Below are 72,089 nucleotides of genomic sequence, written 5' to 3'. Positions count from 1 at the left end.
TATTCAGTCGTATATTACAACACGCTGTTTTTCTTCCTATTTAAAAGGCTCCTTTTAATTTCCTCTTCAACTCATTCCATTTCAAAAAAATATTCAATCTCTTAAAATTCTTTCTCACTACATGCTCTAAATTCTCATTCATTCCACCTCTCCTCCATCGTTCTGAAACGGATCGCTAACTTGAAAATCACAACAAACCCAATTTGTTATAAATGTTCATCTTTCATTAATCATCCACTTTCTAAACTCCCCCCTTGCCCCTCCCCTCATAAACTCCCCCCTTGCCCCTCCCATCCTAAACTCCCCCCTTGCCCCTCCCCTCCAAATCTCCCCCTTTGCCCCTCCCCTCCAAATCTCCCACCTTGCCCCTCCCCTCCTAAACTCCCCCTCTTGCCCTTCCCCTCCTAAACTCCCCCCTTACCGCTCCCCTCCAAATCTCCCCCCTTGCCCCTCCCCTCCAAATCTCCCCCCTTGCCCCTCCCCTTCTAAACTCCCCCCTTGCCCTTCCCCTCCTAAACTCCCCCCTTGCTCCTCCCATTCAAAACTCCCCTCCAACCCCTCCCCTTCAAATCTCCCCCCCCAACCATCCCTCCCAAATTCTCCCTCCTCCCACCTCCTTCTCCAAGCTGCCTCCTCCCCACTTCGTCTTCCTTCGATCTCATACCTCCACCTCCCACAACCTTCTACTTTCCTCTGCCTCCCCTCAAACAACCCCTCACTGTGCCTCATCCCATCACCATCAAACCTTTCATCCTCCTCATCCTTCCCTTTCTTGTAACTCTTCTGTAATCTCTGACACACTATCAACTGCTCTTCCTACCTCCCCCTCTCACACTTCATCTGACCCTACCCATCCCCTCCCCTGTCCTGCACCCGATGCTCCCCCTCTCTCCTCATTAACGGTATGGACCTCAAACATCCGGGCCTTCGATCAAACCTGATTGATCTCTCCATTCAGGTTGCTTCTGACAATCCAGACTTGATCTGCATAACAGAAACTTTCCTCCTTCAAGATGTCTCTGATTCCTTAATATCTCTTCCTGGTTACTCCCTCCTCCGGTACGACAGACCTGAGCCTCGTCCTGGTGGTGGGGTGGCTATCTTTATCAAAAACTCTCTTCCTCACTCTCCCTGCACTGCCCTCTCTCCACCCCACCCCCAGGAGTACCTCTGGCTACGGCTTCCTCTCCGTTCCCACCTTTTGTTCATATTGTTGCGAATATGGAATTTGGCCTCCATATCCGCTTGTAAATATTCCCCTATTTTCTCCAATACTCCCCAACTTTCCCCAATCCCCCATTCCCTAGTCCCATTGCATGTAAATAACAATCAGTAGAGCCGACCTTCCCCTTATTCCCCCATTAAATGTCGTGCCCAGGTCCACCGCACCACACGTAGACAACTTTCGGACATCTTCCTAGTTATTCTTAATCTATGTCAGTTAAGGCCTCGTTTCCATTAATTATGACTCTTCGTTGCACCAGAATGTGATTATATGGCATCAGTAGTGAGTTTAGGACCTTTCCCATACCTCCTTCCATCTTCTTCCCCAACAATTACAACAACAACAGAGGAGATGGCGGCGGAGCGGGGGAGGATGCGTCCTCCCACCGGCTCGATTAGCTCCAGACCATGCGCTCCACGGGGTTACCACGAAGGGGCTCCTTGTCAGCTCCTCGTCAAGGGCGGAGCCTGGTAAACCCCCCGCACGCACCCAATGAGAAGCAACGTGCCGATTCCACGAGGCGGAGCTAACGAGCCGAGGGCGTGTCACTCCCCGCCGGATATACGCGGCCCCGCGCCGGATGTGACGTCAGATGCGCACCCAGCTTGGAGAAGGAAAGCCACCTGCGAGCGCTGAGTCAGATGCGCCCCCAGCTTGAGCAGACAAGACGCCATCCGAGCGCTGCGACCTCCCCGCATCTCTGGACCGGACCGAGTCGATTCTGACCTTTGAGCCCAGGTGCACCTGGAGCCATCGCTACCCGCCTGTCCTTTCCATCAATCCCCGTGTGAGTCAGCCTTGTCTCGTTTGTCTGTCGTCTGTCCGGGGTTAATATAAGAGTGTGTCTAAGTGCCTGTCTTTCTGTAATATACCTCTAGCCCCTGTAATCTAACCTTCCGCCTTAATATAACCTCCTCCGGAGGTCTTGAGAACTGAACCCCTGGTGTCGTATTGTGTTATTGTGATCCAGCCGGGTGTCTTCTTTTTCTTATTGAGCCAGCATCGCGCGACTTCGTCAACGTCGAGTATAGTCGGGTAATTTGTGCGGACACGACGGCCATTCCGCTCGGCCCACTTTAACATCAAAGTCGTGTCTGTAACAATTGGTGTCGGGAGTGAGATTCGAGGCCCGACCAAATTTTGAAAAAAAAAAACGAATAGAGGAAAAAAAAAAATTTGGTCAAAATTTGGAGCGGCCGAAATTTGTTTTGTTTTACGAAACTCGAATTTTGCAAGTCGCGCTATGGCGGATCAAGACGGCTGGGGTCCGGTAAAGGAGAGTGAGGTAGGGTCGATCCAGGACCAAATTGAGGGACAAGAGGAGAGCGAAGCAGTGAGGGCGGCAGGTTCGCAAAATAGCGCCGTCACGCACGAAGTAGCGGGCGCGCAAAAAGGCGCCTCGCACGAGCGTGCGGTAGCCGAGCCGGCTGTATCAGCGGGCTTTAACATGCAGCCGATTGACATGCAGGCCCTCATTGCGCAGTTACAGGCAGCTGTACAGATGAGTATGGGGAGCCAAATTGAGCGATTGGGTGAGCGGTTGGGGAACCGGATGGATGCTCAGGGTGAGCGATTGGAGGGCCAAATGGGGGTAATGGGAAACCAAATGGGGGTAATGAGGGACGAAGCGAGGGGTACCGGTGAGAAGTTAGACAATAATTTTGAGGAGTTAGACAAGAAAATTGGGAAGTTAGACAATAATTTTGAGGAGTTAGACAAGAAAATTGGGAAGTTAGACAATAATTTTGAGGGGTTAGACAACGGGATAAAAGAAGTGAAAAATGGGTTAATGGGGGTAGAAAATAGAATGGCTGCCCAGGAGAATCAGATAGAGGGAGTGAAAACTGGGTTAACGGGGGTAGAAAACAGAATGGCCGCTCAAGAGAATCAAATAGAGGGAGTGAAAAATGGGTTAGAGGGGTTAGAAAACAGTATGGAAGGCAAATTGAGGGACATGAGGGACCAAGCGGAAAGGGAAGTTAAACAAATGGAGCAGCAGATAGAGGGGGTCAGAATGGGGGTAGAAACCAAACTGGATGCTCACAGGGAGGAAATGGAGCAGATGAGGGTGGCATCTGGGCAGGAGATGCAAGTGATGGGAGAGGAGATCAGAAGAGGAGTGAGTGAGGAGGTCGGAGGAGTGCGCGAGGAGGTGAGGCACTGTAAGGAGCGCATGGAGAAGGAGGTGAGAAAGGGGACTGTAAAGTTACAAGGGGGCATAGAGGACCTGACGCAGGAGGTGGAGCAGCTGACGGTGGGACAGACGGAGTTAGTGGAGCAGGTTCAAAGGAACACTGCGGTATTAGGAGGGTTGAAAGCGACACGGAAAGAAGTGGAAGAGGGGGTGAGCGAAATTAAGAAGCGACGGAGAGGGGATAACAAAGAGATAAAAGAGGAGATAAAAGAATTGGTCCAAAGTCTGTGTTTGGATCGTGATGATGTGCTCATTAACCGGATGAGGGATTCGCAGGTGATGGAGGAGAAGCGAAGAGGAAGAGGACCCGGTGTAAGTGGTGACCAATATGGTCGTGCGTATGATGCGCCAGGGGATTTAAGGAGCTTGGGGGTCGAGATGGACCCGGGTGTTCGTGAGAGGCCGTGGGTGAAGTGTGCGACAGGTCTGGTGTGCGAAAATGGAGGTGTGCAAGAAAGTCCGACTCTGGGGTGTGTGAGGAAAAAGTGTGTACCAAGGAGTGAGTGTGCTGGCGAGAGTGAGTCGGTCGTAGCGCGTGTGCGAGGGAGCACGTGGAAGCGCGGGGTGGTGAGTGTTACAGAGGGTGTGACGGGAGAGTGTGCGCGAGAGTGTGCGCGAGAAAGGTGTGTGACGGACAGGTGCATGAGGAAAGAGTGCGCTGTCAGAAGTAAGGAAGAGTGTCCACCTGTGGTGAGTGTTACAGAGGGTGTAACGGGAGAGTGTGCGCGAGAAAGGTGTGTGACGGACAGGTGCATGGGGAAAGAGTGTGCTGTCAAGAGTAAGGGTGAGTGCGCTGTCAGGAATGGAGGTGAAAGTAGTGAGAGTGACATGGAGCGTGAGTTAGTTGTGACAGGTGAGCGAGGATGTACACCTGGGATGGAAGGATGCACACCTGGAATGGTAGAGCGTGAGTGGGAATGCACGCTGGAGTTGGTGGTGAGGCACGTGGTTGGGTGTGCGAATGAGGGCACACCTGTGATTGTCACAGAGGAGGTGACAGAGGAGGGGGCGCGAAGCGGTGTATTGGTGAGGTGTGCGACCAACGAATGTGTGCCAAAGTGTTCGGTGGTCAGGTGTGTGACCAAGGCTGTGAGTGGAATGGGTGTACCGAGGTGTGTAAGGAAAGGTACGAGGGGCATGGAAACGGCTGGATGTGTGAGCAAGGAACGGGCTGCGGGGTGTAAGCGTCCAGGTGAAGCATCGACGTTAGATGGGGTAGAGTTGAGAACGACTTATAGCCGAATCGGGCCGTCGGTGCGTGCTGGGCCTCGTTTTGAACGGCCGCGTCCGTGCTCCACTAGGCGGAGCTGGCAGCCCGATAGAAAGGGTCGTCATGGCGACCACTTTTTGGTGAGACGTGCCGGCAGGTCTAGATCGGGGCATTGGATGGCTCCACGCCGAGGTGGTGTGTGGGATCGCGGCACGGGTAAGCCCCCGTCCCTGCACCGAGTGCCGGACGCATCCAGCCGCTGGCACAAAACAACCAGCATCCATTGCTTGGCTTTACGAAGCCGGGCTTTGGACAGGGATTGGCGCACCGAGAGGTATTAGTGAGTCGACTGGGTGATGAGGTTAGTGTTTTGGACCCAAAATTAGAGAAAAACAAAATTTGATGATTGGCAAGGGATTGGCAGTAGTGATTGGCAGATGATGGGCAGTGATTGGCAAATTTTTAATTTGTTGAAATTTGATGTGCAAAATTGGTAGAGAGGGACCCCCGATGTGGTGGGATGGCAAATCCACCATCCCTCACAGGGGGGCAAAGGAGCAATAGCTTATGGGGTGTATGGCAGTGAAAACTAGCCCGGGTGGGTTAGGATATTGTGTGTAGGGATCTAGCGAAGATGACATTAGGTGACGTTAAGTTTAGTTAGTGACTGATACCTGTAGTAGGGACGCAGGTAGATTAGTGTGGATGATAATGACGAGGGAGCGCAATAGTTTAAAGGGACGACTGGGAAGCGCAAGTTTCAGAAGGGAGTAGTTAGCTGAGATGATGCCGTGTTTGTGAGAATTGAACAGGTGTGATTGCACAGGTGTGCAACTGGACAGGTGTGTGGAGCAGTGTATGAGTAGTGAGTGTGTGGATCAGCGCGAATGCGCTTGGGGAGAGAAGGGTGCAGGTGGCACCAAGTGTGAGAGCACAGGTGTGCAAGTACAGGTGTGTGGAGAGAGTTGGAGTAAGTGGTACGGAGTGGTGTGCATGGTGCGAAGGTGTGGATGGGGGAAGAGTGGACCCCTTTCACGAATACCCGGGGCGGGTAGTGTAAGTGTTAGGTAGAGGGTATAGGTAAGTTGTGGTTGGATATTGGCATTTGTGGTGCGGTTGCAGAATGGTGTTGTGAATGGGTGCATTAGTGTTGTGGAAATGGCTGGGCGTGTAGCCTGTTAGTGTGTGTAGTTGGTTGGGCACTCCACCACTGTGAGGATGTCGGCCAGGTGAGGCCGCAGGTGGGCTCTGGGAGCCGGTAGTTGTGAGTGGGTGCCTGAGGATCCCGGGTGTGGATCGGGCAGCCCAGTGCCAGAGAGGGCACGGAGTGGGGAGAGAGCCAGAGGGCCTTCCCCAGGTAGTTAGGTTAGGGTGAGGAGCAGGTAAGCTCGGAGGCAACTGCAGTGGTGGAGGTGTGCAGGTGGGTAGACCCACTGGGAGAGGTACACGCCACAGCCCAGAAATTGTGCGAGGGCACCGGGAGATGAATCGGGGGAGTGAGACCCCAAATTGAAAAGCACCACAGGTTGGCCAATGGGAATTGGTTTTTAGAACCCATAGTGTAAGAGGGCCAATGGTTTGGCCGGAGAAAGACCCCGGGTAGTGTAAAGTTGTTAAAGTCATTTAGGAGATAGTTAGGATTGATGAACCTGTCGCACCATACGCAGCCACTTACCTGTGGTGATGATGATGACTCCACACCTGTGTTTTCTTGGTTTTGTTGCAGAAATGAGAATTGCTGTGGATTTGTGAGACGCATCACGACGTGGATGAGACATTGGGGTGATTCCATCTCTCCCTCCCTAGGAGGGACTGATGTTGAATTGGTAATGGCAAATTTTGATGTTGAGTTGAAAATGGCAAATTTTGATGAGAGTTGAAAATGGCAAATTTGATTGGTTAGGAGGGAGAGAAGACGAATTTGGTATATGGGAGGAACGGGGAAGACAGTAGGGATGTTTGTTGATTTGTAAAGTAGATGTTTATGGGTAGTGTTGTGTTTTGTGGATGCAGTAAGGGGTAAGGGAGGGGCCATGTAGGTTACCTGGTGGGGGGGGGCGTACGATAGGAACGTACCTGTCTCACCTGGTTCCCATGTGCCCCCAGTGTGCATCACCTTACATTGCGTGCACTTTTGCGCCCTTACCACCTTACTCACTTGTTTCTTCTTTTGTCTCCCACCTCCGAGGATCTGGCTTTGGGGTAGAGAGAGAGGAGAGAGAGGTGCTGGCTGCGCAGTTGTGGGCCTGCACTTTCGCTGTTTGCTGCCGGGATCGATACACCATATGGACCGCAATGTTTGTGGCCACCCACAATGGACCGCAGTTCGTTTGCGGCCAAGCACCACCCGGGGATGGACCTATGGGTCAACGTGGCACCTATGCCATACAGGTGAACCACTTTTAGTTGACACCAAGTGCACCACAAGAAGAGCAAGAGACACCTGCAGGGTTAGGGGTTGTCGCATTTATTTTTAATCATTGAACAATGGTGACTGCACCGATTGGTGGTGGGGTGGTGCTGTTGATGCTCGGAAAGGGTGCTCTGCACGTTATTAAAGGCCGTCGGCCACAGAGCACTCGTGGGTTGGTGTATCGATGCTGGCAAGCGCGCTCTCTCTATGCATAACATCTGCATGTGTTCCTCCAAAGACAGGTCCTGGATCGTAGTGTAGATATCAGCGTAATCTTGTAAATAATGCTCCCTACCGGCTGTATGTTTAGTTTGAGGATTCTTTCCGGATTCGGTTATCCTGTGGGTGTGTTTCTGTGAGGAGAAGGGTGCAACGTCGCAGGGGGACATATTTACTCATTTGTGAATATCTGTAAAACTGTCGCACTCAGGGTAGAGTTAATAGTAGAGGGAACTACATTGCGTGCCACACTAAAGTAGGTAAAAATTTATCGGGTCGGGACGCCCCGAGGGTAGAGAAGGGTGCAATGTTGCGAATATGGAATTTGGCCTCCATATCCGCTTGTAAATATTCCCCTATTTTCTCCAATACTCCCCAACTTTCCCCAATCCCCCATTCCCTAGTCCCATTGCATGTAAATAACAATCAGTAGAGCCGACCTTCCCCTTATTCCCCCATTAAATGTCGTGCCCAGGTCCACCGCACCACACGTAGACAACTTTCGGACATCTTCCTAGTTATTCTTAATCTATGTCAGTTAAGGCCTCGTTTCCATTAATTATGACTCTTCGTTGCACCAGAATGTGATTATATGGCATCAGTAGTGAGTTTAGGACCTTTCCCATACCTCCTTCCATCTTCTTCCCCAACAATTACAACAACAACAGAGGAGATGGCGGCGGAGCGGGGGAGGATGCGTCCTCCCACCGGCTCGATTAGCTCCAGACCATGCGCTCCACGGGGTTACCACGAAGGGGCTCCTTGTCAGCTCCTCGTCAAGGGCGGAGCCTGGTAAACCCCCCGCACGCACCCAATGAGAAGCAACGTGCCGATTCCACGAGGCGGAGCTAACGAGCCGAGGGCGTGTCACTCCCCGCCGGATATACGCGGCCCCGCGCCGGATGTGACGTCAGATGCGCACCCAGCTTGGAGAAGGAAAGCCACCTGCGAGCGCTGAGTCAGATGCACCCCCAGCTTGAGCAGACAAGACGCCATCCGAGCGCTGCGACCTCCCCGCATCTCTGGACCGGACCGAGTCGATTCTGACCTTTGAGCCCAGGTGCACCTGGAGCCATCGCTACCCGCCTGTCCTTTCCATCAATCCCCGTGTGAGTCAGCCTTGTCTCGTTTGTCTGTCGTCTGTCCGGGGTTAATATAAGAGTGTGTCTAAGTGCCTGTCTTTCTGTAATATACCTCTAGCCCCTGTAATCTAACCTTCCGCCTTAATATAACCTCCTCCGGAGGTCTTGAGAACTGAACCCCTGGTGTCGTATTGTGTTATTGTGATCCAGCCGGGTGTCTTCTTTTTCTTATTGAGCCAGCATCGCGCGACTTCGTCAACGTCGAGTATAGTCGGGTAATTTGTGCGGACACGACGGCCATTCCGCTCGGCCCACTTTAACATCAAAGTCGTGTCTGTAACAATATGTTTTCTGTACCGTCCTCCAAACAGTGATGACTCCATTTACATTTTGCTGTCGGACAACATGGACCAACGTCTATCAACTCATCCAAACTCTCTCTGCCTCATATGTGGCGACTTCAAATGTCATCATGCCAGCTGGCTGGGTGTGGGTTCATCTCTCACCAGCCATGGCACCTCAGCAAAGGACTTCTGCGACTCATTGGTACTGACACAATCTGTCAATTTCCCGACCCGGATCTCAGTCAATGGAGTATCTTCTCTTCTGGACTTGGTTATAACTAACTTCCCTGCAAATGTCTGCTGCTCTTCCTCTGCTCCAATCGGTTCTTCTGATCATGTGCTTGTTAAAGTGGACATCTCTCTGGCCATTCTCAGAGAGCCTCCTCAGCGCAGATGAGTCTGGCCTTTCACTCAGGCCGACTGGCACGGGCTGCAAGCAGCCATCAATCACCTGGACTGGTCTTCCATTTCTACTGCCTCTGACATCAATTCTTCCTGGGAATTCTTCCAAAGCAAACTACTCTCTCTCATGCACAGATTTATCCCAGCTCATCTTCAGTTGTCTTACCCTTCCTCCCGTCCATGGTACACTGAATCTTGTGGTGAGGCAGTTGCCCTGAAACAACTTGCCTTTTCCTCGTGGATGGCAAATCCAACTGAAGGCAATCTCAGTTGCTTCCACCAAGCTCGAAACAAGTGTGTGTCTACCCTCAGGAGTGTCAGGAAGCACTATTTCTCCACACTCAAGATTGAACTCTAAAACCTGTCTCCTTCCTCCAAATCCTGGTGGCGTCTGGTCAAATCCGTTTCTGGTGTTTGTTCCCCCTCCATCCCCTCCCTTACCTCAAATGGCTACACAGTTGACAACGCACATGACAAAGCCGAATGCCTCAACTCTGTGTTTGCCTCAAAATCTTGTGTCCCAAACCCATCTCTCTCTGTTCCCGCCTTTCCCAGTCGAACCCAACTGCTCCTGGACTCTGTGTCCTTCTCTCCTGACAAGGTGGAGAAGTTTTTATCAAACCTCGACTCTGATTCTGCAACTGGACCAGATGGCATCAGCCCACGGGTCCTAAAATCCTGCTCTGACACTCTATCTCACCCTCTCTCTGTTCTTTTCACCCTCTCTTTTGCTCCAGATCATCTGCCAGCATCTTGGAAATCAGCAAACATTACTGCTTTACACAAAAAAATGTGCAAAAACAGATCCTTGCATCTACAGACCAATCAGCCTGCTTCCAATTTATCAGCAAATTCATGGAATCCATCATTGCTTTGGATATCAAATCCTTCCTCTTCTCCAATGGCTTGATCTCTGATCATCAATTTGGATTCAGACCAGGTCATTCCACTCTGGACATGTTGCTTCTGCTGTCTCAACAATGGATGGAGGTCCTCAATGCCAAACAGGAATATCGGAGCTGTCTCACTTGACATATCACGTGCCTTCGATACGGTCTGGCACCCAGCTCTGCTCACCAAACTCTCCTCCTATGGTATCCATGGAAATCTCCACTCATGGCTTGCGGACTTCCTCTCTGGTCGTAGGCAACGTGTGGCCCTGAATGGATTTCTCTCATCTCCCCTACCTGTTCTGGCTGGAGTTCCCCAAGTAGTGTTCTGGGCCCTGTGCTATTTCTGGTCTTCATCAATGATCTCTCCGACTCTCTGGAAAATCCTCTCTATCTCTTTGCTGATGACTCCACTATCTGCCGCTCCATTCCTTATCCCTCAGATCGGCAGTCTGCAGCCTCCTCACTCTCTGCAGACATAGACAAAATCACAGACTGGTCAAACAAGTGGAACATGTCTTTCAATCCTGACAAATCTCACATACAATCTAACACTCTTACAATGTCTCTCCGAAAGGACCGACTGGAAAACCCTCCCATCTACTTTCTCAACAATCCTCTCCAAGAAGTTCTGTCGCTCAAGCTTTTGGGGCTCACTATCTGTCTGATCTTTCTTGGGAAAACCACATTTCCAAGCTGGCCTCCAAAGCCAGTCGCCGACTGGCCATCCTCCATCGTGCGAAGTCCTTCCTTGGCACAGCTGAGCTCCTCACCACATACAAGGCTTTCATCCGCAGCTAAATGGAATACTGTTCCCCCCTCTGGGCTGGTGCTCCTGCCTCACACCGAGCTCGGCTTCACGCTGTTGAGGCCAAAGCTTTCAGAATCATTGGAATCTCCTGCGATGAAGATAACTCCGAGGGCCTTTCACTCACTCACCGCAGGCAGGTTGGTGGTCTTTCTGTCTTCTACCGACTCCTCTCCGGCCTTGCTCCCCCAGCTCTCTCTGTGCTCTTTCCCCCCAATATTCCTTCAGGTCACACAAGATCTGCCTGCAACCCTCTTTTGGTTAAACTGCCGAAATCTAGGCTCTCTGCTCACCTTCACTCTTTCATTCCCCTTTTCTCCCGCCTCTGGAACAAACTCCCCCACTGCCTTCAATCCCACTCCTCCCTCCAGGTCTTTAAAACAGCTGTTCACCACCATCTCTTATCTTCCCCTATCCAAAATCTTGATCTTTTCTACCCCTGCTAATTCACCACAGAGCCCTTGCAGTGTTCATATGTTTTATACCTCTCCCACCTCCCCCTCCCACATTTCTCCCGATGTCCCTGCTCTCAAATGTTGTGTTTGTGTCCTTCCCCCTCTCTCCCCATCTTGTCTGCCGCTCCCCCTTTTTTTGTGTTTTTTGTGTCGGTTTGACTTTTTGTGTGATTAATATTAGCTCTTTCACGAGCCTCGATGTTGTATACAAAAAAAAAAAAAAAAAGTTCGTCAAGTTCATCACAACACGAGTCCTTTATCTCTCTCTCTCTCTCTCTCTCTCTCTCTCTCTCTCTCTCTCTCTCTCTCTCTCTCTCTCTCTCTCTCTCTCTCGCAGCAAAGTCCTCTGATGTAAGTCCTCTTACCTCTCTCTCTCTCTCCTCTGCGAGTCCTCTTATCTTTCTCTCCCGCAGCAAGTCCTCTTATCTTTCTCTCCCGCAGCAAGTCCCTCTTATCTTTCTCTCCCGCAGCAAGTCCTCTCTCGCTTATCCGGCGTTCCTCTGCGAGTCCTCTCTTTGCAGCAGTCCCCTCAGGCAGCAGTCCTCTTGTCTCTCTCTCTCCTCTGCGATTCCTTTCGCGCTTATCCGGCGTTCCTCTGCGAGTCCTGTCGAGGGCTTTTGCGCAGCGGTTTTATAGCTACGCCCCCGAACCTTCTGGAACTCACCGACTCTTCTCACCACGCCCTCTGACGCCATGCCGCCGCCACCACCTCTGAGCTCTGATTGGCGGCTCAGGCTTACCGTCATTGCTTCTGCCGCTCCACCTCGACTCCGCCCCGATCCTTCCCTGCCTGCCTCGTGTTAACTCGCCCAATATGAACCAACGTTAATGCAAAAGGGATTGAGGCTGCGGGCGTAGGATGATCGGTGGCAGTAGGGCCTATTTTCCTGGCTCCTACTCAATGCAGAATTAACACTGGAAGGGAACTAAGCTCACAAATACTAAGACATAACTATACTATTACGAGGCTACATGTTGCTTGTGTGACTAATTATGGGGGACAGACTTTAACCTTTTTTAAACTCACTTGACAGACTCAAAACCGCAACACTGCCCCCCTCCCTTGTCAGACTCGTCCCTGAGTCGAACCTACAAAAACTGGAACGACCGGTTTTGAGAAAGAGTTGGGACTAACTTTTAATTATGTGTGACACTTAGATGTGGTTCCCCCTAACATTTATTGTAACCCGTGTGTGCGACAGTTTTAAAACACTAAATATGTCCCACCTACTGCGTTTAGTAGCTAACTACAGAATCACGCCCACAATTAATCGAATTGCGGAATTATTTTCAAACTAAACATAAAGCCGGTGGGCAGCATTTTATATACAAGCACAAATCTAACTTATTTACAGTTCTATGACCCAGGACCTGTCCTTTTTGGAAAGAAGTTGGAGGGGAAGAAAAACACAGCAATGCACCAAAAACACATTTCAAAAATTCACAGTTCACAATTCACATTTGCTGCTGGTCTGGCATCTTCTGTCTTCCTGCATCTTCTGTGTGCAATAAAACTTACAGTTCTTCTTTCCGAGCACACCAATAATAAAAATGTACAAAAAGTGTGTTCGTTTTTATTTTGCCAGCAGGGCCAACCCTATGTGGTCCAACTGCATGACTGATGCCACTCAAAACAAGTGGTCCGAAGATGCAAGGTGAGTTTGCAGCAAAGTGCAAGGCCACAAAACCTGTGGTCCATAATGTGTAATGTGGTAATGTGCAGCAAAGTGTCTGTGGCAGAAAGTGCTGCACATGTGCAGCAAAGTTATAAGAAATGAGAAGGAGACGGCAGCAAAGTGCCGCGCCGTTCATCTGCACAGGTGTAGCAATGTGCAGCAGGGGTGCTGCCAGTTGTCATGAAGTGCAGCAAGGGTGCTGCACAGTTCGATGTTGCTGCACAACTCCTCCTCCAAGGTGGGTCCAGGGTTGGGGGGAGAGACAAAGCACGGTCAGCAAAGCAGAAAGGGCGCAAAGGTACACATCAACAAAAGGTAATGGAACGCGAGGGGCGCGGAGGAGCGAGCAGAGCAGACTCGTCCCTAACCATCCATACCCCCCAACGTCGGCTTGCACTACAGTACCCGAGGACTTCCTTATATTTACAAATTCGTCACTACGTTCTGTCTCCCATATCCCCCTCTACTCCAAATTCGTCTCCCAATCCCTCCCAGGAAGGAAGGAATGGAACAAACACATTGTCTCATCACGTCGAGATGAGTCTCACTTACTCAAATCAGTCACTTGGTGCTGGTGCAGAGCTTTGTCATCCTCGGTAAATGGATGTGGATGGCGCGAAGGGACTTCTCTTCCTAACTACTCTAATGACATTAACTCACTTACACTACCCGGGGTCATGCCCTGCCAATCGACCTCTTTAAACTATGTGGTTCTAAAAACCAAATTCCCATTGACCACTCTGCGGTGCCCCTGAATTTGGGTCTCACTCCCCAATTTTTCCTACTGTGCCCTTGCACAATTTTGGGGCTGGGTCATGTGGCTCCACTAGCAGGTCTACCTACCTGCGCACCTCCGCCAAAGAAGTCGCCACCCGAGCTTACCTGCTCCTGTGACTACCTAACTGGGGAAGGCCCCTCCTGGCTCTTTACCCCTCTGATGCCCTCTCTGACATTGGGCTACCCGGGTAGGCCCCATTGAACAACTACTCACAACCCTAACTGGCTCCCAGAGCCTACCTGCGGCCTCAATTTGCCGACAAACTACCAGTGGCGGAGTGCTCCAATAACTATATGCACCAACAAAGCCACACGCCCAGCCATTCACTGACTCATGAACCGAACCAAAGCACTTCATGCCACTTCCCGCACCACAGGTGTCAATATCCAAACAATTTACCTAAGCCCTCTACCTGACTTTACACTACCCACCCCGGGTATTAGTAAATGGGTCCATCTCCCCCCATTCACTCCTTCGCACCATGCATTCCACCCCATTTATTCCACACCAAATTTTCTCACACACCATTTATCTCGCACACCACTTTTCTCGCACACCAAATTCGCACACCTTTTGTGCTCTTACGCCTTTTCCCATACACTCCAACACAACTCCATCTGTCTCAATACACAAATCCTCACACACACAGCATCATCTAGCTGACTACTTTTTTTTTTTTCTTTTCTTTTTTTTTGTATACTGAATCGAGGCTCGTGAAAGAGCTGACATTTACTTCACAAACAAATCAACCAGACAAACAAAATATATAAAAAGAGGGAGCGGAAGACAAGAGAATGGGAAGCACACAAACACTTGAGAGCACACAACATTTGAGAGCAGGGAGATGTGTGGGAGGGAGAGGGCTCGGGGGGAGGAGGCGTGGGAAGGGGTGGGGAGGGGGTGGGGGGTGGGAGAAGTATAAAACACAAGGACACCAAGGACTTCCAGGTCAGAAGTTGGTATTTCAAAAAGTGGAATTGGGGTGAAATTATCGGGGATAGAAAAGATCAAGGTTTTGGATGGGGGAAGATAAGAGATGGTGGTGAACAGCTGTTTTAAAGACCTGGAGGGTGGAGTGGGATTGAAGAGAGTGAGGGAGTTTGTTCCAGAGGCGGGAGAAAAGAGGAATGAAGGAGCGAAGGTGAGCAGAGAGTCTTGATTTTGGCAGTTTAACCATAAGAGGGTTGCAGGCAGATCTTGTGCGACCTGTAGGAATATTTGCGGGACAGAGCCCAGAGAGAGCTGGGGGGGGGGGGGGGCAAGGCCAGAGAGGAGTCGGTAGAAGACGGAAAGACCACCAACCTGCCTGCGGTGAGTGAGTGAAAGGCCCTTGGAGTTAGCTTCATCGCGGGAGATTCCAATGATTCTGAATGCTTTGCTTTCAACAGCGTGAAGACGAGCTAGGTGTGAGGCAGGAGCACCAGCCCAGAGGGGAGAGCAGTATTCCATTGAGCTGCGGATGAAAGCCTTGTACATGGTGAGGAGCTCAGGTGTGCCAAGGAAGGACTTCGCACGACGGAGGATGCCCAGTCGGCGACTGGCTTTGGAGGCCAGATTTGAAATGGGGTTTTCCCAGGAAAGATCATGGCAGATAGTGAGACCCAAAAGTTTGAGTGACAGAACTTCTTGGAGAGGATTATTCAGAAAGTAGATGGGAGGGTTGTCCAGTCGGTCTTTTCGGAGAGACATTGCAAGAGTGTGAGATTTGTCAGGATTGAAAGACATGTTCCACTTGTTTGCCCAGTCTGTGATTTTGTCCAGGTCTGCAGAGAGTGAGGAGGCTGCAGACTGTCGATCTGAGGGATGAAGAATGGAGCGACAGAGAGTAGAGTCATCAGCAAAGAGATAGAGAGGATTTTCAAGAGAGTCGGGGAGATCATTGATGAAGACCAGAAAAAGCACAGGGCCCAGAACACTGCCTTGGGGAACTCCAGCCTGAACAGGAAGAGGAGATGAGAGAAACCCATTCAGCGCCACACGTTGACTACGACTAGAGAGGAAGTCCGCCAGCCATGCGTGGAGATTTCCATGGATACCAACAGAGGAGAGTTTGGTGAGCAGGGCGGGGTGCCAGACCGTATCGAAGGCACGTGATATGTCAAGGGAGACAGCTCGAATTTCCTGTTTGGCATTGAGGACCTCCATCCATTGCTGAGAAAGCAGAAGCAGCATGTCCAGAGTAGAGTGACCAGGTCTGAAACCAAATTGATGATCAGAGATCAAGCCATTGGAGAAGAGGAAAGATTTCATATCTGAAGCAATGATGGATTCCATGACTTTACTGATAATTGAGAGAAGGCTGATTGGTCTGTAGTTGCTAGGATCTGTTTTTGCACCTTTTTTAACTTCCCCTAAAACTCATGCTTCCCCGTCTTCCCTTTACACTAAGCACTCGCTCATCATTATCAACCACCTAATCTAACTACGTCCCCTCTACCTGTACAAATGTCACTACTTAAATCTTGTCCCTATTGTCTGCTGATTCCCTAACAATTATCCTAGCCCGCCCTCGGCGAGCTTCGGTGCCCCATGGAGGTAACCATCGCTGGTCCCTCCATGTGCATTTCACTGCCATCCCCCTAATCTAATGCTCATGAGCCCGAATGTGAGGAATGGTAAAACTACCATCCCCCCACACTGGGTACCATTCGCCAACACTATTGCTAACCGTCCACTATACTTGAGCCTCTCCATGTGGAAATACATCGTCGGCACAGCTCGGCTTCGAAAAGCCGAGCGATGCATGCGGCTGGTTGGTCTACTATTGGTTGGGTCCGTCCGGCATTTTTAATCCAGGGGAGGAGGCTTGGTTGGGCCAAGGTTCAAGGCGGCATCCCTGCACGGAGCCTTGCGGTCCCCCGCACGATGGCCGAACCGCCCACGGTCGGAGCACCGCAGCCGCCAGGGGGCACGGCTCCGAAATCTCCTACCTCCCCTTGAACCGCGCCGATCGCCTTTCCCGCCAAAGCGCGGCACCGACCATACAGGGCAGGGCCCGGTGCGAACCGTGCACGCCGGTCCTTGTGAGACCGCCAAGGCAACGATCCCCGCTGGTCCCCGCAGCACACAAAGCACACCACGCACCGAGGGCTCGCGTCGGCTATACGTCGCGCTAAACGCTACCCCGGTCTGCGTCGATGCTCGAGCCGCATTCTCTCCACACGCGACCCGTTCCACTCTCGTACACCGCGGCGCCACCATACACTCCATGCATTCCGTTACTGCACTCTCCTGTGCACACTCTTCTCTTGCACACTCAGGTGCACACCACCCAGGCGCCCTCACGCCATTCGCACACTCCATTATCACACATCCTCGCGCACACACTGGCGCACTCATACCCCTCACACACTCCGTTACACACTCTGTAACACAATCGGCCATTGCACACCCTCACACACACTCTTTCGTTAAGTACTCCATAACGTCCATGGGTGTGCACTCTCCCGGTACACACCCAATCACGCGCTCTGGTGTGCACTCCTGCACACTCTCTACAACACGCTCTGGTGTGCATCCTCTCTCAATCTCCTCGGCCATCGCACACTCTGTTCCACACTCTTCTTCGACGCACACTCCTTCACAATCCTTTAAATTCCCTTCCCTGACAAGACTTTGGTAGAAAACGGACAGGAAGCCAGTTCAGGGCACCGCCACATGGGCTGCAGCCAGCTACATCTCCGGCAGGCCTCGAGTAACATGCGCTATGACCACGCTACAGGCCTGTGATTCAGTGGAGCGCACTGATTGGGTGGCGCGCCAAGGCTGACGTCACCGCGCCAAGGTTATTTAGGGTCGGGCCGAACGACATTTTCCCTCTTGCTCGACCCCTGGTTCTCTTGCGCTTGCACGTCCCTTTGTCTCTCTGGCACGTCCAACTCTTGAGAGAGCTCACTTGGACTTGGCTGATAGCGTGCAGTCGCACTTGCGTTCTCTCCTCCTGCAATTTCTTCGTTCTAAGTTTGTGCCTCGTGTTGGAGATCGACCGTGTGTGGAGCTCGCCAGCCTGCGTTGGACGCGTGGTGCTTGGAGCGAGGCCTGGTGGTGCTGGGAGGCGGACGGAGTGGGCCGCGTGGGACGTCGATGGACGCAAGACTACAGACGAGTTAAGACACACCACACTCACGAATACACTACGTGTTCTTTTCATTAATTCATCCCTTGTTCGTTTCTGAAGTCTGGTGTGTGGGATCCCAAATTAGGACTTTTATTTGATTACGGTCGCGTTCATTGTTTCGGGTTCCGTTTAATGAATCTTTATTTTTGTACATTAGAAATCTTGTGTTTGTCGAGTTTGGTTCATTAATTCCCCGCAGGATCGAAGCCGCGGTCGGCGCGCTCCAGGTAAGTGCTTTTGCCGCAGCCTTCCATTTCCCTTCTTCCTCCCACGTTTTCTAGCCGAATCCGAGTTGGTCGTCGCCTCAGTTAAAGCCGTTCTGGTCCAACCGTGAGCCCTGGTGTTAACCAAAAGGGTCCGTGCGACAATATACATATATATATATATATACACAGTATATACAGTCATGGCCAAAAATATCGGCACCCTTGCAATTTTTTCAAATAATGCACCATTTCTTCCAGAAAATTGTTAAAGTTCAAAAATATTTTGGTATCCACATATGTATTGCTTTGGTTTGCAGTGGAACAAAACAAAAAAAGCTGAAAATTTTACGAAATCTTAGCTTATTTCACACAGAAATCCTAAAATGGCCCGGACAATATTATTGGCACCTTTTAGAAGTTGTTAGAAATAATTAGATTTCAAGCAGGTGATTCTCCTTCACTTTGGAATTGAACTCACCTGTTGTGAGTTGCAGGTGCCTGCAATATAAAAATCACTCATTCAACCAGTTTTAATAGAGAAAAGAGTCATTATGCTGTTCTGTGTCAATGTGTGTACCGCAATGAGCATGGAGAAAAGAAAGAAAACCAGAATTGTCTGAGGAGGTCAGGCATGATTGTAGCCAAGCATGGACAATTTCAAGGCTACAAGTCCATCTCCAGAGACCTTGATGTTGCTGTGTCCACCGTACTCAATGGTATCAGGAAGTTTAAGGCCCATGGCACTGCAGCCAACCCTCTGTGGACATGGCCGCAAGAGAAAACTTGATCGAAGATTGCAGCAAAGGATTGTTCGAATGGTGGAGAAAGCACCTCAATCAACTGCCAAACAGATTCAAACTGACCTTCAGACACAAGGTGCGACAGTTTCAAATCACACCATCAGTCGCCAACTCAATGAAAGGGGGTTCTATGATAGGAGACCCAGGAGGACCCCACTGATAAGAAAGCCTGATTGGAGTTTACCAAAACACATCTGAACAAGCCAAAATCGTCCAGGAAGAATTTCCTGCAGACAGATGAGACCAAATTAGAGCTTTTATGTAAAGCATATCATCTCTATGTTTACAGAAAACAAAATGAAGTCTTCAACGAAAATAACACCTTCCCTGCAGTCAAACATGGAGGAGGTGCAGTAATGTTTTGGGGTTCCTGTGCTGTCTCTGGTACTGGGTGCCTTGAATGTGTGCATGGCATCATGAAATCTCAAGATTACCAAGGCATTTGGAGCGCAATGTTGAACCCAGTGTCAAAAAGCTGAGTCTCCTTCGAAGGTCATGGGTCTTGCAGCAGGACAATGACCCCAAACACACTTCAAAAGGCACCCAGGAATGGTTCAAGACAAAATGCTGGGCTGTTGTGAAGTGGCCAGCAATGAGTACAGATCTAAATCCCATTGAATAACTGTGGAGAGATCTGAAAACAGCAGTTGGGAGAAGGCACCCTTCAAATCTGGGAGAACTGGAGCAGTTTGCACAAGAAGAGTGGGCCAAACTGCCAGTAGAGAAATGTAGGAAGCTCATTCATGGCTCTAGGAAGCGCTTGACTGCAGTTATTTTGTCCAAAGGCTACCAAATATTAAGTCTTGGGTGTCAATAAATTTGACAATGCAATGTATTTTCATTTTCTGATTTTTTTTTTTTTTTTACAAGATCTAAAGCTCGTAATGGAGTGCACGCACACACACACACACACACACACACACACACACACACAAACACACACACACACACACACACACACACACACACCAAGGATATATTAAGGATATATTTTATTAAGGATACATAGATTATTATTAAGGATTAAGGATATATAGATTTAAGGATATATATTTAAAAGGATATATTAAGTTCTGAATAAAAAAAAAGGTTCTGTAATATTAACAGTGAAACAAAGAATTGTGGAGACCAAATACTTTTGTCAATTTCAACTTACTTTTACAGGAAATTGTGAATTATTTGAAAAAAGTGCAAGGAGCCAATATTCCAATATTTTTGCCCACAACCTAAAGATATATATAGCTTCGCTGCAATCTTCGATATATATATATATATATATATATATATATATATATATATATATATATATATATATATATATATATATATATTATATATATATATATATATATATATCTATATATATATATATATATATATATATATATATATATATATTGTTACGGACCGCAGATAAGATGTTGGTTTTGCCGAGCGGAGGCCCCACGGCCCTAACAGTTACCCCGACTAACCCGATTCCCGAACGTTGGCCGGATCGCGCCACAGATATTCAATATGGAAAAGACAAAAGCGACTCGGATGTGAAGAAGAAGACGAAGACGAAAAAAAGGTTGGAAATACTACTAAATTTATTCCTACTATATACACGCTCAAAGTAACCAAGGAAGAAGGAAAGATAAGAAAATAATATACAGAAGAATTAGAGACACAGTGCAATTATTACCTTATACAAGCTTAATTAAATACCCATGGACAAGACACACAGAACAAACTCACGTACACAAAAGGATGGAAAGGCAGGAGGTGGATGGCTGGAGGGAGAGGAAGGTCCAATGGTACTGCAGCACGATCGGCGCGTTTAACAGCCGCCGTTCCTTCGCGGCCCTGCTCCGGAACTGCCGTCAAGGCCACAAGCTGCTATCGTTGCTGCTGTGGTTGCGGCTGCTCTGTGGACGTCGCGTGCTTTGCCAGGACTCGTCTGGTCCAACCACACAACTGAACAACGTGCTTGCTTCTTGCCCAACTCTCTTGCTTGGTCCAACTTTGGCGAGCAAGGCGACGAATAGCAGGCTTTGTGCTTCCCTGGATGATCTTTGGCAGTACCTTGCGCGCGCGCTTTTATAGCACCTCCGGCGATCAAGCCGCCGGCCTTTAGGATACGGCCATCGGTCAGCTCGCCTCGGCCCTGATTGGTGGGCACAGGCCTTCTGACGCCACCCTTGATGACGATGGGCGGGCACGCCCTTCTTCCCCGAGCTGAGCACATGTTCAATGGTGGTGTTGGAGGGGATGTAATTGGCAATTGAGGCTTGGCAATGATGAAAGGGGAAAGTGAAAGGAATCTACTCTATTTCACTTGGTGCAATGGAGTGTCATATTAATGGAAGACAAGGCCTGACCTTAATACACATAATAAAGATATAACTATCAACCAGGGGGAAATCTATGATTGGCTAACGTGTATGCTTTATGGAATTAACTACGGGAATGCCCTTTGACCTTTATACAACACTGGAGGCAGGAGGGTCCAGAATAAAGCAATATTGCACAACAATTTACGATACAATACAACACAATAAAAAAAACATAATCCTCATATCCGCAACACTGCACCCTCCTCCTCTTAGGCACTACCCGGGCCTATAACTTTAACTTAGTGTGACACGTAGGTGTAGTTCCCTCTACATTTAACCTGACCCTGAGTGCGACAGTTTTAAAACATAAATAAATATGTCCCGCTGCTCCATTGCACCCTACCTAACAGACTCACGCCCACAGCTAACCGAATTGCGGATTGGTCTTCAAACTACACACTGATGGTGGGGAGCATTATTTACAGTTGATGCTACTTTATTTACAAAACTAACCCAGGACCTGTGATTGTTCTTTTGGGGGGGGGGGGGGGGGGGGAGACAGTCTGCTCTGCATCGACGCACTGTGAAAGCACCCAAAACACACCAAAACACCCTCAAGCACCAATCGGTGCACAGTCATCATTGTTCATGAAAATAAAAACAACAACCCCTAACCCTGCAGGTGGTCTCTTGCTCTTCGGCTCCCTCTGCTGGCTATTTGCTTTCTTCCAGATGTTGTCATTTTCTTTCATTTTCTTACTGGCGGCCTATTTGAATTTAAAATGAAATGCACCCAACGTGTCCATTGTTATTTATTTATGGCCCACAGGGCCGACTAGTGTGGTTCACCTGTGGGGCATCGGTGCCCTGTGATCAAGGTCCGCCAGCAAGATTTCGGGCCTTCATGGCCGGTTCCAGCAGAGGGGCCATGCCCCAACCCATGGGGTCCATAAGTGGTGCTCAGCCACAGACATGTGGTCCATAATGTGCATCGATGCAGACAGCTGGTTCTGGGAGTTCCGGGCGCACAATGGCCGACTCACACACGCTCCCCTCGGCGCCCAGTGGCGCACAGGTCCTCATGTGGGAGACAAAGGGGGGAAAGACAGATGAGCGAGGGGCAAGATCACAAGGGTACACATCAAACAAGGCAATGCAAGGCGAAATGCGTACAGAGAGCGAAGTGAGAAAAGCTCGTCCCTTCCGTACGTCACCCCCCCTGTCACCTACTCTACCCTTGCCCTTACCCCATATTTACAAAAATCTACACATTTACAAATTCGTCACTACTGTCACGTCTTCCCCATATTTCTTCTATTCCAAATTCGTCACCACAATCCCTCTAACCAAAATTTGCTATCACCCAATTCATCATCAATCCTCATAAGGAGGAAGAGATGGAACATCAAGCACAATGTCACACCCACGTCATGATGCGTCTCACAATCCAAACATTTGCATCATAAAAATAATAAAAACAAGCTGGCATGGTGTGGAGGTACGTCATCCCTGGTGAGTGGATGCAGATGGTGCGAGGAGACTTCAATCCTAACTATCCTCTAAATGACTTTAACACACTTTACACTACCCGGGGTCTTTCCCTGCCAAACCATTGGCAATCTTACTCTATGTGGTTTTAAAAACCAATTCCCATTGACCAAACTGTGGTGCTTCTCAATTTGGGGTCTCACTCCCCCGATTCATCTCCCTGTGCCCTTGCACAATTTCTGGGCTGGGTCATGCAGCTCTCCCAGCAGGTCTACCCACCTGCACACCTCCACCACTGTAGTTGCCTCCGAGCTTACCTGCTCCTTACCTAACCTATCTAATTGGGGAAGGCCCCTCCTGGCTCTGTCACCCCACTCGGTGCCCTCTGGCACTGGGCTACCCGGGTCCGTCCTCCGGATCCTCGGGCCCCATCCACAACAACTCTACTGGCTCCCAGAGCCCACCTGCGGCCTCACCTGGCCGACATCCTCACAGTGGTGGAGTGCCCAAACCAACTACACACACTAACAGGCTACACGCCCAGCCATTTCCACAACACTAATGCACCCATCCAAATACCATTCTTTCACCCGCACCACAGATGCCAATATCCAACCACAATTTACCTGTACCCTCTACCTAACACTTACACTACCCGCCCCGGGTATTCGTGATGGGGTTCCACTCTTCCCCCATTCACACCTTCGCACCATCCACTCCACTCCACAATTCCCACCATATTCACTCCACGACCATCCATTCCAATACTCCATATATTCCACACTCCAGGTATTCCACACTGCACGTATTTCACACAACCATTCTCCATACACCTGTTGTTGCACACCTGTGCAATCTTACCTGGTGCCACCTGCACCCTCCTTCCTTCCTGGACCATTTGGTCAACACAACTCATCACTATCACTCACTCAAACACTGCTCCATACACCTGTCCCGTTGCACACCTGTGCAATCACACCTGTTCACCATACACACGGCATCATCTAAGCTACCTGGTGCCCTGCTAACTTAGTGCTCCCCGTCTTCCCTTTAAACTAAGCACATACCACGTCATTATCATCCACTCTAATCTACCTACGTCCCCACTACAGGTAGCATTGTCACAACCGAATCTTAACGTTACCTAAGGTAATCTTCTAGGTCCCTATCATTATATCCTAACCCTCCCGGGCTAGTTTTCACTGCCAAACCCCATAAGTCTAGTGCTCCTTTGCCCTCGTTGTGAGGGATGACAGAGTTGCCATCCCACCACATCGGGGACGTCCCACTACCATCCCCCCAGTCCTCTGATGCTACGAGCCCCCGTCGCAAGAGGTACTGGGTCCTGCCTCGGCATCGAGAGCCGAGGCGAGCCATGAGGGTGCTTGCTCGCAGGCATAAGGTCTTATCCGGTCGGCATGGACGATCCGAGGGAGGGCCCGTGGCCCCATTTTGATCTTAACGACCACGTCACAGATTTGCGACAGGACGACTCCCGGGCCTTGCAAGGGGGAGGTGAGTTTTGGGCACCTTCCCTTCCGCCTCCGGGGATTAAAGAACCAAATCTTCATCCCCGGAGCGTACTGACTCCCCTGGCTCCGGTCGTCGTACCTGCGCTTCATCTTGGCCCCCGCCAGATGGAGCTGGCGGCGGGCGAAGGCATGGACCCGTTCCATGCCTTCCTCCAGGTGACGTGCGTAACCCTCCCTCGGCGGTGTATCCGTGGTGTCTGGCACGGGACCACATAGCAAGTCGGCGGGAGCCCGTAACTCCCGCCCATACATAAGCAACGCTGGACTGCATGCGGTGGCCCCGTGCTGGCTAGTTCGGTAGGCCATTAACAGGTACGGGAGATGTTCATCCCAGTCATCCTGACGGGTGGTGGTGGTGAACAATGCCAGTTGTTGTACCAATGTTCTGTTGAACCGCTCCACCATCCCGTCAGATTGTAGCCGCAAGGGCGTGGTTCTGGTTTTCCCAATTGACAGGAGTCTGCACACATCTTTTAATAATTGGCTCTCAAAATTTCGTCCCTGATCGGTGTGCAGCTCCTGTGGAATCCCGTGCCGACATACAAATCCTTCCACGAAGGCCTGTGCTACCACCCCGGCTTCTTGGTTGGGGAGGGCGTAGGCCTCCGGCCACTTGGTGAAATAGTCCATTACAACGAGGATATACTTATTACCTTGGCGGGTGCGGGGCAGCGGTCCTAGAATATCCATAGCCACCCGCTCAAGGGGGGCCCCCACCTGGTGTAATTGAAGGGGGGCCCTCATCCTTCGTGCTGGTCCCTTTTTGGCAGAACAGGCGTCGCATCTCCGACACCAGTCCTGTATGTCGCGCCCCATATTCACCCAATAGAACCTCCGGCGGACCCGAGATGTTGTCTTTGTCCTGCCCAAATGGCCGCCGGAGCGGGTACCATGCACCTGTTGCAATATGACGTTCTTAAATTTGTCAGGGACTATCACCAGCCAGGAAGTTCTATCAGAGGGAACCTCCACCCACTTGCGATACAAGATGTTGCCTTTCAATTCCAGGGTCTGCCACTGAGCCCAATACGCCTTTGTCTGCGCCCCGAGGGGGGTGACCTCTTCCCCTTTTGGTCTTTGCCCCAATTTGACCCATTTGAACACCGGCCCCAGAACGGGATCCTCCTGCTGGGCCGTGCTCCACGCCAAAGTTCCAAATTCCTCGTCCGCGGTTAGTGGCAAAATTGGCCCTCTCACCCGGGTTGCCGGGACGACGAGAATCGGGGCAGAATCGCCCAATTGCTCCCTCTCCTCGTGTCTCGCACAAAATTTGCAGTTTTCCCCCAGACAAGGATGCCCAGAGAGTGCGTCCGCATTACCATGGGCCTTCCCGGCCCTATGGGTCACATTGAAATCGTACTGCTGCAACTTTTCCAACCACCTTGCAATTTGGCCCTCCGGTTCCTTGAACCGAAGGAGCCATTGCAAGGAGGAATGGTCAGTTCGAACCGAAAATTTCTGCCCGTACAGGTATGGGTGGAAATGGTTCATGGCAGCCAGCAAAGCCAATAACTCTTTGCGAGTGACACAATAATTTCGCTCGGGCCTACTTAAGGCCCGACTATAGTAACCAATCACTCTCTCCACGCCCTCCTGTGTCTGAGACAAAACTGCGCCCAATCCTTCCTGGCTCGCATCCGTGTCCAGGGTAAACGTCCCGTCACTAGTGGGGTAAGCTAGAAGGGGTGCGGATGTTAGACACCCCTTCAATTTTTGGAAGGCCTCGTGGCACTCCCGTGTCCAATTAAATCGTGTCCCCTTCTCCATAAGCCGGTGGAGGGGATGGGCCAACTCCGCAAATTTCACCACAAAACGCCGGTAGTAGGAGCAGAGTCCCAAAAATCCCCGCACCTCTTTGATGGTACGTGGTGCGGGCCACTCCTCCACCGCTTTAATTTTGTCTGGGTCCGTTTTTACCCCCTCGCGGCCGATCACGTGACCTAGATAGGCCACCTCTCTTGCAAACAAGGTGCACTTACTCGGGTTCAGCTTCAACCCTGCCTGTCTGAGGCACCCGAACACCTGGTCCAAATTAGCTAACGCCTGGGGGAAGGTCTTGGCATGTACTAGGACGTCATCCAGGTATACCAGGCATGATTGCCATGGCATGCCGCCTAGTACATGTTCCATTAACCGCTCAAAGGTGGCGGGGGCGTTACACAAACCAAACGGCATCACAGTGAACTGATACAGCCCCTTACCTGTGGAAAATGCCGTTTTCTCCTTCCCTGTCCGATCCATCTCCACCTGCCAATACCCACTCTTGAGGTCCAAAGTTGTGAACCAATTTGAGCCCGCAACGGCATCGAGGGTGTCATCAATCCTTGGCAGGGGATATGAGTCCTTGAGTGTCACGTTGTTTAGCTGGCGATAGTCCACGCAGAACCGCGTGGTCCCATCTTTCTTTTTGACCAGCACAACAGGTGACATCCAAGGACTTCCCGAGGGCTCGATCATGCCTGCTTCGAGCATTTTTTCAACCTGCTCGTCAGCTTCCGCCCTCTTGCTCCAAGGGAGCCGTCGGGCGGCCTGACGAATAGGCCGGACCTCACCGGTGTGGATCTGATGTTTCACCAGGCCCGTACGTCCAATATCCTCGGTGGACAAGGAGAAGAGGTCCAAATGGGACCCAACCAGTTTGTGTAAGGCCTCCCTCTGGGTACCTCCCAACTCTATGCTACTCCGATTTACCATCTCGCAAATGGGATCGGGCCAATTCCTAGAACTTATTGAAGGCTCCCCCTGGGGCCGGCTCGGCTGGACGTTTTCGCCCCTCACTGACGCGACTTCGCTAACTGGGGTGCAGCCAGCTACCTTTGTGCCCCTTACTATAGTGCGTGGTTCTGTGCTAATATTAATTACTCGGACGGCTACCACCGGCCCGTCCGTTTTTACAAGGGTGCGGCCCACGATTAAACCAGGTATGGATCGCGCTGCCACCGGTTCGACCAGGCCGCAGGACTCCTGCCATGTCGGGCGAGCTGACCATCGGGCCGGCACTATGGCCTCGGCCCCCGGAGGGATGGTCACGGCCTCAGGAGCCTCCAGCTCCACCCTCTCGGCCGTGCTCACCCCCTCCAATGGTAGCTCTTCCACTCCCCATCACAGGATCCCCCGGCTCAAGTCGATTTTACAACCGTTGGCAGTCAACAAATCCAACCCTATTAAGCATGGGTCGCACACCTCCGCCACCCAAACCTCTATCTCTTGCTTTACCGATCCCAACTTGAGGGTCACAAAACCACGCCCTATGATCGGGGCCGTTGCCCCGGTAGCCAACTGCAAACTATGATTTTCCAGACGCTGGATTTTACCCCAGCCGTCTACACTCGAATTAAGGATCACGGGGCTGATGATCGTGGCGCTGGCTCCCGTGTCCACAACGGCATCTACCCCCACGCCGGCAATTTTGCACCGAATTGTTAAGCTACCTGTTCCAATTTGGCCACAATGAATGACCTGTCGCGTCAACGAGGGCTTCTCTCCATCCCCTACTGCCGAACACCGCCCTGCATGCCCGGCACATTCTAGTTTCCCGGGCCCTGGCGGGGGGGTGTCTGAGGTCGGCTAGGCCGATTGATACTGGGCGGAGTTGAGGGCATCGGCTGACGGGGAACGTCCCGGCGCGGAGCTCGACACTCCCACGCACGGTGACCCATCCGAGCACAATTATAGCACCTCACCTGGTAAGGTGCTTGCCTCCGGTATTCGAAATTTCCCCCCCTATATGTCCAAATTGGGGTACTCTGTCGGGGACTACCGGGTGCCACCAGTGGAGCCGCCTGCCATGGTCCAGGTCCCGCTAGACGCCGATCCACCAGCCTCCGAACCATGCTCTCCAGGTCAGGGCCCCCGTCGGGGGCCAGCCCCCTGGGGGGGGGCGACCCCCATCACGGGCCCTACCTGACGCACCGCCACTGCGTGGCGCTCGCCTCCCCGGGCCAGGGGCCTCGCTGCTTCCCAACGGGCCGCAGCGTCGGCCGCCTGACTCATGGTCTGCGGGCGCCACATGGCGAGCTCTTGTCGGAGCTCCAGACCCGGGAGGTCCTGGATAAAGTGATCCAGCGCCAGGCTTTCCTGGGAACTCGCTGCCATGTCCGCGTGTGCAATCCATACCGCGCGGCGAATATCGTGAGCAAGTTCCCCGATGGTCTCCTGGGGCTTGCGTTTATGCTGCGCAAGTTGAGCTTTAACAAGCTCGCTTTGCTGCTCGATACCGAAACGATTAATTAAAGCCGCACGGAGAGCTGACAGGGTGAGAGCACCCGGTGGTAAAGCTGTCAGCACCTCCGCCGCCGCACCGCGCAGCGCCCCTACCAGGTGTAAACCACCTTCGTCCGGACTCCAACCATTGCCTCGGCACACGTACTCAAACTGCGCCAGGTACGCCCTCAGATCACTCTTGCCGTCATACGGCGCGAGTGGTACCTTGTGGGCGCCCGAAGGCCAGACCCCGTGCGTCACTCCTGGCGGGATCAACGCGGGACCAAACCGTTCGGGCTCCCACAGTGCGCTATTCCCGGGGGGCTCCCGCGCGTCCCCCGTCCCTCCAAACACTACCCCTCTTGGTGTCGATGCCTGGGTCGCCCTTGCGCAACCCGCTATCCACTCCATACCCGCACATCCTTGCTCACCAGCACCCCCCTCAATCCCCATAGCCAGACCTCCTTGCACACCTCCTCTTTCCACACATTCCGGACCAGTCATACACCTCACTATTGGTCCCTCACGAACACCCGGGTCTACACCACCCCCCAAGCCGACTAAATCTCCCCTCACACCATATACATTTCCGCGTATATCGTCACTCACCTCGGTACCTCGTCGTCGCACCTCCTCTGCCACCTGCAAACTCTTAATTTGGTTAGTGAGCACATCATCATGATTTGAACACAGACCTTGCACATACTCCATCACTTCCTCCCTTATCTCCTTTTTAGTTTCCCTCCGTCTCTTCTTAATTTCACTCACCCCTTCTTCCACCTCCTCTAATTTTTCCTTTACCTCCTTCATCTCCTGGTGCGCCCCCTCTATCTCTTCCTCTAACGCCACTTTAACCGTTTCTATGTGCGTCCTCACCTCTCGGTCCTTCGTCTCCATTACTTCTGTCACCTCTTCCAACTTCTTCGTCAACCCCTCATGTACCATCTGACATTCCTTCTGTGTCGCTATTAATTCATTTTTAATGTATTTTTGTGTCGCTTTTAACCCCCAGATTATTGCAGTGTTCTTTTCCACTTGGTCCGCGAGTTCCTTTTGTCCCACTGTCAGCTGTTCTACTCCCCTCGTCAGACCCTCTATTCCCCCCTGTAACCTAGCCATATTATTCCTCACCTCTTTCTCCATACGCTTCTCCCCTCGCTTTACCTCCTCGCGTACCCCCGAGACCTCCTCGCTTACACCTCGTCGTATCTCCTCCTTCATCTCCTCCATCTCTTTTGTAGATGCCACCCTCATCTGTCCCAATTCATCCCTCTGAGCATCCAATTTACCTTCTAACCCGATTTTCACCTCCTCTATCTGGTTCCCCATCCGTTTGATTTCCCGGGCGGATTGCTCCCCTACTTCCCGCAATTTGCCTTCCATCCTATCTTCTAGCCCCCTTAACCCATTTTTCACCCCCTCTATCTGATTCTCCTGGGCAGCCATTCTATTTTCCACCCCCGTTAAACCATGTTTCACCCCTTCTATCCCATTGTCTAACCCCTCAAATTTCTTGTCTAACCCCTTAAAATTATTGTCTAACCCCTCAAATTTCTTGTCTAACCCCTCAAATTTGCTGTCCATTTGGCCCCCCATCCTATCCATTTTTGCATTCAGTTGGGTCAAGAATAATCTGAGGTCAAACCCGGTTTGCCCAGCGTCCCCAGCCGCCACCGCGGGCTCGCCCTCCGCGGCGCCGCTATTTTGGGACCCTTCAACCACGTGCGCGAGAGCGCCATTTTGCGCGCCTGAAACCTCCTCAACCACCTCCTCATTGCTCCCCTCCATTTGATCCTGGGTTACTCCTAACCCCTCTCCTAGTTCACCCACCTGCATCCGATCGCCTTGACTAGCCATGGCGCGATTTCAAAGTTCGGGTTTTTTCGAAAACAAAACAAATTTCGGCCGCTCCAAATTTTGACCAAATTTTTTCTTGATGTTTTAAAAATTTGGTTCGGGCCTCGTATCTCACTCTCAGACACCAATTGTTACGGACCGCGGATAAGATGTTGGTTTTGCCGAGCGGAGGCCCCGGGGCCCTAACAGTTACCCCGACTAACCCGATTCCCGAACGTTGGCCGGATCGCGCCACAGATATTCAATATGGAAAAGACAAAAGCGACACGCATGTGAAGAAGAAGAAGAAGACGAAAAAAAGGTTGGAAATACTACTAAATTTATTCCTACTATATACACGCTCAAAGTAACCAAGGAAGAAGGAAAGATAAGAAAATAATATACAGAAGAATTAGAGACACAGTGCAATTATTACCTTATACAAGCTTAATTAAATACCCATGGACAAGACACACAGAACAAACTCACGTACACAAAAGGATGGAAAGGCAGGAGGTGGATGGCTGGAGGGAGAGGAAGGTCCAATGGTACTGCAGCACGATCGGCGCGTTTAACAGCCGCCGTTCCTTCGCGGCCCTGCTCCGGAACTGCCGTCAAGGCCACAAGCTGCTATCGTTGCTGCTGTGGCTGCGGCTGCTCTGTGGATGTCGCGTGCTTTGCCAGGACTCGTCTGGTCCAACCACACAACTGAACAACGTGCTTGCTTCTTGCCCAACTCTCTTGCTTGGTCCAACTTTGGCGAGCAAGGCGACGAATAGCAGGCTTTGTGCTTCCCTGGATGATCTTTGGCAGTACCTTGCGCGCGCGCTTTTATAGCGCCTCCGGCGATCAAGCCGCCGGCCTTTAGGACACGCCCATCGGTCAGCTTGCCTCGGCCCTGATTGGTGGGCACAGGCCCTCTGACGCCACCCTTGATGACGATGGGCGGGCACGCCCTTCTTCCCCGAGCTGAGCACATGTTCAATGGTGGTGTTGGAGGGGATGTAATTGGCAATTGAGGCTTGGCAATGATGAAAGGGGAAAGTGAAAGGAATGTACTCTATTTCACATGGTGCAATGGAGTGTCATCTTAATGGAAGACAAGGCCTTACCCTAATACACATAATAAAGATATAACTATCAACCAGGGGGAAATCTATGATTGGCTAACGTGTATGCTTTATGGAATTAACTACGGGAACGCCCTTTGACCTTTATACAACACTGGAGGCAGGAGGGTCCAGAATAAAGCAATATTGCACAACAATTTACTATACAATACAACACAATAAAAAAAACATAATCCTCATATCCGCAACAATATATATATATATATATATATATATATATATATATATATATATATATATATATATATATATATATATATATACAGTATATATTGTTACGTTCGGGGGGTGGGGGGGGGGGGGTAGAGCAATATGTAGAGCAGCTAGATCTGAATAGGTAACATGCTTCGAGATGTCGCGATAGCTAGAACCCACTATGTACCTTTAAGTTAGTATGTGTAGGCATTTGTCGGGTTAAGATGTATACTTGTGAATCTACCATGAGGTTCGAGTGATAAGTAGTGTAGGGATTAAGAATAAACCCCTGTGTGTCCAAACCTGGTCAGCCAAACCTTTGTCTCTTTTGGCACTGCACACCACTTAGACACGTAGGTAGGACCTTTAGTACAACACTAAATAACGTCCTCCCCTGACATGACTTCGGAAGGAAACCAGGCCAGGACACCGCCGCATGGCCGCTGCCATTTGCACCTCCGACAGGCCTAACCAGATCGAGTGCCACGTGCTATGACTACACCACAGGCCTGTGATTCGGTGGAGGCCACTGATTGGGTGGCGCGCCAAGGCTGACGTCACCACCGCGGAGTGATACGAGGGGCGGCAGGACTTTCGTGAGTGAGTGCGTTGCGCGGCAGTTGGTTTAGGGCAGTTGCGTGGCAGTTGGTTCAAGAGAGTTGGTTCAAGAGAGTTGATTCGAGAGGGAGAGCACGGGAGTTGCTTCAGGCAGTGGGTCTTGCGCCGAGTGAGTCTTGAGAGAGTTGCTTCTGGCAGATTCGAGAGTGAGTGAGTTGGCAAGCAGAGGAGTTGGCCAGCAGTGGAGTTCGGACAGGGAGAGAATTGTGAGAGTTGCTTCGTTGGCTTGAACTTGGCTCGAAGCGGCACTTGGCGTGCAGTGGACTCACGTTATCTTCCCCTTTATGCAGTTCTTCATCGTTCTGTGTTCGTGCTCAAGTTGAGGGTCGATCTTGTGTGGAGCTAGCTGGCCTGCGTTGGACGCGTGGTGCCTGGTGCACGGACCTCGTGGGCGGCGAGAGGATCGGAGCTGGGACCTGGGCCTACCTCGTGTGCAAATGATCGGAGCGTGGAGCGGGGCCTGGTGGCGCGCGAGCGGGGCCGTGTTACACACAAGACTACAGACAGATAAGACTGCACACTACATTACCTTTCCCAATTACACGACGAACGTGTTCTTTTATTAATTCCATTCCTCGTCTTGTTTCTGAAGTCGGTGTATGGGATCCCAATTTAGTTACCTTATTTTATTATCAGCGAGTATTTTCCTGTCCTTACTTTTATTTGTTATAAACCCTTGTATTATTTTCTATTCCCCATTACACCTGTGCCTGATTGAGTTAATCCCCTTACAGGACCGGAACTACGTCGGTGCCCTGAAGGTCAGCTTTTGCCGCAGCCTCCATTTTCCTTCATCCTCCCGCATGACATATAGCCGAATCCGTGTTTGGTAGTTGCCTCCGAATATATATATATATATATATATATATATATATATATATATATATATATATATATATATATATATATATATATATATATATATATATATATATTGTTGCGGATCTCACCGTCGGCCCCTTTTCCCCTTACCAAGGGGGGATTAATCCCCTTGTCTGCGACTGACCGACGTGAGTCCTGAAGCTGCCCAGCTCCCTCCACGAAGCAGGTGAGCAACCTCGTTTGAGACCGCGGACAAGATGTTATTTGCCGAGCGGATTAGCAGCCCGCGGCTCGAACCATTAACAAAAACTAGACCCGATCCTATTCGTTGGCCAAATCGTGCCACAGGTATTCAATGGGGAAATCACAAAGACGAACGGACGAGGAAGAAGAAGAAGACAAAAGTAGGAAATAACAGGGATTTATTACTAATTATGTACAAGTCCAAAGAAACCAAGGAAGAAGGAAAAATACGAAAATAATGACAGAAGCAGAGGAAGACACAGTGCAATACTAGCTTATCTATACAGTCTTACTTATTCCCAGGGACAACACGGACAAACAGACGACAGTCAGACTTACACGGGGATGATGACAGGAATGGCAGGAGGTGGATGGCTGGACGGATGAGGAGGTGGGACCACAGGGCTGGAAGGTTCAGCTGGACGCAGGAGAATGGCTGGCCGGGAGTGAGCAGCCGCCGACTCTCCACACTTTCATTCGCACGGCGGCGTTGCTTCGCGGCCGTGGGTCGAACCGCCGTTAAAGCTCAAAGCTGCGGTGGTCAAAGCTGCGGTTGGTTCAGCTGCGGTTGGTTCAGCTGCGGTGGATTCAGCTGCGGTGGATTCCTTACTCATCTGCTGTGGGGGCTTCCTCGGTTATCTGCTCCAACTGGACTCACAGCTCCTCCTTAACTGGACTGGACTCAACTGGGCTTCGGTGGACTGCATGCGGTGGGAGGCTCCGGGCGACGGGTTATATAACCACGCCCATGGAACTTTCGCGAACCTCCTCGAATGCTCTCTCTCCACCCTCTCAGGCCAAACTCCTCATCCTTGGTTGGTTGATCGGGGGCTGGCTCACTCCTCCTTCTCATGACGAGGTGGAGACACGCCTTTCTTCTCCGAGCTGACCGGGTGCGTAATGGAGGTTGTGGTGAAGAAAACCGCCCAATGCACTGGCACTTCGAAGAGATGATTGGGGGATTTGAAAAGGGAACTATCTTATGTGATTCGGTGCAATGCAGTGTCAATTAATGGGAAACAGAGCCTTAAGCTAATACACATAATAAGGAAATAACTATTTAGAAGGGCTTATGATTTTCTATGTGCATGCGATGGATTAACTAAGGGGACGACCTTTGATCTTTACACAAAAAACGGAGGTATTAACAAGAATCATGACTATTTACAGAGGGTGATATTCACAACAATTACAGGATTCTCAAATCCGCAACATTGCACCCTCATCCTCCAGGCACATCCCGGGCCTATAAAACTTTACTTAGTGTGACACGTAGGTGTAGTTCCCTCTACAATTAACCTGACCCTGAGTGCGACAGTTTTAAAACACAAATAAGTATGTCCCTCTGCTGCATTGCACCCTACCTAACAGATTCACGCCCACAGGATAACCGAATTACGGAATTAATTCTCAAACTAAACATGAACGGTGGGGAGCATTATTTACAAGTGACGCTGATTGTATTTACACTGCAACCCAGGACATGCGATTTTTCTTTTTGGGGGGGGGGGGGGGGGGGGGAGACAGCATGCACTGCATCGACGCACCAGCACCAATAAAGAGCACCAAAGTACCATAAAGCACCAGTCAGTGCACAGTCACCAGAGTTCAAATAAAAAAACAAAACCCTGGTGGTGGTCTTCCTCTTTGGCTCCCTCTGCTGGCCGATGTTCTTCCAGATGTTGTCATTCTTCATGTTCTTCTTGTTTTGCTGCCTATTTGGTGGAAATAAAAATGAAAGATGCACAAAACGTGTCCATTTTTATTTATGGCCCACAGGGGGCCAACTATGAGTGGTTCACCTGTGGGCTTGGTGCCACCTCACTGGGTCCGCAAGCAAGATCTTGGGCCATCGTGGCCGGTCCCAGCAGAGGGGCCCTGCCCCAACCCGTGGGGTCCATGAGTGGTGCTCAGCCACAGACATGTGGTCCATAAGTGGTGCGTGGATGCAGGCAGCTGGTTGCGAGGATTCGGGCACACCGACGCGCCTCCCCCCCCCCCCCCCCCCCGCACGCTCCCCTCCGTGCCCAGAGAGCACGATCCTCGGGTTGGGGAAGGAAGACAGAGAAGACAGGTGAGTGAGGGGTAAGGTCACAAGGGTACACATCAACGAAGGCAATGCAGAGTGAGGTGCGTCTGGAGACTGAGCGGAGAAACGCTTGTCCCTACCGTACGTCACCCCCCCCTGTTACCTACTCTACCCTTGCCCTTACCCTATATTTACAAAAATCTACACCCTTACCAATTCGTCACGAATGTCTCGTCCTCCCCATATTTCCCCTATACCAAATTCGTCACAATCCCATTAATCCAAAATTTGCCATCACCAATTCATCATCAATCCTCATAAGGAGAGAGAGATGGAACATCAGCACAATGTCACACCCACGTCATGATACATCTCACAATCCAAAACATTTGCACAGAAAATAATAAAATAACAAACCATGGCACGGTGTGGTGTCCTGTCACCCCAGGTGAGTGGATGTAGATGGTGTGAGGAGATTCTCAATCCTAACTATCCTCTAAATGACTTTAATACACTTTACACTACCCGGGGTCTTTCCCTGCAATCCATTGGCCATCTTACTCTATGCGGTTTTAAGAACCAAATTCCCATTGACCAAACTGTGGTGCTTCCTCAATTTCGGGTCTCACTCCCCCGATTCAACTCCCTGTGCCTTTGCACAATTTCAGGACTGGGTAGTGTGGCTCTCCCAGCAGGTCCACCCACCTGCACACCTCCACCACTGCAGTTTCCTCCGAGTTTACCTGCTCCTTACCCTAACCTATCTACCTGGGGAAGGCCCTCTGGCGCTTACCCCACTCGGTGCCCTCTCTGGCACTGGGCTACCCAGGTCCGTCCTCCGGATCCTCGGGCCCCATCCACAACTCTAACGGCTCCCAGAGCCCACCTGCGGCCTCACCTGGCCGACATCCTAACAGTGGCGGAGTGCCCATTTAACTACACACACTAACAAGCCACAAGCCCAGCCATTTCCACGACACTAATGCACCCATCCAAACACCATTCTTCCACACGCACCACAGATGCCAATATCCAACCACAATTTACCTACTCCCTCTACCTAACTCTTAAACTACCCTCCCTGGGTATTCGTGATAGGGGTCCACTTTTCCCCCATTCACACCTTCGCACCAGCCACTCCACTCCACAGTTTCCACCATACTCCCTCCACACCATCCATTCCATACTCCATGTATTCCATACTCGATGTATTCCACACACCTGTTCATTACCTGTGCAATCACACCTGGTGCCACCTGCACCCTCCTTCCTCCCAGGCTTCTTCAATCATTCAATACAATGCACAACCACAATTGTTCCTCATGCACTGCTCCATACACTTCCACGCTCAATACAACTCACAATCACCTCACTCACTCATCCACTGCTCCATACACTTTCGATTCTCAAACACACGGCATCATCTGGTCTACCTGGTTTCCTTCTAACTTGGTGCTCCCCGTCTTCCCTTTAAACTAAGCACATACCAAGTCGTTATCATCCATTCTAACCTCTCTTTGTCCCCGACTACCTGTCCAATGTCGCTACTTACCTCTACCGTTACCTATGGTCATCTCTAGGTCCCTATACATTATCCTAACCCTCCCTCGGCGAGCTTACACTGCCATAAACCCCATAAAACTACAGCTCATGTGCCCCATATGCGAGGGATGGCAGAGTTGCCATTCCTCCACATCGGGCATCTCCCATTATCAATTTTGCCATCAAATTCCAATTCCCTGCAAGTCAAAATTTGCCAATCATTCTACCAATCATTTGCCAATCATAAAATTTTGCCAATCACTTCTGCCAATCCTATTCACTATTCTAAATTTCGGATCAAAACACTATTATCATCACAGTCCGCTATATCTGAGCCTCGGTGCGTCGTTGCATCATTAAAACTCGGCTTCGTTAAGCCGAGCAATGAATTCAGGTGGTTTGGTCGCCTGCAGGTTGAGTCCGTCTGGCATTCGGTTCAAGGGAGGTGGTTTGCTCGGCCCGAGATTCCACGGCCCATTGCGGCGCAGAGCCTTCCGGTCTCCCGCCCGAAGGCCCGATCTCGCCTGGCCGGAACGCCACCCCCACAAGGGGGCACCGTCCCGCTTCCTCCTACCTGCCCTTGAACCGGACCGGTCGCCTTGCCCGGCTAGGCCCAGACCTGACCATGCGGGCCGGGGCCAGGCCCAAATCGGCAACGACTCTTCGAAGAGAAGGGATGCAGCACCGATCCGCGCCAAGCCTCACATCCAACAAAGCGCACCGCGCCCCGAGTGCTCGCCTCGGCTATCCGTCGCCCTAAACGCTGCTCCAGTCCACGTCGATGCCTTACTCACCTGCTCACACGCACACGCGACCCTTTTCACACTCACCAAACCCAGCGTTCCAACGCTGCCCGTACATTCCAAACACTCCGTCCATTCCACTACCGTACTCCCTGTTACACACCACACCTCCCGCGCACCCTCTTGCGCACACTCGTCATTCGCACACTTCGTTCCACACCTCTCCTCCGTTACGCCCTCCCTAACACTCACCATGGGCATGCACTCTCGCATCCACCCACTCACGCGCTTCAATGGGCTCTCCCACACCCGCGCCACAACCAACTCAGGTGTGCTTCCTCGCACACTCTCACTGTCCATTCCAAATGTGCATCCTCGCACCCACTCCTCCACCAACTCACTCTCCGGGTCACTCTCACCCTTGCACGTACACTCCGTATCGCTCTCACTCTCTGTGTCACACTCCGTACACTCCGACGTGCATTCCCGCTCGCACTCAGTTTTACTCCCACACTTTATAACACACTCACTCGCCGACGCACACTTTTTCCTCACACGAGTGCCATTTCCACTCACACAGTGCCCAACGGACCTTCCACAAACGCCAGGGTGCCATATCGACCCCAATCGTGCGAAAATTCTTTCTGCGCCAAACATCCTCCTGCAAAATCTCCCCGCACAATATACAGCACGACTCACCTGGGGGATTCTTCTCCTTCGCTCCAACACCACCTGCAAACTTTCATTGGTGTTATTAAGCACAGCATCGTGATGTGAGCAGGGACTTTGCACATTTTCCAACTTTCCCTGCCGCGAGTGCTTTTCTAAGTCCCCGGTCTCTCCAATTTCAATTCCCACTACTTATTTTTCTTTATTCACCTCGACGACCGCTGGCTTCATTAAAATTCCCTCTTCTACCTCAGCGGTCGCCGGCTTTTCCATAACCCAGGTTGCGATCTCTATACCCATCATTTTACCCGCGCTTTGCTCTACCTCGACCGTCAGCGCCAATAAATTTTCGTCTTCCAATTCAACCTTCCCCGGTGCTCCCGACATTTTTTTATCCAATTTGACGGTCGTTGGCTTTTCCACATCTCGCGTCTTGTCCCTTATAGCCCTGGTCAACTTGGCTACCCTTTGCTCCGCCTCGCTCAATCTGCGCTCCTCGACTCGCATTACCTCGTCGCGTAACTTTGGGACCTGCTCGCCCGACTTGCGCCTCATGTCCTCCATAATTTTTTTATTATCCCTTCTTGCCTCTGCTATCTGTTTTTCCACTTCAAACCTGGATTCCTCCCTCAGTTTTTCCAGATCACACCCGGATTCGTCTGACATGGAGTCCCTCTTCCAATTATACATTGACTCTTCCATAGAGGCCATCATTTGTGCCAGAAAATGGACCCAGCCAATTGAGGCAGCGGGCGTGGCCGCCGCAGCCATGTGCGAGGCGCCATTTTGTGTGCCTGAAACCTCGTGTGTGAGGGCGCCATCTTGTGCACCTGATACCCCCGCAACCACATCCTCATTGCTCTCCTCCTATCTCTCCTACATATACATTTCCCTGGGGTCCTGGGTCGCTTCTACCCCTTCTATCTCCCCCACCGGCATCCGATCGCCTTGATCATCCATGGCACGATTTTTAATTTGGAATGTTAAAATAAAATTTTGGCCACTCGTAATTTCGAGTGCGTTAAGCGCACTTCGGGTCCGAATCCCACTCCTGACACCAATTGTTGCGGATCTCACCATCGGCCCCTTTTCCCCTTACCAAGGGGGGATTAATCCCCTTGTCTGCGACTGACCGACGTGAGTGCTGAAGCTGCCCAGCTCCCTCCACGAGGCAGGTGAGCAACCTCGTTTGAGACCGCGGACAAGATGTTATTTGCCGAGCAGATTAGCAGCCCGCGGCTCGAACCATTAACAAAAACTAGACCCGATCCTATTCGTTGGCCAAATCGTGCCACAGGTATTCAATGGGGAAATCACAAAGACGATCAGACGAGGAAGAAGAAGAAGAAGACAAAAGTAGGAAATAACAGGGATTTATTACTAATTATGTACAAGTCCAAAGAAACCAAGGAAGAAGGAAAAATACGAAAATAATGACAGAAGCAGAGGAAGACACAGTGCAATACTAGCTTATCTATACAGTCTTACTTATTCCCAGGGACAACACGGACAAACAGATGACAGTCAGACTTACACGGGGATGATGACAGGAATGGCAGGAGGTGGATGGCTGGATGGATGAGGAGGTGGGACCACAGGGCTGGAAGGTTCAGCTGGACGCAGGAGAACGGCCGGGCCGGGAGTGAGCAACCGCCGACTCCACACTTTCGTTCGCATGGCGGCGTTGCTTCGCGGCCACGGGTCGAACCGGTGTTAAAGCTCAAAGCTGCGGTTGTCAAAGCTGCGGTTGGTTCAGCTGCGGTGGATTCAGCTGCGGTGGATTCCTTACTCATCTGCTGTGGGGGCTTCCTCGGTTATCTGCTCCAACTGGACTCACAGCTCCTCCTTAACTGGACTGGACTCAACTGGGCTCCGGTGGACTGCATGCGGTGGGAGGCTCCGGGCGACGGGTTATATAACCACGCCCATGGAACTTTCGCGAACCTCCTCGAACGCTCTCTCTCCGCCCTCTCAGGCCAAACCCCTCATCCTTGGTTGGTTGATCAGGGGCTGGCTCACTCCTCCTTCTCATGACGAGGTGGAGACACGCCTTTCTTCTCCGAGCTGACCGCGTGCGTAATGGAGGTTGGGGTGAAGAAAACCGCCCAATGCACTGGCACTTCGAAGAGATGATTGGGGGATTTGAAAAGGGAACTATCTTATGTGATTCGGTGCAATGCAGTGTCAATTAATGGGAAACAGAGCCTTAAGCTAATACACATAATAAGGAAATAACTATTTAGAAGGGCTTATGATTTTCTACGTGCATGCGATGGATTAACTAAGGGGATGACCTTTGATCTTTACACAATAAACGGAGGTATTTACAAGAATCATGACACTATTTACAGAGGGTGATATTCACAACAATTACAGGATTCTCAAATCCTGCAACAATATATATATATATATATATATATATATATATATATATATATATATATATATATATGAGGTTAAGCTCGTTTGGGTCATTCGTCCTCATGGGGTCTTAACCCTGGGGACAAGACAATATATATATATATATATATATATATATATATATATATATATATATATAGATATACTCAGTATAAGTGTTACTCAGCTAAAATAAGTCCGTTCCTCAGTAACGACGCTCGGTGAGGCGAGCGTAGCGAGCCGAGCCAAGCTAGGATATATATATATGTACATATATATATATATATATATATATATATATATATATATATATATATATATATATATATATATATATATGTATATATATATATATGTATATATATATTTATATATTATATATATATATATATATATATATATATATATATATATATTGTTACGGATCTCTACGTCAGCCTTTTTTCCCTTAAGAAGGGGGGATTAATCCCCTTGCGTATGACTGACCGACGTGAGTCCTGAAGTTTCCCAAGCTCCCTCCTGAGAGGCAGGTGCGCAACCCCGTTCGCGACCGCGGACAGATGTTAATTGCCGAGCGGATTAGCAACCACGGCACGAACCATTAGCAGAGACTAAACCCGATCCTGAAACGTTGGCCAAAATCGCGCCACAGGTTTTCAATGGGGAAATCACAAAGACGACCGGACGAGCATGAAGAAGAAGAACGAAGGTAGGAAATACAAATATAATTTATTACTAACTATTATGTACACAATCAAAAGAACCAAGGAGAAGGAAAGAAAAGAAAATAATTTACAGAAGGAGGGAAGGACCAGAAGGCACAGTGCAATTCTAACTTACCTATACAAGCTTACTTAAACCCCAGGACAACATAGAAGACGGAGTAGTCAGACTTACACGGGGGGGGGGGGGGGGGGGGATGCAGGTAGGATTGGCTGGAGGAGATGGTTCAAGTATGGCATCCAGGTAGCTCGTTCGCCAGTCCCCAACTCGCCTACCGCGAAGCAGATGAACCAAATGGCAGGAGCTCTCCGCGCATCGTTGGGCGTGTGCGGAACTATCACAGGGCAACAGTAGGCCGGCTTTGGCGGTTACCCTCGTGGCTCAGCTGAGTACGTAACAAGCGAACAGTTCTAATAATCATGAACAACGCGCTCTTCAGTGGCTCAATGCGTTCTCTCAATAGCATTCGCTCGTGATGCGTGACCCTCTTCTAAACTCAAGTGAACTTGCAGAATGCCTCTCCCTTCTTATTTGATCGCCTCTCCTCACTCATCTGCGGTGGGGGTGTCGCGCTGCGGGTTATATCACACGCCCTACCAAGCCATACCCACTGAGTTCTGGTTGGGCACGAGGGCTTCCTGGCTCCACCTCCTGGTGATGAGGGGGCGGGCCACGCCCATGATTTGGCGGCTCCTCCCCCCTTCTTCTCCGAGACAGAGCACATGGCCAATGGCGTCTTGCGGGATAGAAAACCACTCGCACTGCTGGGATAGAAAACCACTCGCACCGCTGGGATAGAAAACCACTCGCACCGCTGGGATGAGAAACGAAAAGGGACCTATCTTATTTGAATTCGGTGCAATGCAGTGTCAATTAATGGAAGACACAGCCTTAAACTAATACACATAATAAGGAAATAACGATTTAGAAGGATATATGATTTGCTACATGCATGTATATGGATTAACTAGGAGGACGACCTTTGACCTTTACACTACGGAGGGTGATATTTACAACAAGATTCATTACACTACACAGGGTGATATTTACAACAATTCTCAAATCCACAACAATATATATACACAAAGAATTAAGTTAAGCACCCCCCCCGTGTTTTTACAACCTCGCACATTACAAGTTTGTTGTCGTCAAAACAGTGTAATATACCCATGATATTGCTATATTTTCTGGAGAAGTGATATTATGGTCACATAAAAACATAACAATCATGCCGTTTTCAATATTTTATTCTGAATAATTTAAGGTGAAATTTTTTGGGAATTTTAGGCATATTTTCACCTCAATTTAAGTATGGAGCTATAGGTCCATCACGGACAGTGTGGATGACGTTTATGTTTTCTAACGTACAGTCATTGTTCTGAGAAGACCTCTAGCGATCTTTGCGTCAATAACGTGTGTAGGACCCACGTGATCGGATCACTGACTCAACCCTACGTCTCATAGACCCTGTAAGCCGTCGTATGCGTTGCTGTGGCAGGTTGTTCCATTCCCGATGTAATGCACGTTCCAATTCATCCAGATTGGCTATTGGAGGGACCATCTTCGCAATTTGTCGTCCCAACATGTCCCAAACGTGCTCGAGGGGGTTCAACCTGCCACAGCAACGCATACGACGGCTTACAGGGTCTATGAGACGTAGGGTTGAGTCAGTGATCCGATCACGTGGGTCCTACACACGTTATTGACGCAAAGATCGCTAGAGGTCTTCTCAGAACAATGACTGTACGTTAGAAAACATAAACGTCATCCACACTGTCCGTGATGGACCTATAGCTCCATACTTAAATTGAGGTGAAAATATGCCTAAAATTCCCAAAAAATTTCACCTTAAATTATTCAGAATAAAATATTGAAAACGGCATGATTGTTATGTTTTTATGTGACCATAATATCACTTCTCCAGAAAATATAGCAATATCATGGGTATATTACACTGTTTTGACGACAACAAACTTGTAATGTGCGAGGTTGTAAAAACACGGGGGGGGTGCTTAACTTAATTCTTTGTGTATATATATATATATATATATATATATATATATATATATATATATATATATATATATACATATATATATATATATATATATATATATATATATATATATATATATATATATATATATATATATATATGTTGTTGTGGATATGAGAATGTTTTTTTTTTTTATTGTTGTGTAATGAATTGTGGTAAAATGTCACCCTCCTTCCTGCATTTGTTGTTGTATAAAAGTCAAAGGGCGTTCCCGTAGTTAATTCCATAAAGCCTACATGCAGGACACCATATCTCCCTGTTCAGTAGTTATATCCAAATTATGTGTATTAGGCTAAGGATTTGTCTTCCATTAATTTGACACTCCATTGCACTGCATTAAATAAAGTAGATCCGTCTGACATGGCATCTTCCAAGTGCCAGGTTTAGCCACTTTGCTGCATTTCATCTGCCGTCCACTTTGCTGCATTTCATTTGCCGTCCACTTTGCTGCATTTCATCTGCCGTCCACTTTGCTGCATTTCATCTGCCGTCCACTTTGCTGCAATTGCCAACTGTTCCCTCCGCGACTCCATTCGCCACGAGGTCGGCGCGGAGAAGAAGGGGGAGGAGCTGCCGACTCCTGGGCGTGCCCGCCCATCGTCATCAAGGGCGGAGCCAGAGGGCCGTGCCGTCCAATCAGGGCCGAGGCGAGCTGACCGATGGGCGTGTCCTGGACACCAGCGGCTTGATCGCCTGAGGCGCTATATAGAGTGCGCGCAAAAGCAAGAGAGAAGTTGTTGTTGGACTAAGCAAGAGAGGAAGAGTTGGACTGAGTTGGACTAAGAGTTGGACTAAGCAAGAGAGGACGTTGTTGGACTGGGTTGGACTAAGAAAGAGAGAGGAGAGAAGGGGCGAAGCGAAGCAAAGAGAGAAAGAGTCCTGGGGTTTGTGAAAGAGGGAGAGAGAACCCGTCATGCCAGACCCCCCACCAGCAGCTTGGCTCCACCAAGCAGCTCCGACCCGTTACCCCGCGCACACGACAGGATCGGTGGCATCGGCGGCCGTCGAGGTCCAGCCCTATGTCCCGTGCGGTATCAAGCTCCAGCCAGCTCCGTGCCTTCCTCCCCCTCCAGCCACCCACCTCCTGTCATTCCTGCCTGCAATTTCCCCATTCGTGTACGTGAGTTTGTTCTGTGTGTCTTGTCCCTGGGTTAATTAAGCCTGTTTAGATAAGCTAGCGATTTTCACTGTGTCACCTTTCCTCTTCTGTATTTTATTTTATTATCCTTCCTTCTCCTTGGTTTTTTTGATTGTGTAAATAGTAGGAATAAATTTAGTAGCATTTCAAACCTTTGTGTCTTCTTCTTCTTCTTCACATCCGTGTCGCCTTTGTCTTTTCCCTATTGAATATCTGTGGCACGATTTTGGCCAACGTTCAGGAATCGGGTTAGTCGGGGTAACTATTAGGGCGTGGTGCCCATCCGCTCGGCAAACAACATCCTAGCCGTGTCCGTAACAATATATATATATATATATATATATATATATATATATATATATATATATATTGTTACGGGACCACGGATAAGATGTTGTTTGCCGAGCAGAGGCCCCGCGGCCCTAACAGTTACCCCGACTAACCCGATTCCTGGACGTTGGCCGAAATCGCGCCACAGATATTCAATTTGGAAACCTCTAAAGCGACCGAATGTAAAGTGGAAGAAGAAGACGTACGGAGGAATAACAGGATTTATTAATTATTTTCACAAGCCAAAGCAAAGAGAGCAGTTGGTTATATACAGAAAATGGAATGAGCAGAAACACAGTGAAATCATTAGCTTACCTATAAAAGCTTAATTAATAAACCCCAGGACAATGTGAAAGACAGACGGACGATCACACTTCCACGGGGAAATGCAGGCCGGAAGGAATGGCTTGGAGATGGGTGCCTTTTAGAGGCAAGGAAGGTTCAGCGGGTACTGGGCACGGTTGGGCCAGAAGGCACCGCCGTCAAGAAGCCGAGCTTTGGTCCCAAACTGCGCGGGCAAAGTTCCTTTCTCCGTACTGCTGCCTCGTGTGCTCCTTGCGTTGCCCCGGTCCGCTTTTCCTGCTGCGCGGCACGTCTCACGGCGGCTCGGTCACACCTGCTCGTCTCCAGCGCATCTCCTGGACCCATCTCTGTAAAAGCTCATCTGCTCAGGGAGCGTCCCGCGGCGGGTTATATAGGCCCCGCCCTTCACCCTTTGCGAACCTCCCCCAAGCGTTCTCTCTCCGCCCTCTCAAGCCAAACCCCTCGTTCTGGGTTGGATGAGCGGGGCCGACTTACTCCTTCCCTCTATGACGAGGTGGAGACCCGCCTTTCTTCTTCGGCGTTACCTCATGCGTAATGGAGTCAAATGCAGCAAAGTGGACGGCAGATGAAAATGCAGCAAAGTGCCTAAAGAGCCAATTGCAGCAAAGTGGCAAACCTGGCACTTGGAAGCTGCCATGGGGCGTCGGAGGGCCTACTCTTATTTAATTCGGTGCAATGAAGAGTCAAACTAGTGGGAAACACATCCTTAGCCTACAGAGAATAAGGGACTAACTATTTAAAAGGATATATCGTGTCCTGTGTGTAGGTTTATGGAATTAACTAAGAGGACGAGCTGCGACCATTCTTTACATTACAAGGGTCAGTTACACACAACAAAACCATACTTTTCACATTCGTTACACTTTCTCAAAATTGTTACACTTCTCAAATTCGTTACACTTCTCAAATCCGTTACACTGCACCCTTCTTCCTTCAGGCCCGTACTCGGGCCTATAAAACTTTAACTTAGTGTGACACGTAGGTGTAATTCCCTCTACGAGTGTGACAATTTTTAAAACACAAATAAATATGTCCCCCTGCTGCATTGCACCCTGCCTAACAGATTTGCACCCACAGGATAACCGAATTACGGAATTGTTTTCAAGCTATACATTTACGGTGGGGAGCATTATTTACAGTGACGTTATTTCTTATTTACAACGGAACCCAGGACCTGTGTTTTTTTTTTTGTTTTTTTTTAGGGAAACAAAGAGAATAACATTCCTGTTGGGAGGGAGGAGACAGCACGCATTGCATCGATGCACCAGTACCAATAACACCAAAGCACCCAAAAGCACCAACCAGTGCACAGTCATTACTGTTTGTAATAAACACACAAAAAAAAACAACTGGTGGTGGTCTTCTTCTTCTCTGCTGGGCCGATGTTCTTCCCGATGTCTTCTTGCTTCATGCGGCCTACTTGGAAATATAAAAAGCACAAACCGTGTCCATTTTTATTTAGGGCCACAGGGGCCAACTAAGGGTGGTCCACCTGTTTGGCATAGGTGCCACCTTACCGAGGTCCGCAAGCAAGATTCCCTGGCCACTATGGCCGGTCTCCAACAGAGGTGCCCTGCCCCAGAACCTGGGGTCCATCAAGTGGTACTCGGCCGCAGAACAGCGGTCCATAAAGTGGTACATCAATGCAATGCATGCTGGTTGAGAGGGTCCTGGCACACAAGATGACCTCCGCACGCTCCCCTCAACACCCAGTGGCGCACAGTCCTCAGGTGGGAGACAAAAGGGGGGAAAGACAGATGAGCGAGGGGTAAGGTCACAAGGGTACACATCAAACAAGGCAATGCAAGGCGAAGTGCGTACGGAGAGCGAAGTGAGAAAGCTCGTCCCTACCGTACGTCACCCCCCCCCCTGTCACCTACTCTACCCTTGCCCTTACCCCATATTTACAAAATCTACACCTTTACAAATCCATCGCTACCATCACATCTTCCCCATATTTCCCCTACACCAAATTCGTCTCCACAATCCCTCTATCCAAAATTTGCCATCACCCAATTCATCATCAACCCTCATAAGGAGGAAGAGATGGAACATCAAGGCACAATGTCACACCCACATCATGATGCGTCTCACATTCCAAACATTTGCATTAATAAAAATAATAAAAAACCACCTGGCATGGTGTGGAGTACCTGTCACCTCAGGTGAGTGGATGCAGATGGTGCAAGGAGATTTTCATCCTAACTACTTTCTAAATGACATTAACACACTTTACACTACCCGGGGTCTTTCCCTGCCAATCCATTAGCCAACTTACACTATGGGTTCTAAAAACCAATTCCCATTGACCAAACTGTGGTGCTTCTCAATTTGGGGTCTCACTCCCCCGATTCATCTCCCGGTGCCCTTGCACAATTTCTGGGCTGAGACGTGTAGCTCTCCCAGCAGGTCTACCCACCTGCACACCTCCACCACTGTAGTTGCCACCCCAGCTTACCTAGCTCCTCACCCTAACCCAACTAACTGGGGAAGGCCCCTCCTGGCTCTGTCACCCCTTGGTGCCCTCTGGCACTGGGCTACCCGGGTCCGTCCTCCGGATCCTCGGGCCCCATCCACAACTACCGGCTCCCAGAGCCCACCTGCGGCCTCACCTGGCCGACATCCTCACAGTGGTGGAGTGCCCAAACCAACTACACACACTAACAGGCTACACGCCCAGCCATTTCCACAACACTAATGCACCCATCCAAATACCATTCTTTCACCCGCACCACAGATGCCAATATCCAACCACAATTTACCTGTTCCCTCTACCTAACACTTACACTACCCGCCCCGGGTATTCGTGATGGGGGTCCATCCTTCCCCCATTCACACCTTCGCACCATCCACTCCACTCCATAGTTTCCACCATACTCACTCCACGACCATCCATTCCAATACTCCATATACTCCAGACCATTTATTCCATACACCTGTTCTCCATTCACCTGTAGTTGAACACCTGTGCAATCTCACCTGGTTGCACCTGCACCCTCCTTCCTTCCTGGACCATTCGGTCAAAACAACACTCATCACCATCACTCACTCATACACTGCTCCATACACCTGTTCAGTTGCACACCTGTGCAATCACAATACAACTCACACTCACAATCATTTACTCATACCCTGCTCAATACACTTTCGATCCTCACACACACGGCATCATCTCATCTAACTACTCCCCTCTGGAACTTGCGCTTCCCAGTCGTCCCTTTAAACTATTGCGCTCCCTCATCATTATCATCCACACTAATCTACCTGCGTCCCCACTACAGGTATCATTGTCACTAACTAATCTTAACGTTACCTATTGTCATCTTCTAGGTCCCTACACATTATATCCTAACCCTCCCGGGCTAGTTTTCACTGCCAAAAACCCCATAAACCTAGTGCTCCTTTGCCCCCGCATGTGAGAGATGGCAGGGTTGCCATCCCATCACATCGGGTATCTTCCACTACCAATTTTGCACACCAAATTTCAGCCAATCAAAAAGTTTCCAATTACTGCCAATCCCCTGCCAATCATCACTCTGCCAATCGTCTGCCAATCATTAAATTTTGTTTTTCTAATTTCGGGGCCAAAACACTATCCTCCTCATCACGTCTACTCACTAGAGCCTCTCGGTGCGCCAATTCACTTCTAAAGCTCGGCTTCGTACAGCCGAGCAATGAATGCGGGTTCTTTGGTGCCGGCGGTTGGATGCGTCCGGCATTCGGTGCAGGGAAGGACGCTTACCCGGGCCGAGATCCCACGCACCACCTCGGCACGGGGCCATCCAATGGCCCGATCTCGACCTGCCGGAACGCCTTAACAAAAAGGGGTCGCCATGACGACCCTTCCTATCGGGCTGCCCGCTCCGCCTAGTGGAGCACGGACGTGACCGTTCAAAGCGAGGCCCAGCGTGGATCGCGTACGGCGGTTCTTTCGAAACCGCCGTGGTTCGGATCCCCGCTGGTCCTCGCGGCACGCGAAGCTGCCCGACGCGCACCAAGGGCCTGATTCGGCTATACGTCGCTCTAACCGCTAACCCGGTTACCGTCGATGCCTCACCTGCATGCTTACACCCCGCAGCCCGTTCCTTGCTCATACATCCAGCTGTTCCCATGCTCCTCGTCATTGCACCTTCTCTTACACACCCAGGTACACTCATTCTGCTCACCGACTTGGTCACACACCTGACCACCGAACACCTTTGCACACACTCGTCGTTCGCACACCTCACCAACACACCTCTTCGCGCCCCCTCCTCGGTCACCTCCTCTGTGACAACCACAGGTGTGCCCTCACTCGCACACCCAACCACATGCCTCACTACCAATTCCAGCGTGCATTCCCACACATGCTCTACCATTCTAGGTGCACATCCTTCCATTCCAGGTGTACATCCTCTCTCACCTGCCACAACCAACTCACGCTCCGTGTCACTCTCACTACTTTCACCTCCACACTCAGTCGCGCACTCACCCTTACTCTTGACAGCGTACTCTGTACTCATGCACCCGTCCGTTACACACCTTTCTCGCGCATCCTCTTGCGCACACTCTCTCGTTACTCCCTCCGTAACACTCACCACAGGTGTACACTCTCTCGTTACATCCTCTGTAACACTCACCACAGGTGTACACTCTCTCGTTACATCCTCTGTAACACTCACCACACCGCGCTTCCATGTGCCCCCTCACACACGCGCTACGACCAACTCACTCTCGACAGCACACTCACTCCTCGGCGCGCACTTTTTCCTCACACACCCCAGAGTCGGACATTCTCACACACCTCCTCCTTCGCACACCGTACCTGTCGCACACTTCACCAACGGCCTCTCACGAACACCCGGATCCAAATCAACCCCCAAGCTGACTGAAGCTCCCCTCACATCATCTACATTTCCGAATATATCGCCACTCACCTTGGCTCCTCGTCTCCGCACCTCCTTCGCCACCTGCAAACTCTTTATTTGGTTAGCGAGCACATCATCACGATTTGAGCACCGACCTTGCACATATTCCATCACCTCCTCCTGTATTTCTCTCTTAGTTTCCGTCCGTCTCTTCTTAATTTCACTCACCCCCTCTTCCACCTCCTTTAACTTTTGCTCACCTCTTTTATTTCCCGGTGCGTCTCCTCTATCTCGTCCTCTAAGGCTACCTTGACCGTTTCTATGTGCGTCCTCACCTCCCGGTCCTTCGTCTCCATTACTTCTGTCACCTCGTCCAACCTCATCAGTCCCTCACGTACCATCTGACATTCCTTCTGTGTCGCTATTAATTCATTTTTTATGTCCTTTTGTGTCGCTTTTAACCCTCCTAGTACTGCAGTGTTCTTTTGTACCTGCTCCGCTAACTCTGTCTGTCCCACCGTAAGCTGATCCACTCCCTGCGTCAGGTCTTCTATGCCCCCTTGTAACCTAGCCATCCCATTTCTCACCTCTTTCTCCATACGCTTTTCACCTCGCTTTACCTCCTCGCGTACCCCCGAGATCTCCTCACTTACACCTCGTCGTATCTCCTCCTTCATCTCCTCCCTCTCTTTTGTAGATGCCACCCTCATCTGTCCCAATTCATCCCTCTGAGCATCCAATTTGGTTTCTACCCCGATTTTTACCTCCTCTATCTGCTCTCCCATTTGTTTAATTTCTCGGGCGGATTGCTCCCCTATTTCCCGCAATTTGCCTTCCATTCTATCTTCTAGCCCCCTTAACCCATTTTTCACCCCCTCTATCTGATTCTCCTGGGCAGCCATTCTATTTTCCACCCCCGTTAACCCATGTTTTACCCCTTTTATCCCATTGTCTAACCCCTCAAATTTCTTGTCTAACCCCTCAAATTTCTTGTCTAACCCCTCACCGGTACCCCTCGCTTCGTCCCTCATTGCCCCCATTTGGCCCTCTAATCGCTCACTATCAGCCCTCGCTTCGTCCGATATTGCTTCCATTTTATCACTCAATTTTTTAAGACCGTCATTCTCCCGTTTCATTTCCGCCATGATTTGGGCCATGAAGGCTTGCATTTGGACCACCGTTGGTAGTACAAAGGGTGCGGCCGCAGCTGCCCCAACCTCGCGCACGGCGCAATTTGGTGCTGCTGCAACATCGTGCGCAAAGGCGCCATTTTGTGCGCCTGACACTCCCTCCCCCACCTCCTCATTGCCCTCCTCCACATACATTTCCCCGAGGTCCTGGGTCGATTCTACCCCGTCTATCTCTCCCACCGACATCCCGTCGCCTTGACCAGCCATGGCGCGATTTCAAAATTCGGTTTTTCTTTAAAACAACACAAATTTCGGCCGCTCCAAATTTTGACCAAATTTTGTCTAGATGTTTTTAAAATTTGGTTCGGGCCTCGTATCTCACTCCGACACCAATTGTTACTGCCAATAACACAATTGGTGTCCCAATATTTGGGCTAAATAAATTTAGTCCCAGGTTCGAATCCCAACACCTGACTACCAATTGTACTGCCAATTGTACAATTGTGTCCAAAATTTGGGCTAAATAAATTTAGTCCCAGGTCCGAACCCGACATTCCTGACACCAATTGTGACGAGACCGCGGATAAGATGTTGTTTGCCGAGCGGAGGCCCCACGGCCCTAACAGTTACCCCGACTAACCCGATTCCTGGACGTTGGCCGAAATCGTGCCACAGATATTCAATTTGGAAACCTCTAAAGTGACCGAATGTAAAGAGGAAGAAGAAGAAGACGTACAGAGGAATAACAGGATTTATTAATTATTTTCACAAGCCAAAGCAAAGAGAGCAGTTGGTTATATACAGAAAATGGAATGAGCAGAAACACAGTGAAATCATTAGCTTACCTATACAAGCTTAATTAATAAACCCCAGGACAACGTGAAAGACAGACGGACGATCACACTTACACGGGGAAATGCAGGCCGGAAGGAATGGCTTGGCGATGGGTGGCTTTTAGAGGCAAGGAAGGTTCAGCGGGTACTGGGCACGGTTGGGCCAGAAGGCACCGCCGTCAAGAAGCCGAGCTTTGGTCCCAAACTGCGCGGGCGAAGTTCCTTTCTCCGTACTGCTGCCTCGTGCGCTCCTTGCGTTGCCCCGGTCCGCTTTTCCTGCTGCGCGGCACATCTCACGGCGGCTCGGTCACACTTGCTCGTCTCCAGTGCATCTCCTGGACCCATCTCTGTAAAAGCTCATCTGCTCAGGGAGCATCCCGCGGCGGGTAATATAGGCCCCGCCCTTCACCATTTGCGAACCTCCCCCAAGCGTTCTCTCTCTGCCCTCTCAAGCCAAACCCCTCGTTCTGGGTTGGATGAGCGGGGCCGACTTACTCCTCCCCTCTATGACGAGGTGGAGACCCGCCTTTCTTCTTCGGCGTTACCTCGTGCGTAATGGAGTCAAATGCAGCAAAGTGGACGGCAGATGAAAATGCAGCAAAGTGCCTAAAGAGCCAATTGCAGCAAAGTGGCAAACCTGGCACTTGGAAGCTGCCATGGGGCGTCGGAGGGCCTACTCTTATTTAATTCGGTGCAATGAAGAGTCAAACTAGTGGGAAACACATCCTTAGCCTGCAGAGAATAAGGGACTAACTATTTAAAAGGATATATCGTGTCCTGTGTGTAGGTTTATGGAATTAACTAAGAGGACGAGCTGCGACCATTCTTTACATTACGAGGGTCAGTTAAACACAACAAAACCATACTTTTCACATTCGTTACACTTTCTCAAAATTGTTACACTTCTCAAATTCGTTACACTTCTCAAATCCGTTACAATATATATATATATATATATATATATATATATATATATATATATATATATATATATATATATATATATATGGATATATGTACTGGGTGTTTCAAAAAGAGTGATACAAATTTAAACGTTTATTTACAAAGTAACAGAAACCTCAGGAATGTGAACCAAACATTTATTGAAAGCTTATGACATGGTATTTTCTATCACTGATTGTTATTGCAGTGTCACTGCTAGAGTTAGTGAGAGCCCACGGTCTGAAATTGGCATTTATGCAAAATCCTTTTAATTGACGTTCTCCATATGTGCCCCTCCACGGTTCAGACAGGCATTGACCCTGACTCCAAAGTTCTGTCCAACTTTCCTGTAGGTCTCATGTGGCACTGCCTGGAGGTAGTCTGACACCTCCTGCTTCAGATCATCCAGTGTGGCAGGGCGGTTGACGTAGACACAGTGGTACCCAGGGCAACGAGGCAGTTTCCGAAGTGCTGCTGCAGAAAAGTGATTGTGTCACCAGCTGTATGCAGGGGTGCACCATCCTGCATAAATCAGGTCATGCTGAGCTGGTTTGGGGTGACCTTTTGGGCTAGATCATTTTGGAACTTCTGAAGCACTGCCCAGTAGCACTCACCATTGATGGTCACCGTCTTGCTGTTGTCATTCTCAAACCATTGAGGCAATAGCATTCCCCATCTTGCATTGAAGGCACAGAAGCATGTGACCTTCGGCCCTTTCAGGTACCTCTCAGTGATCTCCTCAGGTGGTTCTGCCCCCCAGAAAATGTTTTTGTGGTTATTGATTTAGTATCATGCCACAGAGCCACCACTTTTGTCTTCTGCTCCACTGTCAATGGCATAGTTGATCTACGGAGCTAGAAATTTCAGGGAACAAACACAACGATAACACCACCAAACCCTGAAACGGAAAATGGTATAGGTTAAAAAACAAAGAAATGGCAGGAGGTCAAAGTTATATTAATCTTTTTGAAACACCCTGTATATGCATCTATAATAATAAAAGGCAGTATCTGTCTGTCCGTCCGTCAGTCTTCTCCTCCATAACTCCAAAACCATGAAATCTAGCGGCCCCAAACTTTTCATGCATGCACCTGGACTCCCTACAGATTACAATGATGAAAACTGGGTGTTTGGGGGTGTTACAACACCCTTTTTGAAGATTATTAATGATGTGCTCATAAGAACAAAACCCGATGTGGTGGCCCGCCATCTTGGTCAGCCCACTGCACTTCAATGGGTTCTTAAGCCGCCATTTTGTTTCGGCCTATTCCAACGTGCCTTGCCTTGGAATCACGATCGATTATCATTGCATACTTTAAGCATACTAGTACCCGACTGCAAAGCCGCAATGAGCCGGCGAAGCCAAAGCCTCTTGCCACTATTTTACCCATCACTATGGCATCAGTAGGTTAGGTAGTTGGTAGTAGGTAGGTGTAGTAGGTACCGTACCTGGTAAGACTAGGTAAAAGAGAAGAGCAGACAGTCCTCCCCAATACCTACATACAATAAATGTCACAAGAAGCTTAAGGAAGTAACTATACGATGTGCTAGCTTAGGGCCTATTTTAAGAAATTTTAACTGGGCTTAATATACGTTTTCACGGTATGTGTGTAGTCTTCTAACTTCAGTCGCTGTCAGGACTGGTTCTCTCCGGACACTGCGGCTTCCTCCACCAGAAGAAGTTAGCTTGCAGTAAGATCAGTGCCGACAGATCAGACGATAGCGCCATTTCAACGGCAATGTGTGACTGTCGTTAATCAAACCGTGTCAATGGCGCTATTTGGCTGACCTAAGCTGATCGCTGATTGGTCAGCTCACAAAATTTCGCAAATTCAGACCTAAAATGACACCATTTGCATTCTGGATGAGATTAAAATTGATAAATTTACTTCTTGATGAATTCGGTGAATTCCGTCTCAACTTCGGATATTTCCGGCCGTGAAAAACTATCCCCTACGGCCACGAGATTTCTAAAAAATAATTCTTCGTCAATTCTGGAATATTTGACGCTGTTTTCAGCCTCCGAAACGCGTAATAAGCTTTTTTGAAATATTTTTTCAAATGCTCGAATCTCATTGGTTCCGGTGTTTGGTGACGATTTTCGTTGAAGACAACGAGGTTGGTCTTAAAGTATTTTAATTACAAATTAGAGGTGCATAAGATTGTGAATCAAACAAAGACGGGTGAAACAAACTCCTATTGAACTTTTTCGCAATTTTTTTATGCATACTTCCGCATCTAGAAGATGGCGGCCTCCATTGAGTGATTTGGTTTTTGAAATATTTTTTCAAATGCTCGAATCTCATTGGTTCCGGTGTTTGGTGACGATTTTCGTTGAAGATAACGAGGTTGGTCTTAAAGTATTTTAATTACAAATTAGAGGTGCACAAGATGGTGAATCAAACAAAGACGGGTGAAACAAACTCCTATTGAACTTTTTCGCAATTTTTTTATGCATTCTTCTGCATCCGGAAGATGGCGGCCTCCATTGAGTGATTTGGTTTTTGAAATATTTTTTCAAATGCTCGAATCTCATTGTAGTGTAGCAGCATCGCAAACCTGTTGTGCATTTTGTGATACAAGCACCAAATTTGGCACAAATGTACATTAATATGTTGCGAACATTTTCAGATATTGGGCCACTTGAAATTCTCTCTTTATGTCCGCCATATTGGATTTCAAAATGGCCGCCACTTGAAATCTACATTTGCTATTATCTCTGGACGTAATGCAGCTATTGACTTGATTCTGGTATCTAAATGTATGTTTTTGGGGGCAAGGAATCCAATGGTACCAATTTCAACTTAATATTATCTATCACAGTCTGTTATATAATTTTATTTGGAAATTATCTAGGCAAATATTGGATTCAACACAATACTTTGAAAAGAATGTCTTAGTTCTGTAAATGTCTTAGGTATAATACTGACATGCTACATGGTCTAGTATTTGAGGCTAGGTGTACTGGTATCTGAGGCTAGGTATATACCGGTACTGAAGATACGTGTACATAAACAGTGTCATGTTAACAAGTTCAGCATTGCCACAAGTACATGTATGTTGTTGACTCATCGTCATGTGCAGTCCCCTTCACACACACAGAGGGCTGTGCACTGAAGGGCAGCCTTTTTGCACTTGCAGCGCCTCACACACCCTTTCTTGCACTTGCAAGAAACCAGCTCAATGCAGCTGTGAGCTGCCTCAGTTAGCCTGGTCCAGTAAGGTGTGTACTGTCCTTCTCCAGTCCTTGACCAACCCCAGTTGGTTGGTGGAGGGAGCTCTGGTGCTGGCAGCAGTATCTGACCCCACACATGTCCACCTTGATACACTGCCCTCTTGACATGTTCCTCCAGAGCTGCCTTCGTTGGAGGGATGAGCTGCACATTGTTCTTCCTTGCGAAGAGTTTCCTCCTGGCCTTGTCAATGTCTGTGCATTTGCTGGTTCGATCATACAACAGGATCACGAACCTCCCGATGATGCGCATTGCATTGTCTGGTATGTCACGAGGTGCAGAGGACAGCAGCAGCAGCGCCTCAGTGAGTTCTGGCAGTACCGTCCAGACTGCCCACGCAGTGTTCTTGCCATGTCTATGAAAACTAGACACAGTGTCGCATCCAGTTAGAGCATGGAACATTGGCAGTGCACGAGCCTTCTCTCGTCCCAATCCAGCTGCTATTTCGTGTGCTGCTAGGTATCGGAAACTCTGGCCTGTTCCGAATGCCAGCCACAGTTTGTCTTCTGGTTGCAACTCCTGTGCCAGGGACACTGCCAGCACCACAACATCGGTGTCTACAGTCCAGATGAGTATTGCATGGTGTCCATGCTGGACTGCGTGAGATGCATGCAGCAACATCCGACTGTCAGCCTCTTCATGGTTACATGGGGCGAGTGAGGTCAGATCTGGCAGTAGTGGCTTGCTGAGCACTGCCTCTCCATCAGTAATGACGAGTTGCTTGTCCTCCTGGTCAAACCATTCCATGAGAGCTGCTGAGAGGAACCTGAACAGCTCGGTCTTGTTGCTGTCCACTCGTAGGAAGTACTGCCAGTTTCCTGGTATGGCTGCGGCAGCCACCACACGTCTCCGCACACCTTGTCCCCGCTTTGCACGTGTACTACCTTTCAGTGAATCAGCAAGGTAAGTATCCCAGACCAGATCCAGGCGTGACACTGTTTGCAGCTTCGTGGACATATATGGGATGAAGATCTGTTGTGCATACTCTTCAAAGGTCTTTGATGCAGCCGGCTTCAGCATCTGGACGATGGCTGCTCCATCAAGCACAATACAGGTCGTGACAGGAGTCTCTGTCTTTGCGTCAGAGACTTCTTCCAAGCATGTGAGGAGATCACTCTTGGTACCAGTGCAGAGGCTTCCACCATCAGACAATGCAGGAGGACATGCCTGATTCTCGTGACAAAAGAACTCCTCAAGGTTTCCATCCCTCGTCTGGCAGCCAATGTACAGGCGTGCGAAGAGTTCACGGTCATTCTTGATGGAGGCGAGCTGTTGCTGACCTTTGCTCTGGCTTCTTGGAGTGGAAGTGCTGAACACCTTCAGCTTGTTACGAGGAATGGGTGCGTCCACTGCCTTTGTTCTGTCCAACAGACACTCTCTGGTGAAAGCCTCGAACTGCTCTTGGCCAATCCTCTTGGCATTCATCACGGTCTCCACAGCAGCAGGATCTGCGATCTCCTTTGTGTCCAGTTTGACTACATCCTGACTCTCCTCCTCGAATGGGTTGCCCATCTCCTCTATGACACCGACGAGACAGCGAACATCTTTCACAAATGAGGCCTGTACACTTGGCGTCTGATCATGATGACGTGTGTCTGCTGTTTGCCGTCTCCAGTGTTGGTTCCCATCCTGGAATTCTTCGATCACCCTGGCAACTTCTGGTCCCGCAACCATCCAGCGACGTAGGGCACTAGGGTTGTCAGTGAGCCCAACTGCTCCACCGTCTCCTTTGATGCAGGCATTATTCTGCTCATGTGCCTGGTCAATCGGGATTGAAGAGAACACCCTCTGTGTTTTCTGAACGGTGAAGTGGCTTTCCCTGAATTTCCTGGCTACATCTGGGTGTTTGATGGTGAGTTCGGCCATGTCCTTCAGGTGCACTGGTATCCACCTAGCATAGTGGGTGTGATCCAGTGCATGGAACCAGGGGACCAGCTCTGTCAGAGCATCGAGGTACATCATTAACGATCGCTGCCTGAGAGAACGCACATACACTAGAACCAACAGTTCTAGTTCCAGCACGGTTGCCCAGTAGTGAAACTGGGGGATGTCTTCTCCTCTCTGGCAACACCAGTCTTCAAACTCCGGAAGGTCCTCTGCATCCCTGGTTTCTCCCAGACAGTAGTGGTTGTAGGCACGGTGTTGCAGGATGTACAGTGCTGCTGCAGTCACTTGATGTGCTCTTCTTGTGCGCAAGACATGGGATGCTCGCAGGAATGAGTCTGCTGTCCCTGCTGTCGCAATCTCGGCTTGCACAAGTGCTTGCACCCAACCACTCCCTTTCAGCCAGTCCCCCACTGTCCTCAGTGCCGCCATCTCTATGTGGAGGCCACCAAACATCACCACTATCTGGTCTTCACCATAGCTCTCTGGCCACTTCCACTGTATCTGCTTGGCCAAAGCAAACAGTGGCTGATCAACGGTGACCACTGGTGTCTGTCCAGGATTCAGGTGTTCCACAGCATTCTTCATGACGTCCATTGCCTAGATAATTTCCAAATAAAATTATATAACAGACTGTGATAGATAATATTAAGTTGAAATTGGTACCATTGGATTCCTTGCCCCCAAAAACATACATTTAGATACCAGAATCAAGTCAATAGCTGCATTACGTCCAGAGATAATAGCAAATGTAGATTTCAAGTGGCGGCCATTTTGAAATCCAATATGGCGGACATAAAGAGAGAATTTCAAGTGGCCCAATATCTGAAAATGTTCGCAACATATTAATGTACATTTGTGCCAAATTTGGTGCTTGTATCACAAAATGCACAATTCTTTTGAATATTTGGGCTAAGCCGCCCCACTATTGGTTCCGGTGTTTTGTGACGATTTTCGTTGAAGCTAACCAGGCCGGTGCGGACCGAGGTTGGTCTTAAAGTATTATAATTACAAATTAGAGGTGCATAAGATTGTGAATCAAACAAAGACGGGTGAAACAAACTCCTATTGAACTTTTTTCAATTTGTTATGCATACTTCCGCATCCGCAAGATGGCGGCCTCCATTGAGCGATTTGGTGCGTCAAAGCTTCGAAATTCTCAAGCCAAGGGATCCAGCATAATCTGGTTTTTCAACAAAATACGTACGCGTTCAATGACAACACCGGCTTTGCCGGCTATCACCAAAATCTTTATTCGGATATGAGGATTGGATGCTGTAGAATAAATAATGTCCGAATCTGGAGTGAAATCTGACAAAATTTACCATATCTTGTGATTTTATAACTAAGTGTATATATGCATTCATTTAAGCGAGGCTGGGATTCTCGTTCTGGTGTTAGTTTTTTTTAAATTTTAACTTTGTCAGGTTAAATGCATCTCGCTATACGTGCCGGTGATAGTTATACAGTGGTATATATATATATATATATATATATATATATATATATATATATATATATATATATATATATATATATATATACAGACTTGGCATTTAATATGGAATATTTTATTTTTCTTGACTTGGGTTTACTTTCTGAACTCGGTATCAAATATCAATCTGGTGAGTTTCTTTTATGCTTCGGTGATTTCTTTGTTAAAAGAACCATGTCACTGATTGTCTGTCACAGCAAGAAGTCAATAACAGGATTATATCACATGTGGTGTGACAAAATGTACGGACATGTACATTTGACGATTGGCTTCACAATCGGGTATATAAGGGTTGTTGCATTCTGTATTAGTGGAAAACAACTGCTGCACGTCTACAAAAGTTATTGCCGCTTCCCCTGGAGATGGTCCGTCAACTCGACAATGCTGTTTGTCATGGAGTGGTGGCTTTACGAAATTCCGGCATGAAACAGCGTGCTATTGCTCGGCAGTATGGCATCACTCAAGGTCAGGTGTCAAAGATCCTGAAACGAAATGCTCAGAGGGGTGTCCCTACTCCAATACCGAAGTCAGGACGTCCCCGCAGAACCACAAGGAGGGATGATCGCCAGCTGCACCGGTTAGTCCGCAATGGCCGTACCAAGTCAGCTAATCGGCTTAGGGCTGAGTGGCAGCAACTGACAAATGTGCCTGTATCCAGAAGGCTAGTCAACCAACGACTGGTTCAAGCAGGCTATCATGCCAGGCGTCCCCTGAGAAAGCCACGTCTGACCAGACAACACCGCCAGCGCCAATTGCAGTGGGCCAGAGAGCACCATCAATGGCAGCCAGGACACTGGAATCACGTGATCTTCAGTGACCAGTCTAGATTTCTGGTCTATCGTCAATATGGCCACGTCCGAGTGCGCAGACAAGTGCATGAAGCCCACAACGAAGATTGTATAGTGCCAAGAGTCCAAGCTGGAGGTGGTGGGGTGACCGTTTGGGCTGCTTTTCATGCAGGGGGCAAAACTGACCTGGTTGTTCTGAATGGAAACCTGAACCAGTTCAAGCACAGGGCCATTCTGGAAGAAACATTGCTTCCATTTGTTCGTGCAGCTTTTCGAGGAAACTTTGTCTTCCAAGATGACAATGCACGGCCTCATCGTGCTCGCATGATCCAACACTTTCTTGCTGACCGTGGTGTAGAGCATATGGAGTGGCCTGCCATGTCCCCGGATATGAATCCGATAGAGAACTTGTGGGCAGAATTAACGCGTCAAATCGACAACTTGGACCAGCAGCCTGCCTCTGTGCGTGAATTGCAGCAGACTATTGTCACTGCATGGCAAGCGATTCCTGTCCAAACCTTGGCAAATCTCGTGAACAGCATGCCTCAACATGTACGTGCTCTCCTGAATGCTCGTGGGGGTTACACGAAGTACTGAACTGTCATTTTACTGTCCGTAATCCCAGTCGTAATTTAACTTTTGTTTTTGTTAACAATTTTTTTTCGCTAATGTGCAAAATAAAGAGATACTTCTGGAAAACGAACAGAAGTTTAACACAGTACTGTCCGTGAATTGAGTTCGATATCAGTTTTCATCACTTTCAAGGATCAATTTATTTGCTTTGGAATGTCAAATGTGTTTTTTGTTTCTTTTAAAGGTCACATTAACAAAATCTAGAATAATTTCAACATAATTCCAATGAACTTTTGGTTCTAAGTCATCTTGGAAAGTCAGTTCACCCCCACAAAAAAAATATTCCATATTAAATGCCAAGTCTGTATAATTATAGAGTCGGCATGTGAGAAAACGCTCCTGTAAAATGTGTCGATCACCGAAATGGACATGTTGATGGATGGTTGGTTGATGTCATGGTTGACGAAATGGTTGGTTGATGTAATTGTTGACAAAATGGATGGTTGCCTAGGCGGCATTGTTGGTTTGGTTAAGTTTTTTTTATGCCTCCGTCCCTGAAGGTGGCCGGAGGCATTATGTTTTAGTGTTGTCCCGCCGTCCATCCGTACGTACATAAGTCCGTCCGTCCATCCGTACGGACTAAACCTCAGTTTTCTCAGCAACCACATGTCCAATTGAGACAAAACTTTCAAGGTAGGAGTGACACCCATGCAGAATGTTTTTATGATAATTGTGATATCATAGGTAGGTCTCGTGGTATGGCAGCGATCTTGGAATAAACGTAAATAATTAAAAAAATTATTTCTCTGAAACCACTGAATGGAAAAATTTGAAACTTGGCACATTGTCAAGTATTCCCAATGGGGAACAAAAGTATGATACTGCTGACATCATAGGTGAAGTGATATACCAGTCAAAATGGTTTCATCAAATTCCTTACCCCAAAAATCTGAAATTGCATGCACATGATCTATGACCCATTTGTATTGAAATATTCAATTTATGATATCATAGGTCACATGGTTTGGCAGACATATTGGATTTAACTGAAAACCTTAAAAAAGCATCTTCTCCCAAACCACCAAATTGATTGACTCGAAACTTTACATGTGTCATTGACTAGGCATGGCGATTAAAAGATTATCAAAAAAACATCATTTATTACATGGTGTGGAGGCCATGTTGGATTGAAGCAAAATATTAAATAATTATATCTCTGAAACTGCTTACCATATGGATGTGAATTTTTACAAATATCATCTGGCACCATTGCTGCATATAGTTTGAAAATGATGATGTCGTAGGTCACGTGGTTTGGTAGCCATCTTGGATAGAAAAACTAACCTTATCCGATCAACACTAAACTTCACAAACGTGGTCCCCTACCCATGCATATGCAGAGTGTACATTTTAAAGGTCATATATCATGTGGTATGGCAACCATATTAGCTTGAAAGCCGATATTTAAAAAAAATCCCTTCTCTGAAACCGTTTCACTGATCGATGTGAAACCTGTCATGGCTGGTGAAAATGTGATACTTGAAAACAGTTGAAGGGATTTAAATCAAACTTGTTTATTTTTAGGACAGTGAACGAGGGCATCTACCCGTTATGGGACTATGCGGAGGCATATTGTTAACACAGTCACATTGTTCTCGTCTTATTAGTCCCCTACCGGAGTGAGAGGGGACTATAGGTTTGCACTCCGTCTGTCAGTCCGTCAGTCTGTCAGTCTGTCAGTCCGTCATGCAAAGAACAGTTTTCCGGACTTTTTTTTCTAAACTATTAATGCTAATGATTTCAAACTTGGTACATGGTTTCCTCATGATAAGTTACAGATCCAGTTCGAACTTCACGACGTTTCGATCATTTTTGGCAAAGTTATGGTACTTTGAACTTTGGTCATTTCCTCAACAGTTTTCCGGACGACAGACTGCCGGTAGGGGACATGTATTGCAGCGCAATACTCAGAATGCTTGTTTTTATTTAACTTTTTCAGGTAAAACGCATCTCACTGTATGAGATCGGTGCCGGTGATAGATATACGTATCTTGCTATTCCGTATACTAAATCAGTGCTGGTGTGTGTGTTACTATGGTCAATGTGTGTGTGTGTGTGTGTGTGTGTGTGTGTGTGTGTGCTACTGTGTGTGTGTTACTATGTTTGTGTGTGTTACTGTGTGTGTGTTACTATGTATGTGTGTATATGTGTGTGTTACTGTGTGTGTGTTACTGTGTGTGTGTGTTACTGTGTGTGTGTTACTGTGTGTGTGTTACTGTGTGTGTGTGTGTGTGTGTGTGTGTTACTACGTGTGTGTGTTACTGTGTGTGTTACTGTGTGTGTGTGTGTGTGTGTGTTACTGTGTGTGTGTGTGCTACTGTGTGTGTGTGTGTGTTACTGTGTGTGTGTGTGTGTGTGTGTGTGTTACTGTGTGTGTTAGTGTGTGTGTGTGTGTGTGTGTTTCTGTGTGTGTGTGTGTGTGTGTGTTTCTGTGTGTGTGTGTGTGTGTGTGTGTTTCTGTGTGTGTGTTTCTGTGTGTGTGTGTGTGTTACTGTGTGTGTGTTACTGTGTGTGTGTTACTGTGTGTGTGTGTTATTGTGTGTGTGTGTGTGTGTGTGTTTCTGTGTGTGTGTGTGTGTTACTGTGTGTGTGTTACTGTGTGTGTGTTACTGTGTGTGTGTGTTATTGTGTGTGTGTGTGTGTTACTGTGTGTGTGTGTTTGTGTGTGTGTGTGTGTGTGTGTGTGTGTGTGTGTGTGCGTGTTTCTGTGCGTGTGTTACTATATGTGTGTGTGTGTGTTACTATGTGTGTGTGTGTGTTACTATGTGTGTGTGTTACTATGTGTGTGTGTGTGTGTTACTATTTGTTTGTGTTAGTGTGTGTGTGTGTGTGTGTGTGTGTTACTGAAACTGAACGAAACTGAACGAAACTGTCAGCTGAAGGAGCAAAAGAATGTCATTGTCTCACACGAATGCTTTATTAAATTGCAGAAGCATAGCCTGGTTCTTCCTAAGCAGTTTGTGAGTGCAACTTCCATGGGATAGGGTGTCACTCCACTGCATCAGAGTCCACTGTACCTGCGATCTATTTTTATAATTCCCTCTGGAGTCCAGATGATGGACACAGATTGCGTGTCATATTCCCTTCAGGAAGCTATTCATTGTTACCCGTCGACGCCGGGTACTTTTGCTGGTATATATATATGGTATATACATACCGTACTCAACCTGTTCGAACAGGTCAAAGGGGAACGTGATACCTCTGAGCTATCCCCAACCCAATCGTTTCCTTCCAATAGGCAATGCTCGGCGCTCAAATCGATGCAGTTGATAGTCTGCAAAGTATTCCATGTTCGAGCAATATTTTTATGTAATCTTTTATGCAAACGTTGGCACGTCATGTGTGATCACTGATCAAGGTTGTTTGCCAAGTTTCATCAAAATCGTGTTTGGTTCAAGCAATAATAACTGAAGTGTTTACGGACTCGCTCACCCACTCACTCTCACTCATTCACTTACCTACGGACACTCCTCGATCGCATGTAAACGAAAAATGATCAACTTTCCCTGCACGTCTGTGTGCCCCTGAAAGTAACGGCAGCATGGATCGCAGGCGCCCCCGTGTGGTACATATAGGAATTGCTATTAGCCGTAAATGTCAAAAATTCACAGGAATTCTGCTCAAATCCAATGAATTAAATTTTGATGTATCTTAAAATTCCCAGAGAACGTATAAACGTTTCAAACACTAGTATATAATTAGATTTAATAGTGAGATATAAACGTGCCACACAAAACCACATCGTCGTCTCTGAGCTTATCTATATCGGCTATAGGTAATGAACGGACTAATACCACAGGCAAGGGAACGGCAAATCACCCAGTGTATTTCTTTGCCGAGGAAGCTGTTGCGCAATTCACAGACGTCTCGGAAAGGGTCTGTAATTAATCCATAAATTTCTAATTTTGCCAGGGAATTATAATCCATCAATCGAGCCATGAATTTGGCCAATAATCAGTACATCAATTTGTAACTTGGTTCGGGAATTATAATCCATCAATCTGGCCATGAATTTGGCCAATAACACTGGTCAACCAAATTTTAAATGTTCTATGGTTCTAGTACATTTTGAGGTGATTCTAACCAGCATGAACCTGCAGATTTCGATTATGATATCCAATTTTTACGAGCACATCCAGTTTTTGAGAACCAGTATACCATAGGAATATCAGCCGCAGCTGAAATTCGTCTTGTACTCACTAATCAGGACTTTGTAACGAGACTATCTGAGCTGGAAAGCGTTGCTTGGGATAGATTTGTGGCTCTTGCTAACAATTACCTTGGAAATTTTCGAGCACCAAATTATGAAGAGCTTGTGGACAAGATGTTGAAGAGTTACCGGGCGCTCGGTGCTCGGATGTCACTCAAGATACATTTCTTCCATTCTCATCTGGACTTCTTTCCACAAAATCTTGGCGATGTCAGTGATGAACATGGAGAAGGTTTCACCAGGAAATTGCCATCATGGAGACTCGATATCAAGGCCGATTCAATCCAAACATGATGGGCGACTACTGTTGGATTTTACAGCGTGAAAGTGGTTGCTCCTACAAACGCAAAAGTAAAGTTCAGAAGCACTTTTAATGTGATGTAAATAAAAACTTAAAGTTCATATTATTTTTGGAGATTTACATTTTTTAATGTGATGTAAATAAAAACTTAAAGTTCATATTATTTTTGGAGATTTACATTTTTTTAATGTGATGTAAATAAAAACTTAAAGTTCATATTATTTTTGGAGATTTACATTTTTTTATGTGATGTAAATAAAAATTTAAAGTTCATATTATTTTTGGAGATTTACATTTTTTTATGTGATGTAAATAAAAACATAAAGTTCATATTATTTTTCGTGATATTTTATAAAGTTCATATTATTTTGGGAGATTTACATTTTTTTATGTGATGTAAATAAAAACTTTAAGTTCATATTATTTTTTGTGACAATAAATAGACTTGTTGAGACTTAATCAAGAAATTCGCATGCTCTAAAGATTTTTTCCACACTTATGATGTACTACGTCAAGGTTATGTGATAGCGAAATTTTAAGGTCAGATTCGGATTCGTGGGCACCAAATTAGTTAGAAACAATTGAAAATAAGTCAGAACCAATTTGGCTGTTGACCAGTGTAATCAATCCATCAATTTATAATTTTGCTCGGGAATCATAATTCATGAATCTGGCCATGAATTTGGCCTATAATCAAACCATAAATATATAATTTTGCCAGAGAATTAAAACCCATCAATCTGGCCATTAATTTGGCCAATGATCAATCCATCAATTTATCATTTTGCCAGGGAATCATAATCCATCAATCTGGCCAAGAATTTTGCCAATAATTAATCCATTAATTTATAATTTTTCCAGAGAATCATAATCGATCAATCTGGCCATGAATTTGGCCAATATCAATTCATCAATTTATAATTTGTCCAGTGAATTATAATCCATCAATCTGGCCAGGAATTTGGCCAATAATTAATCCATCAATTTATAATTTGGCTGGGGAATTGTAATCCATCAATCTGGCCAGGAATTTGATCAATAATTAAGCCATCAATTTATGATTTGTCCAGTGAATTATAATCCATCAATCTGGCCAAGAATTTGGTCAAGAATTAATCCATCAATTTATAATTTGGCTGGGGAATTGTAATCCATAAATCTGGCCAGGAATTTGGTCAATAATTAATCCATCAATTTATGATTTGTCCAGTGAATTATAATCCATCAATCTGGCCAGGAATTTGGCCAATAATTAATCCATCAATTTACAATTTGGCCAAGGAATCATAATCCATCAATCTGGACAGGAATTTGGCTAATAATGAATCCATCAATCTGGCCAGGAATTTGGCCAATTAATTAATCCATTAATTTACAATTTGGCCAATAATTAATCCATCAATTTACAATTTGGCCAAGGAATCATAATCCATCAATCTGGACAGGAATTTGGCTAATAATGAATCCATCAATCTGGCCAGGAATTTGGCCAATAATTAATCCATTAATTTACAATTTGGCCAGGGAATCATAATCCATCAATCTGGACAGGAATTTGGCCAATAATTAATCCATCAATTTATAATTTGGTGAAGGAATTGTAATCCATCAATCTGGCCAGGAATTTGGCCAATAATTAATCCATCAATTAAATTTTTTTATGATTTGGCCAATTTATAATCTCAATTTATAATCTGGCTAAGTCTATCTATTTAACGAGCAAGAGTCAACATTCCTCTTAGATAAAATACAAAATATAATAAAATGTACTTTTGGACTGTCTGTTGATGTTTAAGATATTAAATGAAGGTTTAAGATTTTGGTAATAGAAAAAAAAGAAAAAAAAAGTGCAGAGTTCATTTTTCAACAAAATGGAGATTGAGTGACAGGGCAGGAGCCAGGCTAAGAGTAAAGAGGAGAGTGAGGGTGGTAGGAAGACAGGGTCTTTTATTCAAAGAGTAGTTAATGCATGGAATGATCTCCTTGGAAAGGTAGTGGTAGACTGGTAGGTTAAATTGACTTAAATTTCAATGACAGACATAGACCGTGAGCCGAGCCCCTGTTTTGTTTACTTTCGTGACAAACCTCGCATATCTACCTGATTTTATAATATGTTGTGTAAAAGTATTACAGAATTCATATCTGAAACTCGTCAAGCACAAAACTTGCACACATTTTCAATATGTGGAAAAAACACCCAAAATGTTGATGATCTTCATAAATATTATCCAATCACAGCATGTGTAACATAGGCCACGAACGGCCGTGAACACTAATTAACAAATCGCGCGCTTCGTTTCAGACTGTACATACAGTACTGGTGCAGCTGTCATGGTGACTTACATGGTTACATGGCCACACGCACACACATACACACATATGCACACACATCCACCCCCCCCCCCCCCACACACACGCTCACACGCATATACACACATACACATCCCCCTCCCCCCCCCCCACACACACATATACACACACACATACACAAACATACACATATGCACACACACACACACACACACACACACACACATTGTAAGTAGATGTCAATGTAATTCAAAGGCAGAAACTTTGGCATGAAAAGTTTTTATTGTCATTTAAAATCGCCTTCCGTGGCTGCATCTGACAACATGTAAGTCGCCATGACAGCTGCGCCAGTACTGTATGTAGAGTCTGAAACAAAGTGCGCGATTGGCTGATTAGCGCTCACTGCCGCTCGTGGCCTATGTTACATCTGCTGTAATTGGACAATATTTATTAAAAAGATCATCAACATTTCGGATGTTTTTTCCACATATTTAAAATATGTGCAGGTTTTGTGCTTGACGAGTTTCAGTTGTGCATTCTGCAATATTTTTACACAACATATTGTTATGTTTGTGGGGGTAGGCATGAAATACCTCATAGGGAAGTTCAGAATGTGTAGGTTTTAGAATGGACCATGTGACGCGAAGAAGAAGAAACCCATCTCGATGTACATAAGCAGGGTAAATGTTCAGGTTGGAGTGTTTGCATGTTGCCATAAGGAGGGTGGCTTTGTGCTAATTAATTATAGGGCTTATGGTTAATAATCCCCAGCATGTATTGCCTCCCTGTGATTTTTCCATACTGTTCTTATAAAACTCAGCTGGCCAGGCAATGGTCTCATTCACTCACAACGCCACCAGGGCCGACAGAAACAGCATTTGATCCACCACGCGGTAACCCGGGTTGCCCCGTGATTTTAAATCATTTTACATAATTAATTAATCTATTTTAGGGGGAGTGTAACCCGGGTTCGCGTGATAGAAAAATCCTTTGTGGCACATTTCCTATCACGCGAACCCGGGTTACACTCCCCCTAAAATAGATTAATTAATTATGTAAAATGATTAGAAATCACGGGGCAACCCAGGTTACTGCATGGTGGATCATTTGCCGATCGACAGGTAAACCCCGACGTCATCCAAACATTCCCGAACAGAGATTAGTCTCCGCCCCTCCCCCCCCCCCATCCTCACCCCCCGCCCCCCCCCCCCCGACGCCTCGTGACTGGGAGGCCATGGCCGGAGCTTCGTGACTGGTTAAGAAGCCATGGAGTGATGAACAGAGCTCGGTGATTGGACAGAGTGTGATGTCGGTGGTGGAACATTCAAGAGCAAGAAGAAGCTGTCTCGCCATCTTGGTCTCTCTTTGATCTGGCGTTCGGTGCAGATGGTCACATTCTCTCTTGTATGCTGGCTTTCAAGAAAATGGCTGCGTTTGCATTTTGCTCTTGTCCTGGGCCGGGCTTCGCGTGAGGGAACGGCTGGGGTTTCGTGCCCGTGTGCGCTTGTGGGGTGATTTTGTAGCCTTGGTAAACTGTTGGCACTATCCAGGAGGGGATTGGCGCAGCCGTCAAAGAGGAGTAATAAAGCGATGGTTTGGGTAGCACATGGCGTCTCGGATGGAGTGGAGAGCGAAAGGAGACCGTCTGCATGGATTTCCCCACGTTCGTGGCGCAGCGAAGGAGTGACTCGGTGCCATATTGATCCCGTCAACATTCGGGACATTTGCAGACCTACGGAACCCGCTCAATGACCACCAGGCGCTCAAACGGCCTCGTATTAACTCAAAGCTGAGTGCTGGCCGATTATAAGCGCATTTTGTTTTTATTCATCTTTTCCCCTTGTCTGTATATGAGTCTGAGTGGAGACGTTTCAAGTTAGGAAATAGTTTTTACCTCACATTCATTTTATTTGGTTTACAATTATTTTAAATAAAATCATCATATGTTGCATTTTCAACGGTGTCGTGTTTCCGTTTCTGTGGGGCTCAGATTAATCCCGTGTCGGCCGTCCGATCAGGTAAGGCTTCCGGCTTTCCCACGTGCACAAAAAGATAACCCGCCAAGGTTTAAAGTACACCTCGGAGTTAAAGCTCGTTTTGGTCATCTGTTATCTTGGGGTGTTAACCCAGGAGACGTGACAATATTATAAATGCAGGTAGATATGCGAGGTGGGTCAAGAAAGTAAACAAAACAGGGGCTTGGACCATGGTCTACTACTTTTATCAAAGGGTTTGGGCCAGTTTGAGAGCCTACTTTCTTGATCTATCATCTTGGCTGGAAAAGTTATACTATAGTTAGGGAACTAACCGTTTGTTCTATCGTGAACTTAGAGGTCACGTGACAGTTTCCGTAACTAGTTAAATTCAGCCAAACAGGCTGCTCAGTTTTTCTTAGGGGGCAACTACCCAGCATGCTTGTGGTCCAACCAGACATGATACAGTATTTTGAACAGGGATGAGGATTGCCACAGTGCATTGGTGGAATAATCAGTTCACATATCTATCTATAATGGAGCAGTGATACCCGAATTGTGCCATGACACTGATACCATGCACATACAATCATGCTGACAAATCATCTCAACGAGGATGGCATCCGTGTGGCACTCAGGTCTTTGCAGACTGAGATTTATGCCTTTATTTATTTAAAAATGTTTTTTTTTAAATCTGTGTTAAATATTTATTAAAGTTGAAACGACCAGCCATTTCATTCATGCCGCGAGGCACATAGGGATGCCCAGATAGTTTCATTGGCTAAGGAGAACAATCCTGGATGGGTCAAAACTCCAATGGAGTATATTCAAATGACTTATTGCCCCAATACGCTGGTATCCATTTTGCCTTGGAGGATGACAATTTGACCTTGGAGGATGACAGGCTGAGCCAACCCACCTGTTACTTCAACTGCATGTCAGGGGATCAAACTCAAGATTCTAAAAATTTATGCCAGTCACCTTAACCCAGTATTTCTTAAACGGTGGGTCGTGACTGCCAAAGGGGTTGTTAGCTGTATGCACTAACGAGTTACATATATATATATATATATATATATATATATATATATATATATATATATATATATATATGCAGGAATTGCCTTCAAACTATACATTTACGGTGGGGGCGCATTATTTACAATGACTACTTTATTTACAAAACGCAACCCAGGACCTGTGATCGTTCTTTTGGGGGGGGGGAGACAGTCTGCCCTGCATCGATGCACCATGAAAGCACCCAAAAATGCACCAAAGCACCCTCAAGCACAGTCATCACTGTTCATGAATAAAAATAACCAAACAACCCCTAAGCCTGCTGGTGGTCTCTTGTTCTTCGGCTCCCTCTGCTGGCTATTGCTATCTTCCAGGTGTTGTCATCTTCTTTGCTGGTGGCCTATTTGGACATAAAATTTGCACAAAACATGTCCATTTCTTTTATTTATGGCCCACAGGGGGCCGACTATGTATGGTTCACCTGTGGGGCATCGGTGCCCTGTGGCCAAGGTCCGCCAGCAAGATCTCGGGCCTTCATGGCCGGTTCCAGCAGAGGGGCCATGCCCCAACCCACGGGGTCCATAAGTGGTGCTCAGCCACTGACATGTGGTCCATAAGGTGGTGCATCGATGCAGACAGCTGTGGTTGCGAGAGGTTCGGGCGCACAATGGCGGACTCACGCATGCTCCCCTCGGCGCCCAGTGGCGCACAGGTCCTCATGTGGGAGACAAGGGGGGAAAAGACAGATGAGCGAGGGGTAAGGTCACAAGGGTACACATCAATACAGGCAATGCAAGGTGAAGTGCGTACGGAGAGCGAAGTGAGAAAGCTCGTCCCTACCGTACGTCACCCCCCCTGTCACCTACTCTACCCTTGCCCTTACCCCATATTTACAACAATCTACACCTTTACAAATTCGTCACTACTGTCACGTCTTCCCCATATTTCCCCTATACCAAATTCGTCTCCACAATCCCTCTAACCAAAATTTGCCATCACCAATTCATCATCAATCCTCATAAGGAGGGAGAGATGGAACATCAAAGCACAATGTCACACCCACGTCATGATGCATCTCACATTTCAAACATTTGCATCAAAAATAATAAAAACAACCTGGCATGGTGTGGAGGTACGTCATCCCAGGTGAGTGGATGTAGATGGTGCGAGGATATTCTTAATCCTAACTATCTTCTAAATGACATCAACACACTTTACACTACCCGGGGTCTTTCCCTGCCAATCCATTGGCCAACTTACACTATGGGTTCTAAAAACCAATTCCCATTGACCAAACTGTGGTGCTTCTCAATTTGGGGTCTCACTCCCCCGATTCAT

Source organism: Myxine glutinosa, chromosome 1 (genome assembly GCF_964187855.1).
Source record: "Myxine glutinosa chromosome 1, kmMyxGlut1.1, whole genome shotgun sequence".
Taxonomy (NCBI): Eukaryota; Metazoa; Chordata; class Myxini; order Myxiniformes; family Myxinidae; genus Myxine; species Myxine glutinosa.
The sequence above is the reverse complement of the archived record's forward strand: the minus strand, read 5'-3'. Positions refer to the sequence as shown.